The sequence below is a fragment of the Bombina bombina genome, chromosome 2 (genome assembly GCF_027579735.1).
Source record: "Bombina bombina isolate aBomBom1 chromosome 2, aBomBom1.pri, whole genome shotgun sequence".
Classification (NCBI taxonomy): Eukaryota; Metazoa; Chordata; class Amphibia; order Anura; family Bombinatoridae; genus Bombina; species Bombina bombina.
The window spans coordinates 500,851,218-500,923,306 of NC_069500.1; the positions used below are offsets into that span (position 1 = coordinate 500,851,218).

Here is a 72,089-nt window from a genome sequence, read left to right on the forward strand (position 1 = left end):
ACAAAAGTTTGTCAGATATGATGGAGATCGTTAATGATACTGTTGTGACCACTAATTTGCATTCAGGTCTTTCCATCCGAGCGATAAAGGTCCAATATAAACATGAACTAATTCAGAATGAACTGTTAAGTTTTTTGGACCCAGTGGTGTATTTTACTGGAAATTGGTTACGAGAGATTCAAAGTGGAATTGAGAGTCTTGTTGAGGGGCGTATTCCATTATATTTTGTCAACAAGGACATTATAAAAACAATGCTCCTAAGAGCTTTTGGAAAGGATGTTGATGAAGTGCAAATAAACATTGCTTTTGATGCTGGTTCTGCTTTGCCACTCTACATTGATCCCCAAAACATGGAACTTTGTTTTCTAATAAAGGTGCCACATATGTCATTTAATGATATTTATCAATTGAAAGTTGTACATAATGTGGGTACTTGGAAAAATAATATACATGTACAAATCCAAACCCCAAGTGTGGTGGCATATCAATCCCGTACATCTAGTCCGTATTTGGTTCCCAAACTTGAAACTTGTGTTAAGTTTAAGGATCATAATTATTTATGCCCTGGTAAACCTTTCTTAAATGATGCTTCAAAGGCACTATGTGGTGTCAGGTTTATGTCACAGGTTCAGGAACAATGTGAAGTGACTATGACTAAGACTGATGACTTGGCTCAAACTAGAGCTGTGTTGGTAAAAGATAAGTGGTTAGTGAGTACAAATCTGAAGAATATGACTGTTACTTACATAATGCATGGTGGGGTTTATACAATACCAATACCCTATAATGTAATGCTCATACAGGTACCCAAAGATCACCTTGTTACCATTGTTGATATTACTCTTTTTTATATTGAATCTTCAGTATTAGATGGTGAAGTAGAAGTGGTAGATGCCTTCCAAGGTCGTGAGATTCCTATAGATGCTGAGTTAATGTTTCTCCTTAATAATAAACCTAATCATACTGTAAAGATGAACATCCGCAAGGATGACTTATCTATTTCTGATTTCATGTATCCTACATTTAGTGGCTGGATGTCTCCTTTTAACATTTGGAACCAGAAGATAGGTGCAATTATATCCATTTTTGATATATTTATTGTAATTTGGAATTGTGGATTAACTATTCTATGGTATAAGAATTTCAAGAGGGGAAGATACCCTCCTCCTCTTAGTCTTCGGATGGTTGACCATAATAATCGCCCATATAAGACAGTGATCTAGACTAATCTCATCCATCCTAGGCGGGGTAAGATAGTCTAGATGAGGGGGAATATGTCATGAATTTTTCATGACAGAACAGACTCCATGTTGTTTTCTTGTTTTAAAGTTTAACCAGGGCTCAGCTATTATTACATTGAATTTTGTTTTCCTCAGTCTTGCTGACTGAGAAGTTTCATATCAACATGTTTTCCATTATTCAAGGTAGTTTACTTGCTCAGACCCCAGCTAGTCGCTTATTTCTGTAAATAAGTGCAGTTTATAACCTTGATTGTAGTTTAGGAATGTTGGGGTAAACATAAATATAATAAGTATTTTTCTAATATTTTTACCCTATATGCAAGAGCCATCTACTGTTAGAACAATAATATTTCATCTAATTAATTTTATGTTAATTAATGATTAAAATATTATAATTAATGACTCCTCCTAGATGAGAGAATGGGAATATATAGGGTCTAGCCCAATGGGAGGGGGTCATTTTCCTGGGCTTTTGAACTGGTCCCATAATTTATGGAGTTGGTAATTTGCTAATCAACTACAGAGGTCCGAGATTATTGGATTATAACTGCTGAGACGAGTTTAGCCTATTCGGGCAGACCTACGACCTGACAGTTTGATTCCTGTCTGCAAAAGGGGGAATTTATTTACTTTGGTGATGTATGAAAGAAAGTCACTTTAGATGTTAATATCATTAAGATTTACATTTAACATTTATGTAAAATGCCTTTTCATATTTAATCAGGTAAATTAATTAATTGCTTTATAGCTTTGTGCTTTCTTTATAAAATTCCTACCACCTGGTCTTATTTGTCGACAATAACACCGGGTGAATCAGGAATTAGGATAGATTATCATCTGACGGTTTGTCATTATTATTAATCTACCTGATTCTCCGCAATTACCCTAGAGGGTTTTAATGAAATATTTGGTTCTTATCATCATGCCAATGTTTGTGTTATTTTGAAAATATGACTTAATCATCTTTATAGTTTAATCTCTGTATTATTCTGTTTTCCTTGCTATTTGATGTTATGTTATCACGTTAGTGATTATTATAGAACGGTAGTTTATTTCTCTGTAATATTTTGATTGCTTAAGTTTCTATTAAATGCTAATTATTAATAACAAAATACTTTAATAAAGTTAATTTTTTTTATTCATCTGGTGTCGGTATAATTAATAGACTGATAGCAACTAAAAGGATTCAGATTTGTTTATTACCTTTCATAACTTATAGAAAAATGTGTCATTTAAAATTGCACCATTTCACATAATATACTTTTATAGATAGAGCCTGTCTGGGTTTTTCCCGGTAAGGGAGCAATAGTGGATATCTTGCTCTCCTGCTCTGCCTCCAAGTGCTGCATTAAGTATTCATATGGATCTCCCTCTATCAGTTTTAACATGCACGCTGTAAATCTTGCCATAAGTTCCTCGTGGCGTAGCTGACTGTGCACCTCCGCCATATTGGATATCCTCTGCTTGTTGTATAAGCAAGATTTTACTTTTTCCCTGCTGATAAAGGTATGAAAGTTTAGCCCTCTGATCCGTTAGAGCTGTATGTTGGTGAAGAATTGGTAAGTCGGAGTTATCCGACAGCACCAATGACCCGTTTCTTCCCGGGGGGGGGGATACCTAGCAATGGGCCGCTGCCCTAGGCCATAAAATTCCGAGCTGAGTCCCCAAGGTCATGTATACAGCAAGAGGGGCAAGTTATGAAACCACAACTGCCCGAATCGTGATATCTTTATGATAGGTACTTGTACTCTTGCTGTTTGAACAAAATAATCAGCGGATTAGTGTTGATTCTGCTGGAGCCCTCAGAAGTTGCGTCCTTTCCAGGACACTGCACGGACACGCCCCCGGCATCTTCTATTTTCATCCATTCGGAGCGGAGCGGATCCATCTTCAAGACATCCGACGTGGAGCATCCTCTTCCAATGACATCCGATGACTAAATGACGGTACCTTTAAGTGATGTCATCCAAGATGGCGTTCATTCAATTCCGATTGGCTGATAGAATTCTATCAGGCAATCAGAATTAAGGTAGAAAAAATCCTATTGGCTGATCCAATCAGCCAATAGGATTGAAGTTCAATCCTATTGGCTGATCCAATCAGCCAATAGGATTGAGCTCGCATTCTATTGGCTGATTGGAACAGCCAATAGAATGCAAGCTCAATCCTATTGGCTGATTGGATCAGCCAATAGGATTTTTTCTACCTTAATTCCGATTGGCTGATAGAATTCTATCAGCCAATCGAAATTGAAGGGACGCCATCTTGGATGACGTCCCTTAAAGGAACCTTCATTCTTCAGTCGCCGTCGTAAGAAGAGGATGCTCCGCACCGGATGTCTTGAAGATGGAGCCGCTCCGCACCGGATGGATGAAGATAGAATATGTCGTCTGAATGAAGACTTCTGCCGACTTGGATGAAGACTTCGGCCCGCTTGGATGAAAACTTCTCCCGGCTTCGTTGAGGACATCTTGCCGCTTGGATGAAGACTTCTGCCGCTTCATTAAGGATTGATGTCGGGTCTTCAAAAACTGTAAGTGAATCTTCGGGGGTTAGTGTTAGGTTTTATTAAAGGTTTATTGAGTGGGTTTTATTTTTAGATCAGGGTTTGGGTGGAAAAAGAGCTAAATGCCCCTTTAAGGGCAATGCCCATCCAAATGCCCTTTTCAGGGCAATGGGGAGCTTAGGTTTTTTAGATGGGTTTTTATTTTGTAGGGTTGGTTGTGTAGGTGGTGGGTTTTACTGTTGGGGGGTTGTTTGTATTTTTTTTTACAGGTAAAAGAGCTGATTTCTTTGGGGCAATGCCCCGCAAAATCCCTTTTAAGGGCTATTGGCAGTTTAGTTTAGGCTAGGTTTTTTTTTATTTTGGGAGAGCTTTTTTATTTTGATAGGGCTATTAGATTAGGTGTAATTAGTTTAAATATTTGATGATTTCTTTTTTATTTTGTGTAATTTAGTGTTTGTTTGTAATTTAGTTAATTGTATTTAATTAATGTAATATATTTAATTGTAGTGTAAGGTTAGGTGTTAGTGTAAGACAGGTTAGGTTTTATTTTATTTGTATTTGTTTTAGCTAGGTAGTTAGCACATAGTTAATAACTATTTACTAACTATTTTACCTAGTTAAAATAAATACAAACTTGTCTGTGAAATAAAAATAAAACCTAAGCTAGATACAATATAACTATTAGTTATATTGTAGCTAGCTTAGGTTTATTTTATAGGTAAGTATTTAGTTTTAAATAGGAATTATTTAGGTATTAATAGTAGGTTTTATTTAGATTTATTTTAATTACATTAAAGTTAGTGGTTGTTAGGGTTAGGTTTAGGGGTTAATAACTTTAGTATAGTGGCGGCGACATTGGGGGCGGCAGATTAGGGGTTAATAATTGTAGGTAGGTGGCAATGACATTGGGGCGGCAGATTAGGGGTTAATAACTGTAATTTAGGTGGCGGCGATTTCGGGGGTGGCAGAATAGGGGTGTTTAGACTTGGGGTTTATGTTAGGGTGTTAGGTATAAACATAAATTTTCATTCCCCATAGGAATTAATGTGGCTGCGTTACAAAGCTTTACGCTCCTTTATTGCAGGTGTTAGGCTTTTTTTAGCCGCCTCTCCCCATTGATGTCTATGGGGAAATCGTGCACGAGCACGTAAAACCAGCTCAAAGCAGCGCTGGTATTGGAGTGCAGTATGGAGCTCAATTTTGATTTACGCTGCAATATTGCCTGCTAACGCTGGGTTTTTGTAAACCTGTAATAGCAGCACTAGAGGGAGGTGAGCGGTGACAATAACTTGCAAGTTAGCACCGAGCAGCTCTTACCGCAAAACTCGTAATCTAGCCGATGGTTATTAGGTAATATTGGTGGGATCTTGTTCCCATATAAATATGACATCCAATATAAAGTCCTGTTTTCCAATTTTAAAACCATATTTACCTCTGATACCCATTGTGAAAGGTTTGGGATTTCTTGTTTTTTCCATAACCTGTGAATTAGTCTTTTTGCACAGTTTAGCATGCAGGATAATAGTTTACCTCTGTAGGCGCAGCCAATTTGGAGTTTGGTTCAGCAGGACTACAGTGGGATCAAGTGTAATGCCAATTTCTAGTTTGCTATTTATGTATTCTGAGATCTGGTCCCAGAATAGTTTTAACTTAGGGCATGACCACCAGATGTGTGTCATGTTCCCTATTTCGTCACATTGTCTCCAGCATAGAGGGGACACTTTAGGAAATATCTTATAGAGTCTATGAGGTGTAAGATACCATTGTGATAGAATCTTATAGTTTAGTTATGCTATCGTTGGAGAGATTGAGGATTGTTAGGGGTAATGTGAACCTGACTGCAGCCATCTTGTTCCTCGCAGCCATCTTGTGATGATTAGCATCCATTTTGTAATGATTAGACTTTATTATAATGGGTTATTATGTAGTGGGAACTATGTGCTTTTTATGGTACTTTCCTTAGCTGTTCGGCCTTGTAGAAGCTTCCTGGCTGTACGCCCAGAAGAATATTATATCAATAAGATGGTCCAGCGACCTTGTTGTCTTCACAGATGTTAGCTTATTATGACTATCGAATATTGTTTATTAGCTAGTAACTTTCCAGAATCACACTGTGTTTTACTCTGTATAACTGTGTAAAATGACACGGTCCTAACGTGTCATCCCCTTAGCCCTGTATACTGTTACTGAAGTCTATAAGATAGGCTTGCACTGTTCAATAAACATGATTGGCTTTAGATCATATTGCTGCGTGGTCTGAGTCATTCTAAGGGATCCTTATCAGATAATCTACATCTGCCCAGGTGGTACAGTGGGCCCGCGGCTTCGGCCTGACCTGATACTCCCCCCTGGGGATAACACCTAACAATTTTGGTGTCAGTTTGTGGGATTCGCAGCGGGTGAGTATGAGTGCTTTTACCGTGCTTTCCCTCTGTGAATCTGAACCTAAATTTAGTCTGGTAATAGGTGTTGATAATATATGATAAAGGGTTAAGGGGTTCATGCGTTTGAGGCGCAGGTTTGCTGAGGTTAAAGTCCTGCCGGCAGTTGTGATAACCCCTCCAGCCAGGTGGATAGTCCTGGGCTGGTTTACGACAGGTATTGTAGTCCTGTCTGTGATAAGCGCGCAAGAGATAAATGCAATTTGACGGGAGGCTTTTAAGATAAGTCCTCCATGCAAGTTGGCAGTGAGTAAGCCTCACGTGTGTTAAAGTTTTCCATATTCATTCCCATAATAGAGTTTTGTTACCCACCTGAAACTCATGTTGATATCTGATGCTTGCTTTGCTTTGGTTATTTGTGTTTTGCTGCTATAAAATTGTGCTGTGCTTAGAAAATATTAAGTGGCTATGCATGTTATTATTGTTGCTATTATTGTGTCGAGGAATGGAATCTGCATATAGATAATAATGCACAGAGAAAATTACATGTATAAAGTCTACAAAAGGGTTAATAGTTTCTGCTAAAGACAGAAACATTTCAAAACACTGTCAGTGGAGCACTGCTGTGTGGTAAATAGAGAAATCTCTGTGTTAAAAAATGTAGCAGGCAAACCACTGAGCGCGCACACAGATCAGAGAACAGAAAAAAAAGAAACTGTTACAGCAGCTCCGTATGTAAAACTTTTTGTTTGCTTGCAGTAATGAAAAGGAAATTTTGTATATTGAGATGCATAATGTGTGATGGTCTGTCGGTTCTCACTGTGGTATGCGTGTAACAGATTTACTCTAAACCAAAAACAGAATGTATTATTTGAAAATGTTGGTCCCAATCTATGCGGAAAATGGCCATTCTGCGTGGATTCTTCTGACTTCAATACATTTTGAACTTGGTGAAAAGTTAATCTTGTGGTATTTGTATATGTCTTTGGTACGCTATGAACTAGATGTTTTTTTTCTGAGAAAGGAAAAAAGGGAGTGAATCTCTGGTATGCGAGATGGAATGGTTTTGTGTCTGTATCGCTGTAAAAATGTTTCTTTCTGTTTCTCTGCTGGGAAATCATGCGTTGTAAGGAGGTATTTTGTAGTGTTATTTTTTTTTATACCTGTATTTTAAAGTCAACAGCATGTTTTAAGTATGTGGTATTAATAAGCAGTTTTAGTTTTAAGTGATAATTGTTTTTCGGCATGTAAATATATGATATTGTTTTTGCAAGTGAAGTAACGGCTTTGAAAGTGTCTTTGAAAGTGCGATGGTGTGTGTGATTTTGGTCACGCTCTAGTAAATATGAAAGTTCTATGATTAATGGGTTAAGTATGTTGTATTTGTAAGGTCTGTGCACGGAGTTAGTGCAAAAAATGAAATATAGTTATAGGCTGTAAATGAATTTTTATCTAAAAGTATTTGCGTCCGTTTTTGTTGCAAGTAAATTAATCTGCAGGTCATGCTACAGTACAGAGGTGGAATTTGTGTGGTAAATCATACAAGCAGCCTAAATTATGGTTGGGATATACATATGTAATTTACGTGATAAATGGTTACTCCTTAAAGGGACAGTCCACTGTAACATAGTGTTGATATTAATGTATTGTCCATGACTTGTTATACAAGCTGCATAGTATAAAATGTAGGAGAAGTTGCATTTGTAAGTTTGTGTATAGCTGATGAAAATTGTAATGGGTTGAATCTCGGATAATCCTTATCTTATATTTGTTTGTAAAATCAGAGCTCAGTGCGTAGACGGAGCAATAGAAAATTGTCATTTTATTATTTAAAGGACCAGTTCACTCATGTGAAAGGAGTTCAGGAGCAGCAATAACACTGTATTAGTAGTTTGCAAAATATATATTTTTTTGCAACCTTTCTTTGTATATATTCTTTTTAATTCTGCCATTTAGATAGCAGATGTTTCTTTTGCAGTGTAACTGAATTCTCTCTGTAATGCAAACTGAATTGATACGTTGTCTACAATTTTAGTATAGCGATCTGTGAGACTAGAGAAAAAAAAAACAAAAAAAAAAAAACAAGAAAAACAGAGGAGTGAAAATATTTAAAGGGATACAGGCAAACTGATATAACATCTGAGATTTTAAGGGAATATTTACAGAAAAGACAATAAGGTTTACTGTAAGCCTAACACTAATATATTTAACTGTGTTAGCAGTTTCAATTAAAGATTATTTTTCATTTGGGTAAAATGTCCCTTTAACTAGCCTGCATCCCACTGTGAGTGCGTTTTATGCTGCTTATGCTTGCTTAGGCTATTTAATGAACGTCAGTATACATTTTTATTATAAGTAAGGCCAATTGATCATTGGGAATAATTTAAAGGGGACATTTTATTATTATTCTTTTGTAGAAAGCTTATTTTTGTGTTATATGCGATTGTTATAGTTGGCTGGAGAGCTGCAGAATGGTGAATATCAAATTATACACAGAGTTAGATCCAATAATTTTGTTGTTGTTGAAATAAGTAGCATTTATCAGGTTTTAGTGTGAATTTTATATTTTTAAGCAGTAAACAGTGTTTCTCCTTTGAGTAAAAATGAAACTTTGAGCTTGCCTTACTATCCTTGAGAAGAATGATAACACTGTGCATGTTTTGGTTTTCTTCAAAAAAAAAATTCTCTCTTGTGTTTGGCTTTGTCGCAGGGAGAAAGCTTTGTACTTTACATTTAACGCGGCAGTACTGGTGTTCTATGTTATAAAGAATGATAAATATAAATTGCTAACTGCAATAAAATACAAGTATTTATATTATGTTCTGTCACAGAATCTTAAAACTTAAAACTGATCATTTTATTTCTGTGGCCGTCTGCTGTCAAACTGTATCTCACAGATATTACAGAACTCTTTGTTATTAAAATAACCCCCCCCAGAATTCCATAAATAAATGAAATATTATTTGGGGATTTAATTTAAGTGACACTTTAAAAAATATATAGTTATTTGGTTACTAACCAATCTACAGCTATAACTGTATTAAGTTTGATTGCTGCTTACCAGCTAAGCCGTGGTCTATAATGTGTCTACAATAAACACCCCTATATTAAGGCAATAGGGGACGGCAAACAAATGATGCACAATTTATCTGATTCTAATGCATTTACATAACTTGCTAATTTATCTAATTATAGTTTTGACATGCCTTGTGTCTAGGGGCCTTCTTCCAGTACACAGTTTTATTTATATGGCTTACGTGTATTTTGTCTCTTGGTGTTGCAAAGAGATTTAAACAGCCTGTGATAAGAGGCAGCCCTCAAAGGATAGAAATTAGCATATGAGCCTACCTATGTTTAGTTTAATCTAAACATACCAAGAGGAAAAAGGCGATTTTGATGATAAAAGTACATTGGAAAGTTGGTTAAAATTAAAAGTCCTATCTGAATAATGAAAGTTTAATTTCTACTAGAATGTCCCTTTAACAGTGGATTTGCATGGTGCATGCGGCAGGAGAACGGTGGCTGTACCAGGGTTATCTGATCTTTCCCAAATAAGCGAAATTTTATTTGTACAATATGCAAATTAAGTTTCTTGAGCATCTGCAGTGATTGCTTTATTTGTGTGATATCAAAGTTTTGTACATAGTAGACATTGCAGAGCCAGGGTATAGATGGTTCTTATGGGGATGTTTTTAATTATTTGTAGTGTTTTGCGAGTGCTGCGTTTCAGGGAATGTCAGAATATGTTTTGAATTTCAGGTTAATTATGGTTGTTTGAAGTTTGTGTCGGCAGCTAGTGTTTTGTTTTGTGAAAGAAAAGAACAATTGTTTTTCAATGTTTGTTTGTTATTTTTTTCTCTGTTGTATGGACAGCATATTGAATAGTAAAGTATATTTGATTTTGCTTGCTATTGAGAATTGTCTCTGCATGAGTGGAGTGCATGATTTGTCTTTTAGTTTCTTGTTATGTTGTGTTTGCGTGTCACATGGGATGTTTCACGCAAACAAGGGGGAAGTATTGATGAGTATTGTTGAGTATCTTTATGTAATGGGGGTGATTGTTTTTAGGAGGTGAACCTAAAACGTTTTGAATCTCCTCTTACAATGTTATTGCCTAACCACCAGCTGTGCCCTAAATTTCCCTGTCCTATCCCTATGCAGGATGCACTACGTCCCTAGGATTGTCTAGAACTTTACTTAATTGGGAATCTGGCCACGGCCATCATCTACTTTGATGGCCACCCCGGTCGTAGCCTGTATACCCAGACCCCACTCCTTTTTCCCTCCCTGGTGGATTCTATCTCTTCATTGTCTTTCTGTGTTTTATTTTGCTCTCATATTTCAGATGCCTAAAATGTTTTTTATTTTTCTATTTGGTTCTTAACACTATATTTGTATTTGCAGGATGAGAGTATGAAGCTGTATCCAGAGATTAAAGACACTAACTGAATTATTTTTGAGTTTCCATATTTAGGTAAAATCTGTACAGGCAAAATTCCATAAGTGCACTCTTCAAAAGATTAAAGATTGAATGCAAGTAAACCTTTAAAGAAAGAAAAGATGAAGATGAAAGACCTTTTGTCAAGTTTGTTTTAACCACCATACTGCAGTAAAAGTTGCTGAACTATCTTTGGATCCATTCTTTGCTTTGCATGCTGGTACCAGCCCCAGAACTGGACTCTGGGTAATCCATGACTGTTTCCTCTGATGTGTGTGTTCAGGACATAAAGACTATCCTTCTCTGGACTGTGCATTGCCGCTCAATATGGAGGACCTGTTATGCTGTTACAGGGTCAACCAATTAAATTAGGGGAGTATTGTTTTAGCTCGATTCCTTATATTGCTTGTTTTGTATTCTCTTGTATTTGTTTTATTTTTATGGATCATATTAGGTATAAGAGATCATATAGTTTTGTCTGCAGAAAAGTATGCTTTATTGGTATTAGTGCACATTGTAGTTTATGTGCTTAACGAAGTCACCCTATATATAAATGTAACTGTGAACTTTGCAGTATTGTACCCTATTGAATGGCCCACTGAGTATAAAAAATATTTTTAAGTAAAATGCTGCAATATATCATAATATTTTACACCCTTCACCCTATATGAACATAAGGAGGACACGTCTCAGCTAGAAGTTTATATTAATTATACAGAGAAATATTTATGTAGGGAATAGCATAATTATAGTTTATGAAAGCAAATGTATTTTTCCCTTTTATTAATTGGTATGGTATCTGCAATTTGAGTGTGGTAATTCCAGATGTTTGTTATTTAAAGGAATTATCTTACCATAAAGATGTGTTTACCTTTAAAAGAGTTTGTAGTTTTAAATTATGTTTTGTTTGTATGCTTTCCCCATACAGGAGTGTGAGAGAATTTAGGTTGCATAAAATAATTAGTAAACTAGTAGTGTTTATATCAGATGAGATTGTTGACTATTAGGATCTTGGTTGGAGAATTACAAACATTATAGATAGTAGATTTGTTGAATAAAGCAACACAAGGTTCTTTTATTTCTAGAAGTTCAAAGTGACAGTATAAAGAAATGTATTTATTTTTATTGACTGTTTTCCTTTTTTTCTTTGTTGCTACAGGGCAGGCCTTAGCATAAGTTTTAGCATAACCATTCAGCCCCTTGATGAAGTCTGGCAGGTTTTCACTTGCTTAGTATTCATGAAGTATCATTTAAAAGTGTATAGAGAAGTTGTAAATTATTCTCTGAGAAGTATCAATGTATTTAGTTTGTATTACATATCAACAATGTTTTGTTTGATTTTAAATGACATAGGATGAAAGTGGAGTTTTATTTGGACATAATTGTGATTGTCTTGCAGTGTGTACTCATTCTGTACTGTTTCTGTTTGCTTCCTAGACTCCCTGTGACTCGAGTGTTTGCTTGCCATGGGAATCCACTGGTTGCCTTGTCTACCCCATGAACAAACCATCAGATTTCCAGCATCTCCCTGCGGAAGAACACTGGATAAGCACCCCTACTGCAAATGAACTGTTGGAGAACTGTATTATAGCAAAGTGTCTGAGCAAAGGTGAAGAGCTCTAAAGGGACAAAGACTGTTCTTAAAGTGATCAGAGGCCACCTAGAGACAGTTGTGCTGTTGCTATGTCATGCTTTACTGTGGAGAAGGAACTGTTGGACATATTGGGGGGTGCTAGCAATGCAGGTGGAGAAATAAAAGATGCAGTGTTGTTTGGGGGTAGATGGGGGGGGGGCTGGTTGGGTCTCTGTGCGGGTAACCCGGTAGTTTTGGGGAGGCTGGCAGATAGATGGGAGGTATTGGAGAGACCGCACCTATGTGCAGTGACAAATTGTGCCCAATTAGCCTATAAAAGTATATCACGACATGGAAATATTTTTCTCTTTAGTATTCTCACATAGAGTTCTGTTACCATAATATAAGGCTTTACTAATTTTCTATGCCAGTCTATTTTTATGTTACTCTGTTAGAATAAAAGGATGGTATGTTAGGGGTAATGTGAACCTGACTGCAGCCATCTTGTTCCTCGCAGCCATCTTGTGATGATTAGCATCCATTTTGTAATGATTAGACTTTATTATAATGGGTTATTATGTAGTGGGAACTATGTGTTTGTTATGGTACTTTCCTTAGCTGTTCGGCCTTGTAGAAGCTTCCTGGCTGTACGCCCAGAAGAATATTATATCAATAAGATGGTCCAGCGACCTTGTTGTCTTCGCAGATGTTAGCTTATTGTGACTATCGAATATTGTTTATGAGCTAGCAACTTTCCAGAATCACACTGTGTTTTACTCTGTATAACTGTGTAAAATGACATGGTCCTAACGTGCCATCCCCTTAGCCCTGTATGCTGTTACTGAAGTCTATAAGATAGGCTTGCACTGTTCAATAAACATGATTGGCTTTAGATCATATTGCTGCATGGTCTGAGTCATTCTAAGGGATCCTTATCAGATAATCTACATCTGCCTCAGGTGGTACAGTGGGCCCGCGGCTTCGGCCTGACCTGACACTCCCCCCCTGGGGATAACACCTAACAAGGATTTTTTGGTTGAGATGAATGATTGGGACCATTGTGCTTCTGTGTATCTGTTACTCATGTTCCCATTGTTTTATGTAAGACGGTGTAAATATAGGGAATTTTTTGTTTAGTAATTTATAAATGAGAGAAATATAAGATTCAGTTATGGAGTATGTTGTACATATTTTCTCAAAAGGTGTAATAGATCGAAAAAGCTCTGTTTTTTGCTTACTAGACATGATTGAGTGTCGGGATTGAAGGTAGACGAACAATTTGTCAAAAGGTGGTCCTATCTTCTTTTATAGATCTGATTGGTCTTTGAATAAGCCATTGTGCATCAATATGTATATAGGGATATTTGTGTGTATATTAGGGGAGTTAGACAAACCCCCCATATGGTTTGGAAAGAAGTAAGGATTTTTGAATAAGGAAGATGGTGGTGATATATTAGTTGAAAGATCTCTATGTTCTTTGAATACTATATCCCAAACATCTATAGTAGCTTTGATTAGCTTGTTTTATCAATTTGTTGTGGCCTATGTTTCTTTAATAACCAGGGGAGATTAGATACATTTGGTACCTCTGCAATCTGGGATTCCATCTGAACCCATGGCTTTGATGGACTGTTATGATTCCATGACACTATATGGGCTAAGTTAGCCGCACAATAATAGTTTTTGAGAATTGGTAAATTTAGCCCACCTTCCTCTCTAGTAAATTATATATTTTTTCTTGCTACTCTGGGCTTTATATGGGACCATATAAATGATTCCATTATTTTTTGGTGTGTAATAAAAAACTGATGAGGTATATAAATGGGTAGTGTTTGGAACAAGCAAAGATATTTAGGTATTATCGACATTTTAGAGTTGAAAAGTTTTTTATTATATATATCTGGTGGATTTTCTGGGATATATGTCCCCAGGTATTTAATTGTGTTAACTAAGTCGGATTTTGTGTGGGTTGAGAGGAATTGGATATCTGACTTGTTTAAATTGATAGGCATCAACATAGATTTCTCTTGGTTAATGGAGAAATTGGAAACCCATTTAAAGTCCTGAAATATATTTAAGAATGGTGGCAATGAGATTTTTGGATCTTTTAAGGTAAATATGATGTCAGCAAAGAGCAAACATTTTTGAATATTAGGACCATATGTGTAGCCTTTAATATCAGGATAGCTTCTGACAAGAGTCGCAAGAATTTCCACTGTAAGAGCGAATAATAAGGGCGAGAGAGGGCAAACCTGTTTCGTACCGTTTCTAAAAGGAAAGCTTTTGGATTGGGTTCTATTAGCTACTACTCTGGATGAGGGATTTATGTATAAGGCTTTTATTCTATTAATAAATGTATTAGGGAAATTAAATTTTGTCAATGTCGTCCACATGAAATCCCAGTCCACTCTGTCAAATGCCTTTTCGGCATCTGTCGAAAAAGAAATATCACGGGGACATTACAGTCTGTTGTGTTCTGTAGTGTGTGTAAAATTCTGATTGTATTATCCTTTGCTTCATGTTCTTTTACGAAACCTACTTGGTCTGTGTGGTTTATTTGGGGAAGTATGTTATTTAGTCTTATGGCCAAGAGTTTTGCATACATTTTCATATCTATGTTGATTAGGGATATTGGCCGGTAGTTTTGGACTTTATCTTCTGGTTTCCCTGGCTTTGGGAGTACTGTTATTGATGCTTCTAATAATGGTTGGGAAAATGTTAAGCCGCTGTCTATGGCTTGGTAGAGTGTTAATAATAGTTTGCTCAAATTGAAATGAAAATGAAATTGATGTAAGACCATCTGGACCCGGTGCTTTACCTGAGGGCAATATTTTAATAGTATCTAAAACTTCCTGTAAAGTGATAGGTGAGTCTATGATTTCTTTGTCATTATCGGACATTGAGGGGAGTTTTATTTTGGAGAGGTATTTTTGTATTGCTTCCGCTTTATTAGGAGTGTCAGGTGAGTTCAGGTTATATAAAGACATAGTATTCTGCAAAGCTTTCCACTATGTCTTCATTTTGATTGTGAGGGGTGCCATCTGGCCCATTAATATTAAGAATGTATGTTTGTAGCTTTTTCTTTTTTAATGATCTAGCTAACATCTTCCCCGCTTTATTACTTTCAATAAAGAATCTAGCTTTAGTGGTCAATGCACGTAGATGTTTATTCAATGTTTCTCTGGCCAGAGTTAGTTTAGCTAATTTATGTGGCGATGTAGTGTCTAATTTGTGAACTAACTCCGCCTGCTGCAGATTTTTATAATTGAGTGATACACTTCTGATCTCTGTTTGAGAATTCTATGTGTGTGTTGTATTATCTCTCCCCTGATGTTACATTTAAATGCCTCCCAGTTGTTTACTGCCGAAGTAGCCCGTGGGTCATTGTGTGTAAAAAATTCCTCGGTTTGTTTGCCTATAGTCTCTACTACTATTGGGTCTGTGAATATGCTGCCACTTAGTCTCCAGTTGATTCTAGATGTAGTCTTTGAGGACCAAATTAAGGAGCTTGAAACCATGCTATGGTCAGACCATGAAGTATGTGTTATTTTTGAGTATTTGAGGCTTGTAAGCATACTTTGAATGCACATTATACAATCAATTCTAGAGTAACTGCATTGAGGGTTTGAGAAAAATGTAAAGTCTTTGGCTGCAAGATGTACCATTCTCCATGTGTCAAACAATGTAGGAATTTGAAGTGTTGAGAAGTTGGATTTGATGTGCCTGGTGGAGATGTATGATTTCCCAGATGAGGTGTCTAATGATGGGCATATTGGAAAGTTCAAATCTTCACATAGTAAAATTGGGCCTTTTGCTTTATTTAGTAGAATCCTAGTTACTAATCTGAAGAAAGGTGTTGCTGGGCGATTGAGTGTGTATATGTTAGCTATTGTGATAGGCCTATCGTATAATAATCCTACTAATATCAGAATCCTACCTTCCTTGTCTCGGTACCTATCGATAAATTTAAAAGATATTCCACGTCTTATAGAGATACAGACCCCATTTTTTTCCGGACTAGTCCTGAGCCAAGTAAATGTTGAGCATAGTGTCTAGTTGAAAGTGATGGTTCTTTGTTTTTTTAAAGTGAGTTTCTTGGGTTAATATAATGTCTATCTTTTTTTAAAAAAAAATCATGAAATGCGATGGGTTGTTTTTCTCATGAGAGGAAGCCTTTAACATTTTGTGTTGATAATTGTAAACGCTCCAAGGGGGGATAAAGGTGTCATTATTATGCTGTGAGGTACAAGTCACAGAGATTAAGTCTTATAACCTATATCAACTTTCATGTGCGAAAGGTCATCTGATCTCACTTAAGTGCATGAAGTCGAGAGCTTTTTAAACATTAGTTAACTAACAATTAACGATTAATTTATAATTTGATACTTAAAACATTTCTGACAAACATGTATAAACAAATAAGGAATATTAGAACATGTGTGAAATTATTACAACTATACTTGTATCTTCAGTTCAAACAATGATCCCATCTGAGTATTATTCTAACAGATACCTTAACCCCTTAATGACCACAGCACTTTTCCATTTTCTGTCCGTTTGGGACCAAGGCTATTTTTACATTTTTGCGGTGTTTGTGTTTAGCTGTAATTTTCTTCTTACTCATTTACTGTACCCACACATATTATATACCGTTTTTCTCGCCATTAAATGGACTTTCTAAAGATACCATTATTTTCATCATATCTTATAATTTACTATAAAAAAATGATAAAATATGAGGAAAAATTGAAAAAAACACACTTTTTCTAACTTTGAGCCCCAAAATCTGTTACATATCTACAACCACCAAAAAACACCCATGCTAAATAGTTTCTAAATTTTGTCCTGAGTTTAGAAATACCCAATGTTTACATGTTCTTTGCTTTTTTTGCAAGTTATAGGGCCATAAATACAAGTAGCACTTTGCTATTTCCAAACCATTTTTTTCCAAAATTAGCGCTAGTTACATTAGAACACTAATATCTTTCAGGAATCCCTGAATATCCCTTGACATGTATATATTTTATTTTAGTAGACATCCCAAAGTATTGATCTAGGCCCATTTTGGTATATTTCATACCACCATTTCACCGCCAAATGCGATCAAATACAAAAAATCGTTCACTTTTTCACAAACTTTCGGTTTCTCACTGAAATTATTTACAAACAACTTGTGCAATTATGGCATAAATGGTTGTAAATTCTTCTCTGGGATCCCCTTTGTTCAGAAATAGCAGACATATATGGCTTTGGCGTTGCTTTTTGGTAATTAGAAGGCCGCTAAATGCCACTGCGCACCACAAGTGTATTATGCCCAGCAGTTAAGGGGTTAATTAGGGAGCTTTTAGGGAGCTTGTAGGGTTAATTTTAGCTTTAGTGTAGTGTAGTAGACAACCCCAAGTATTGATCTAGGCACATTTTGGTATATTTCATGCCACCATTTCACCGCCAAATGCGATCAAATTAAAAAAAACGTAAATTTTTTCACAATTTTAGGTTTCTCACTGAAATCCTTTACAAACAGCTTGTGCAATTATGGCACAAATGGTTGTAAATGCTTGTCTGGGATCCCCTTTGTTCAGAAATAGCAGACATATATGACTTTGGCGTTGCTTTCTGGTAATTAGAAGGCCGCTAAATCCTGCTGCGCCTCACACGTGTATTATGGCTAGCAGTGAAAGGGGTTAATTAGGGAGTTTGTAGGGAGCTTGCAGGGTTAATTTTAGCTTTAGTGTAGAGATCAGCCTCCCATCTGACACATCCCACCCCCTGATCCCTCCCAAACAGCTCCCTTCCCTCCTCCACCCCACAATTGTCCCCGCCATCTTAAGTACTGGCAGAAAGTCTGCCAGTACTAAAATAAAAGGGTTTTAAAAAAATAAATACATTTTTTTAGCATATTTACATATGCTACTGTGTAGGATCCCCCCCTTAGCCCCCAACCTCCCTGATCCCCCCAAAACCGCTCTCTAACCCTCCCCTCTGCCTTATTGGGGGCCATCTTGGGTACTGGCAGCTGTCTGTGCGCACCCCCAGCCACCCCCGCCCACGATCCCGCCCCCCTTCACACAACCAGGGCCATCGATGGCCGCCACCCGCCTCCCGGTCCGGCTCCCACCCACCAACGCAGTAAGCCACCGATCTCCGGTGCAGAGAGGGCCACAGAGTGGCACTTTCTGCACCGGATGGCTTACAAAGGTTATTGCAGGATGCCTCCATATCGAGGCATCACTGCAATAACCGGAAAGCATCTGGAAGCGAGCAGGATCGCTTCCAGCTGCTTTCCACCCTGAGGACGTGCAGGGTACGTTCTCAGGCGTTAACTGCCTTTTTTCTGAGGACGTACCCTGCACGTCCTCAGTCGTTAAGGGGTTAAGCATAACAACATTGAACACTATAAACAACCAAATATCTGGGGGAGTTTACCAACTTCAATTTTACTTCTTTCTGTCAATATCCTATTTCCCTATAACATTGTAGAGCAGTATAAAATAGTCTATTGCGAACTTATTGGATGCAAGTCTTTATTATTTTAAGACATTGACTATTTAAGATGAGATTACAACATTTTATAGTCTTTCGGGTGAATATTCAGTCTCATTTTGTTGGGGTGTTGTGGCTTATAAAGCCATACAGTGTTCTCTTTACGAATAATAGTGTGTGTATCATCTGATAATAAGTCTTACCCAGTCATCATCTTGTCATGTTAGTTCTTGGGATCCTGGGGGACCTGTGAGTTGACGCTTTTGTGGAAGGCGTTTTGATGAAGGTTGCCAGGCTTTGCATTGTGGTTTAGGTGGTGGGGATTCTTCTTTTTTGGCGTGATCTCTGGTCGGCTGTTTGCTGGAACAGGAATTCCGATTTGCTTGCAGAATTGAGGTATATCTGAAGGATCTTTGCATTCGTGTCTTTTACCATCTTTCTGAACTATCAAAGATACTGGGAAACACCACCTATAAAGAATCTTCATATTGCGTAAATGTGAGGTAAGGTCAGCATAATTTTTCCTTTGTTGTAGTTTTCTAAATGAAAGGTCCTGATATATTTGGATTCTTGAGCCTTGGTGTAGTATATTGGATTGACATCTAGCATTGGATAGAATCTTCTCCTTGTCTTGACAACTTTGAAAACTAACTATGACGTATCTGGGTTGTTGTCCATCTTGTGGCTTGGGTCTTAAAGAGCAGTGAGCTCTTTCCAGTGGAATATATTGTTCTTCTTCTTGGTCTAATTGAAGGATGGTATGAAATAAACTTTGCAGATTTTTTTTTTATATCTTCTCCTTTGATGATCTCTGGGATACCTTTGAATCTTAGATTGCATCGTCTCGTTCTATTTTCGAGATTGTCTAGTTTATTCTCTAATTCTTGTATGATACTGTCATGTTGAGACACCAAATGATTAATTTCAGTGAGGTTGGTGCACATGTCCTCATGCTCTCCTTCTAGCATTTCAACCCTGGTCCCTAGTTCATTGATATCTTTTTTGAGCTCTGCACATTCATGCTTAATACAGCTTTTTACTTGATCAATGAGTGCTTTGATGGCTTGAAGTGTAGCTGGTTTGTCTGGATCTCTTTCTAGATTAGCATGTGTTGATTTTGGAGAGCTAGACTGAGAATCATTTATTTGCTCTGCATATTCTTCTTCTGTCAAGAAGTTTTCTGGGGATTTTTTTTCCTCTCTGTATGTTTAAAGAAGTTAGAAACCGTATTATGCGTGGTGTTTGTTAATTTCAGTTGTTTATCTAATTTTGGAGGTTTGCGAAGTGCCATATTGGTTTTTATTTTTTTGATCTGTCCAAGAATTTGAAGTCCTGATAGGTATTGCGTTTTTAATTTGTTAATTTTATTAACATGTGCTTTCACTTATATAGTGAATGTTCAAGGCAGGCTTAATTCCTACTTGCAATATAATTAGTATCTTTTATCTGTATACACCACCAGTTAGTGGGGATGTTGTCTTGCAACAGCGTGAGAGATAGATAAACTGTTAGCCTGAAACAGTTGTCACCCAGTTTGGTACTTCCCAGCATGTTCGCCCAGAATAGACTTATTTTGTACAGCTCATATTTAAGAGCATTTATAGAAAATTCAAGAGTTAATGTTAGTTATTGTGACAAGTTCATATATTATAATAGCATGTTTTAGTCACCTTTTACGGGTCCATTTAGTATGTCAGTGGCGCAGTGTGTTTATCCTGTATGATGCTTTTGTGTGCTTTTACTTACTGCGACTATTCCAGCCTATACAGCATTGCCTGCTTCTGATTCAGCTGTTATCCACCTGATATCTGATTTCCACAGCCGGAATGGCAATCTGGTCCAAGGATTGTGTATCTGACTGTCTCTGCAGTTGTGTCATGGGTTTTCACTGGCGTATGGTGCACCTGTGCAGGCCTTTGATTCTTCTATCAGAATTTTGGTGCTTGGGATCTGGATTTACCGGTTTAGGAGGTAGCGACCAACTCCTTGTTCCGTGGTCGTTCACTCACTCACATTCGAATAGCCCAGGGGTGTCTTTGACCGGTGCTGTTAAGGTTAGCCTTGGCTCTGTGTGTGGAGCTTCAGCAACTCACAGCCATCTTGGATGCCTGCAGGCTCCGCCGTCCGGTAATTTGTTTATTTTATTTGTAAAAGAGCTGTTAACTTTAGGGCAATGCCCTACAAAAAGCCGTTTTAATGGCTAATGGTAGTTTATTTCTAGATTAGCATTTTTTATTTTCGGATCAGGTTTTTTTTTAATGGGGCTATTTGAATAGGAATATCTTTTATTATTTTGGATACATTTGTTTGCTATTTTTTGTAATGGTAGCTTCTTTTATTTTTTGTAATTTTAGTGGGGTTTTATTTGTAATTGTAGTTTTTTTTTGGTAATGTTAGGTTTTATTAGTTTTAGTAATGTTAGGTTTTTTTTTTGGTAATGTATTTTTTGTGTGTAATTTATTTTTGAAAAACAAGTAATGCTATTTTTTTTTTAAGTTTAGGCTTAGGTTTTAATTGTTTTTCACAGATAAGGTTTTATTTATTTTAAGGTAGTTAGTATATTGTAACTTTAATTTAGGTGTATTTTTTTTTTGGTTAAAGTTAGAGGGTGTTAGGTTTAGGGGTTGATAGTTTAATTTAGTGTTGGTTATGTGGGGGGGATAGAGGTTTAGGGGTTAATAACATTATTTCATGTTGGCAATGTGGGGGACGGCAGTTTATGGGTTAATAGCATTATTTCGTTTTGGAGATGTGCGGGCGGTGGTTTAGGGGTTAATAAAAATTTTCAGTGTTGGCGATGTGGGGGGGGGGGGGGCGACGGTTTAGGGGTTAATAGCATTATTTAGTGTTGGCAATGTGGAGGGATGACAGTTTAGGGGTTGATAGTTTAATTTAGGTAGCTGTGATGCTGGGGGATGGCGGTTTAGGGTTTTAGTGTAGTTTATGGGTGTTAGTGTACTTTGTAAAATATTTTTGATGCGTTTTGTGAAACTTTTTTATTTCACAAAACACATAACTACAGGTCTTTGAATGCTGAATGGATTATTGCAGTATAGGCCATATCGCTCATGGAAAAGCCATAACGTGTGATTTGTGATATCAAGTAGGTGACCATGCCGCACACAAAGGCCATTTTGCACACGGTAAAGCCATACCACACAACTTGTAATCCTGGCCATGGTGCCATATTGTAACGTACGTTACACTGGGGCAAAGCAGTCACGTGAAGCTCGATGCAGAGTCACATGACACACACGGCATATTTCCCTATAATGTATGCATAGAGGAAGCACAGCTGCAGCACTCACTCACTTTTATGCAGAGCTTGTGCTGCAGTTTTTGTTGAGAATCTGTTAATAAAATTAAATATTTTATTAACATGCTTTTGTATGTAAAAAAGTTTACTGTAAAAACTTTATGACTCTTTAACGTTCCTATGCTGTGTGAATGCATGGCCACAGGCAGGGTTATAAATGTAAATAATAAGCTCCGGTCCAGAGAGGGAGGGAGAGAGGGAGGGAGGGGGGAGAGAAGCTCCAGTCCATGAAAGAAAACAAGCTGAATAACTCATGCTGCATATACTTATACCTGGAGATTTAATCAATACAATATTTGCTTTTATAACTGTATATATGTAATATACTGTAGATGTGTGAAAATAAAAACAAATAAAGTTAGTTTTAATGATTTTTAGAAGTCAAGTTTTTAATATCCCTTTAAAATATTTGTAAGCATGATTTAGTTTGTTGAATAAAAGTACTAATCTTCGAATGTTAAGATTTTAATGGCTAGATTATGAGTGGCACGCTAACAGTTGCGTGCAAGAAATATAGGGTTTGTCATGCCTGTTTGCACGCATCAGAAGCAGCGCACAAATTACAAGTTGAAAGTAAACTTGTTTAATTGAGCGCAATTCAATTTAACTTGCGTCAGCTTAGCGTGACTTCAGAGCTTTAGTTAACTGTTGGGCTTGAATAACAAATGTAACAAAAACCACCAAAAATAAATTTATAAGTGAACCTACACTCATAATAACACTGTCTGATGAAAATTATTGGAAAAAAAAATTGCAATAATTTATCCAAAACCTCCTTGTGTCTGGTAACATTCTTCAAGAATTCTATCTCTTTTAATAATTTAAATGTAATAGAAATAATGATCATATGTTACATAAAATGTGTGACAAACCATTCATTTTTTTAATTATGAAATTTAGAAAAGAATATCTTAGACATTACTAGGACATCATAATTGTATTCACTTTAGGTTTACATAAATGCCTTCTAGTGTTCAGCATTCATTGGAGTTTGGACTTAAAAACAAAATGTACACATTATATAATTTTCATCCTCATTTCATAGCCTGTAATATTATTCTTTGAACAATACGTTTTAATGCATTTTTAATGTCCTTATTTCTCAGGCTGTATATTATGGGGTTTAGTAATGGGGTCACTACAGTATACAATAGTGATAATAATTTGTTAACATTAAAGGAATCACCACTGGATGGTGCTACATACATCATAATGAATGTGCCATAATATAATGAGACGACCATCAAATGAGAACTACAAGTGGAGAAAGCTTTCTTCCTTATCACAGACCAAATTATAATTATAAATGGAAAGAGGGTTATAATAAAGGAAAAAACAAGGGATTCAGCTCTAACTAAGAATGTATCTGAGCATAAAAGGTTTAAGATGGGTTCACGGTCATAAAAGAAATGATCAATTATATTGGGACCACAGAATTCCAATTTGCATAGTAAGATAATGGTTCTAATAGTAGCCATGAAACCAAGTGCCCACACAGTTAGTGCAAGATTAAAACAAAGTCTTTGGTCCATGACACTTGTATAACGTAATGGGTTACAAATTGCCAAAAATCGGTCATATGACATGACAGCAAGAAGAAAACACTCTGTAGTTGCAGCCGTACCAAAAAAGTATAATTGAAGAAAACATTTGGCAACAGTCATTGTTCATCAATAATAAATATAACATGTTAGGGACAACATTTGTGGTCAACATAATTTCACATACAGACAGATTGCTGAGAAAAAAGCAGATAAGAGACCTGAGATGGTTACTTGTTAATACCAACGTTATAATTAGAACATTTCCACCAAGTGTAAGTACGTACACCATTAAAAAATATCGGCTAGATTTAAAGTTTTGTCGGTAAAGACCCGCGTAGCTAACGCAGCTTTTTTTCCCAATGCACCCTTAAGACAACGCTGGTATTGAGAGTTCTCTGAAGGGCTGCGTTAGGCTCCAAAAAGGGTGCGTTGAGCCTAATGTACCGCCACTTCAACCCTCAATACCAGCGTTGCTTACGGTAGCGGTAAGCTGGCAAAACGTGCTTGTGCACGATTCCCCCATAGGAAACAATGGAGCAGTTTCGGATAAAAAAAAAAAAAAACTAACACCTGCAAAAAAGCAGCGTTAAGCTCCCAACTCAGCCCCATTGTTTCCTACGGGGAAACACTCTCTAAGTCTGCACCTAACACCCTAACATGAACCCCGAGTCTAAACATCCCTAACCTTACACTTATTAACCCCTAATCTGCCGCCCCCGCTATCGCTGACACCTGAATTATATTATTAACCCCTAATCTGCCGCCCCGTACACCGCCGCAACCTACATTATACCTATGTACTCTAATCTGCTGCCCCTAACATCGCCGAGCCCTATATTATATTTATTAACCCCTAATTTGCCCTCCCCCAATGTTGCCTCTACCTTACCTACACTTATTAACCCCTAATCTGCTGACCGGACCTCGCCACCACTCTAATAAAGTTATTAACCCCTAAACCGCCGCACTCCTGCCTCTCAAACCCTATAATAAATAGTATTAACCCCTAATCTGCCCACCCTAACATCGCCGCCACCTAACTTCAAGTATTAACCCCTAATCAGCCGACCGGACCTCGCCGCTACTATAATAAATGTATTAACCCCTAAAGCTAAGTCTAACCCTAACCCTAACACCCCCCTAAGTTAAATATAATTTTAATCTAACAAAATAAATGAAATCTTATTAACTAAAGTATTCCTATTTAAAACTAAATACTTACCTGTAAAATAAACCCTAATATAGCTACAATATAACAAATAATTACATTGTAGCTATTTTAGAATTTATATTTATTTTACAGGCAACTTTGTATTTATTTTAACTAGGTACAATAGCTATTGTAGGTACTTGTAGTTAATTAATTTAATTTATTTAATTGTAGTATAGTGTTAGGTTTAATTGTAACTTAGGTTAGGATTTATTTTACAGGTAATTTTGTAATTATTTTAACTAGGTAGCTATTAAATAGTTAATAACTATTTAATAGCTATTGTACCTAGTTAAAATAAATACAAAGTTACCTGTAAAATAGATATAAATCCTAAAATAGCTACAATGTAATTATTCGTTATATTGTAGCTATATTAGGGTTTATTTTACAGGTAAGTATTTAGTTTTAAATAGGAATACTTTAGTTAATAATATTTAATTTATTTCGTTAGATTAAAATTATATTTAACTTAGGGGGTGTTAGGGTTAGGGTTGGACTTAGCTTTAGGGGTTAATACATTTATTATAGTAACGGCGAGGTCCGGTCAGCAGATTAGGGGTTAATAAGTGTAGGTAAGGTAGCAGCGACGTTGGGGGGGGCAGATTAGGGTAAATAAATATTATGTAGGTGTCGGCGATGTTAGGGGCAGCATATTAGAGTTTCATAGGGATAATGTAGGTGGCGGCGGTGTGCGGTCGGCAGATTAGGGGTTAAAAATGTATTATAGTGGTGGCGATGTGGGGGGACCTCGGTTTATGGGTACATAGGTAGTTTATGGGTGTTAGTGTACTTTAGAGCACAGTAGTAAAGAGCTTTATAAACCGGCGTTAGCCCAGAAAGCTCTTAACTACTGACTTTTTTCTGCGGCTGGAGTCTTGTCGGTAGAGGCTCTACCGCTCACTTCAGCCAAGACTCTAAATACCAGCGTTAGGAAGATCCTATTGAAATTGGCAATTGGCGTAAGGGGATCTGCGGTATGGAAAAGTCACGGCTTGAAAGTGAGCGTTAGACCCTTTCCTGCCTGACTCTACATACCAGCGGGCGGCCAAAAGCAGCGTTAGGAGCCCTTAACTCTGCTTTTGACGGCTAACGCAGAACTCTAAATCTAGCCGAAAGTAAATAGTAATATCTTGGGGGGCGGGTCCTAGCAGCTATCGAGACCAGACGCATCAGACAGAAGCTCTAGGCCTTATATTTTATAAAAGATCAAATTATATACTCTCCAGCCCATATTTCATGATCACTCTGGGTGAAACTGGATGTCTGAGCTGAAGCTGAACAGATATATATGTGTTTAGAGGGTACTTCACCTACACAACTGCTCTTCTTGATGTTTGCATAAATCTAGAGACAGCCTTCTACTATCAGCATATCTCTCCCCCCCCCCCGTCTGCTGGGTGAAGCAGAACCACTATCGTACTAATAAGAGGGGGTATAATTGTTAGCCAATATGGACGGCACTCTATACTTCGAAATTCAAGCACTCTTAAGAGACCTTGCTCTAAAAATGGATAGCAACCATGCTCAATTGCTACACGTGTTGAAAGCTCACACTCCTCTACTACCGCCTGCAGAATTACAAATGGCGGCCGCGCCGAAACTTGTACGGCAACTTGAAGATTTGAAGCCTCTTTCTAGCCTAACTGTGCTCGCAGCGGCTACCTCACGTGAGTTGTCAGACGCAGATCCTCCGGAGCCTAGTGCTCTGCATCTGTGTAGAGTAAGATCGGGCACAGCATCCCTTTGTGACACGCCGAGTAAACAACCATTCACATGGACAACGGCTGTGATGGATTTTCCAAGTATCAGGCTTCCACCCGGAGATCTTATGATGTATGGGGACCTGGGCTATCTAGCAGGACTCTTACTGACAGGTATGGCAATCTCGATGATCTCCTATGCATCCTGGCTATCCCCACGCCAAGCAGACAAGCGGCTTGCAAGAGAGCTTATGAGAATGCTCCCTTTGGGCCTGGTTTCCATCACAGACCTCTGTAGTGGGATCGGATGAACTTTTGTGCATAGAATTTGCATGGTAGCTTGGAACTGATTCTCATCAGATAAAGTAGACTCTCTGACTTTACTTAATTGATCTTCTGCAGCGCTCTCGATATGCCCAATTAGAGATAGTATACTACGGGACTCTTTAAAATAAATAGATAATGTATTGGGGGAAAAAAGTTAGCGATTTATTTATTTAAACTATGACTAATACAATAGTGTATACTAATATGTGAAACTTTACTTTCACTTTAAGCATGTTATCCTTCTCAAAAACATAAATGTGTCTGGCTACAATATATTTTATCTAGACTTGCTCACAATAGACATCTGTTGAAGTTTGTAGTTAATGGGAAACTTTACCTATTTACGTATAAATGTTATTATGCTTAGTCTGGTATCTGAAGCTGATGCAATATACTATACTGTATTCTCTAAATATGTCTGGCTACAATATGTTTTACCTAGAATGGCTCACCAAAAACATTTGTTGAAATTTGTAATTAATGGGGAACTTTGCCAATTTGCATATAAATGTTACTATGCTTAGTTAGGCGTCTGAAGCTGATGCAATTTACTATGCTGTATATTCAATTTGCATAGGGTAAAAACTACTGTGTGAGAAACTAAATAAGTAGTTAGGCCTTTTATATGAGCTTATCTCAACAGAGCCTTTAGAGACTAGACGGGTCATTTCTTGGGTAAATAACTAACGTTAGCATTCTTCACTATGCCCCAGAAAGAATCAGTATATTTAAGAGGTGTCCCATGGCTATATTTCACCTATTGTAGTATTAAGGTATCTCCTCTGCTCTATTTTAGATTTATTTTCCTACAGGTGTTTAATATGGGCTCCATCCTAGCTACTAGATATCTCAATTCTGGAGAGTATATGTATATGCATGTACTTAAGCTAATATTTAACACAGAGAGTGATTCTCTAGAGCAAAGACAATAGAACATAAATATTGGACTAGACAGTTTTCTTGCTAGCTACACCCCTAGCTATTTCAGTCAGGGCAGTGTCGTAGATATGATTTTAATATGTCTTCACATATAGATTGCTACAACAGCAGCTTTGATTATCTAGCCCCTTATACCCACAAGCTTCAGAGATCAATCAATGTGTTTTTTTTTGTGACTCTTACTCAGGTTTACCCCCTCCTTTCCCCACTATGCAACTTAAGAGTCCTTCCCCTCAGAGTCTACTTCTTTTTTCATACAAGCTGCCACTATCTGAGTGCTTGATCTATTATACCTCATCACTCGCCTCCCCCTCCTTTTGCATCTTATCTATATTGTACTCTGATTAGAGTTTGCTCTTCCCCTATCCCCCAATCATATCTTTAGGTCCAATAACCTTTTTTTCTTAAGCGGTGCTTACCCGCAGTTTGGTGTTGGTAATCCTAAAGTCTATAAGTGATTTATAATTTGGTTACCATATATCTTGACTCTCTCCTGTGATTGTGAGGTCCATGAGTGACCTACTAACTAACCAACTATCTAGACTATTATATTTGAAAAATTGGAGGTCTTAGAAGCCTAGTTACTAGCAAAAGCTGCTATGTTTTCTTTTTCCAGCTACTACTCATGTTATCCTCTACTGTTATGTATACAGAAATGTTTATTGTATAATGATACGCCTTCTCCTGTAAGTACAAGGCTAATGTTGTATCTTACTTGTTCCTTGCTAAACCTCAATAAAAAAATTAAATATAAAAAAAAATAGTAATATCTTTTTTATTTGAGAAGTTTAAAATCCAAGCATTAGGATTCTTTAATATATGTCTTGTTTTCTTTCATAATCTGTAAAAGAAAATTAATTAGAGTAAAAATCAAAATATAGAAAATATATTTTTGATGGCATACATTTAGATGAAGAATCGTTTCTAAAATAGAGATTATGTCCATAAACTGTATCCAAAAATTGTATCTGTATTGCACCTATATACTCATGCAGGCCCATTTATCAAGCTCCGTACGGAGCTTGAAGGGCCGTGTTTCTGGCGAGTCTAAAGACCGCTGCTTCATAACCCTGTCCGCCTGCTCTGAGCAGGCGGACAGGAATCGCCGGAAATCAACCCGATTGGCCGCGAGTCAGCAGGGGGCGGCGTTGCACCAGCAGCTCTTGTGAGCTGCTGGTGCAATGTTAAATGCGGAGAGCGTATTGCTCTCCGCATTTAGCGAGGTCTTGCGGACCTGATCCGCAGTGTCGGATCAGGTTCGCAAGCCCTTTGATAAATGGGCCCCATGGAGATTATTTGGATTTATTGATATGAATTTAAAAAAAAATGATATTATTCGAAACAAATGTAAATGTTAATAGTACAGGAAATATATGTGGAATTTAATTATTTCTAGTCTATTCCAATTTATTTGAGTTTAGTGTGTGAAAGTTTCACATTCAAATCACATTATTTTTCGTTACCATTCTAAAATATTAAAGGGACATAAAAGTGAAAAAAGAAAATGTTCCAGTGAATTAAAAGGTTTTTGTATTGCACTTTTGCTTTCTTATAACTATGGGGGTAAACACAGTCCTTTATCAAATTATTTTCCTAAAGAAAACTACCATAATCCACTGGATGCGCATGACGAGCTATATATAGCTCATCAGGCACATCACAGACTGCAGGTGCATGACGAGCCTTTTCATCATACAGGGTGATTACCATTAAAACATACTAGAGGCCAGGGATTCATTGGTATCCTAGCAGTATTTCCAGGCTTCATGGAAATGCCAATGATGTCACCACGTACGCACGTGGTGACATCACAAAGTGGCTGAGCCAGGAAGCTTGGTGTGGCTGCTAGGGAGCTGGATGGGGTGAGGTTCTTCAAACTCCTTGATCTCAGCTCCCATAGCAGCTACAAACCTCCAAGACTCCTCATTTGAAAGAGAATTACCTGCTATTTTATCTTTGATCTTATAGCAGTGCAACACAGTTAATTTAAAAAAAAAAGTAAAATAAAACACCTGGGAATTTGCTTGGGAAAGGGATATTATATACATAATAACATAAATTAAAATCAAAAGGGTTAAATTCAATGGGTATTTTTAAAGATGAATAATTCAATTTTCTAAAGCATTGTATGTTCATGTGAAAAATTTACTTTTCAGTTTTGGGCTAAAGTCAAAGGTGCCTTAGGAATACTAGTGGACTTGTGGAAATTTCAAGCCCTGTATCAAGCTCCGTACGGACCCCATGTTTCAAGCCCTTTATCAAGCTCCGTACGGACCCCATGTTTCCGGCGAGCCTTCAGGCTTGCCAGAAACAGAAGTTATGAAGCAGCGTTTTAAAGACGGCTAATCCATAACCTGTCCGCCTGCTCTGAGGCCGCTGACAGAAATTGCCAGAAATTGAATCCTATCGGGTTGATTGACACCCCCTGCTTGCAGCCGATTGGCCATGAATCTGCAGGTTCACAAGAACTGCTGGTGCAATGATAAATGCAGAGAGCGTATGCTGTCGGTATTTATCGATGTGCAGCGGACATGATCCGCAATATCGGATCATGTCCGCTCGCACAATCATAAATATGCCCCTATGTATATATTTAAAAAAAAAAAAATCTGTTTGCAGCCAAAAATATTCTTTTGCTCTTCTAATTTTATTTGTGAATGTTTAAAGGGACAGTCAAGTCCAAAAAAAACTTTCATGTTTCAAATAGGGAATGTAATTTTAAACAACTTTCTAGTTTACTTTTATTACCAATTTTGCTTTGTTCTCTTGGTATTCTTAGTTGAAAGCTAAACCTAAGAGGTTCATATGCTAATTTCTTAGACCTTGAAGGCCGCCTCTAATCTAAATGCATTTTGATAGTTTTTCATCACTAGAGGGCATTAGTTCACGTGTTTCATATAGATAACATTGAGCTCATGCTCGTGAATTTACCATGGAGACAGCTCTGATTGGCTAAAATACAAGTCTGTCAAAAGAACTGAAATAAGGGGGCAGTCTCCTGAGGCTTAGATACAAGGTAATTACAGAGGTAAAACGTGTATAATTATAACTGTGTTGGTCATGCAAAACTGGGGAATTGGTGATTAAGGGATTATCTATCTTTTAAAACAACAAATATGCTGGTCTAAACAACTAGAAATACTAATTGTACAAAGAGATACACTTAGGATTATTTAGAAAAGAATACCACAAAAAATATATATTTCTTTAACTCCAAATGTTCATATAGCTGTGAGATTACTCTATTTGTTTAAAATGTTCCATAACATTCATACTTTAATACTTTATTATAGCAACTAGGAACAAACATTCACACAGAAGTAGCCTGAAAGAGTTAAAAACACTTAAACCCAGTTAAATTGGATTGATATAATAAGCAGTTCTATATGTATTCAACCTGATGCCCACAGCATAATAATAAAGGATAAGCTAAGCCCTTACAATCCGAGGGCTAATTTACTTTTAAGTAGTTATATTTTTAAGGTAAATAGTAGGCACCAGGAATCAACAAATATATAGGTAGATAAAGATTCTGTTATTAACAAGGCAAGCAGTTAAAAAGCGACAGACAGGAGAGAACTAGCTTCTCCTGCTGGACCCCTGACGCGCGTTTCACAGAACGCTTCCTCAGAGGGGGTGCGGGCCGCTGCTACTCAGCGTTATTTATGTGGGTAGTTGTCCCACCTCATGCCCCTGATTCGTTGTCCCTCTCGGTTTTGAATAGATCTGATTGGCCGCTCATTCTGTCTGTAGTAAGGATAGACAGTGGCATCCGGTATTACGTAGCGTAAGGAGGGAGTGTGAATAGGGGGGCGTGTATGATGTTACTGATGGACCAATCATTACTAAGTGAACAGGGGGTGTGTATGTTATGTGGTAACGATTGGATGATCACTGCAGATGGTAAACAAAGCATTGAGAGTTAAGAGTTACTTAGTATCATAACATAACAATGCTTAGTAAGGAATTATTGTATCGTACCGCAATGGCATAATTGGGATCTTAGTCTTTAAAGCAGATATATGAAGTATATGATTTGTAAGCGAACGCATTAGGGAATATAACGTGTTTTTGAATGATTGTGCGGCTGGTTACTTCATAAAATAACAGCATGTGAAAAAGATGCTGGAATTTCATAGTATCTTGAAGTGTCACTATTACTGTTTGCTGATGTATAATACGTCTATCCAATGTTAGACTTAATCCAATGGATTACATTATTTAGCATACTGTCAGAAAGATAAGGAGCGAACTATAGTCTAGCCGCTAACCAATCACTATTGTTTTGTTGTGTATATAATGCGTTCTGACAGATAGGTGAACCACTAGACAACTAATCGCCATATAGGATCTTGTTGTATAATTTTTGATAATTTAATTTTTGAATAAAGTTCAGAGTAGTAATTATTTTTTGTGAGATAATATAATTTAATATTCCCAGCGTATGTTGCACTGTTTGGGAATCATTGGGAGTGATTCTGAACCCGATCAGTGAATGCACTGACATCATATAGTTGTGTGTTAAGTTTCACACTGTATTGCATTGTCTATATTTCTATCTGCCGATGTGTATGTAATTTTAAACTGATGTACTCTCAATGAGATAGAGCGTATCCTGCTATTTGACCTACAGATAGACACTTTTATTTCAATCTCCATATACATGAGAAACGATCAGGCCAGTGAATAAAATTGATAAATTGTTATCTAGGCTATAGATTTTTATTTAGAATCCCAGGTGTGGGTTATCATTGAAGAATGGAAATTGTGCTGTGTAACAAAAGGTGATTGGAATAAACATGGGAAATAAGATGTGTAAGGGATAGGAATAAATGCAAACATAAAAGTGAAGGGGGAAAGAATATAGTATATACTCCAATGGAGTATATACTATATTCTTTCCCCCTTCACTTTTATGTTTGCATTTATTCCTATCCCTTACACATCTTATTTCCCATGTTTATTCCAATCACCTTTTGTTACACAGCACAATTTCCATTCTTCAATGATAACCCACACCTGGGATTCTAAATAAAAATCTATAGCCTAGATAACAATTTATCAATTTTATTCACTGGCCTGATCGTTTCTCATGTATATGGAGATTGAAATAAAAGTGTCTATCTGTAGGTCAAATAGCAGGATACGCTCTATCTCATTGAGAGTACATCAGTTTAAAATTACATACACATCGGCAGATAGAAATATAGACAATGCAATACAGTGTGAAACTTAACACACAACTATATGATGTCAGTGCATTCACTGATCGGGTTCAGAATCACTCCCAATGATTCCCAAACAGTGCAACATACGCTGGGAATATTAAATTATATTATCTCACAAAAAATAATTACTACTCTGAACTTTATTCAAAAATTAAATTATCAAAAATTATACAACAAGATCCTATATGGCGATTAGTTGTCTAGTGGTTCACCTATCTGTCAGAACGCATTATATACACAACAAAACAATAGTGATTGGTTAGCGGCTAGACTATAGTTCGCTCCTTATCTTTCTGACAGTATGCTAAATAATGTAATCCATTGGATTAAGTCTAACATTGGATAGACGTATTATACATCAGCAAACAGTAATAGTGACACTTCAAGATACTATGAAATTCCAGCATCTTTTTCACATGCTGTTATTTTATGAAGTAACCAGCCGCACAATCATTCAAAAACACGTTATATTCCCTAATGCGTTCGCTTACAAATCATATACTTCATATATCTGCTTTAAAGACTAAGATCCCAATTATGCCATTGCGGTACGATACAATAATTCCTTACTAAGCATTGTTATGTTATGATACTAAGTAACTCTTAACTCTCAATGCTTTGTTTACCATCTGCAGTGATCATCCAATCGTTACCACATAACATACACACCCCCTGTTCACTTAGTAATGATTGGTCCATCAGTAACATCATACACGCCCCCCTATTCACACTCCCTCCTTACGCTACGTAATACCGGATGCCACTGTCTATCCTTACTACAGACAGAATGAGCGGCCAATCAGATCTATTCAAAACCGAGAGGGACAACGAATCAGGGGCATGAGGTGGGACAACTACCCACATAAATAACGCTGAGTAGCAGCGGCCCGCACCCCCTCTGAGGAAGCGTTCTGTGAAACGCGCGTCAGGGGTCCAGCAGGAGAAGCTAGTTCTCTCCTGTCTGTCGCTTTTTAACTGCTTGCCTTGTTAATAACAGAATCTTTATCTACCTATATATTTGTTGATTCCTGGTGCCTACTATTTACCTTAAAAATATAACTACTTAAAAGTAAATTAGCCCTCGGATTGTAAGGGCTTAGCTTATCCTTTATTATTATGCTGTGGGCATCAGGTTGAATACATATAGAACTGCTTATTATATCAATCCAATTTAACTGGGTTTAAGTGTTTTTAACTCTTTCAGGCTACTTCTGTGTGAATGTTTGTTCCTAGTTGCTATAATAAAGTATTAAAGTATGAATGTTATGGAACATTTTAAACAAATAGAGTAATCTCACAGCTATATGAACATTTGGAGTTAAAGAAATATATATTTTTTGTGGTATTCTTTTCTAAATAATCCTAAGTGTATCTCTTTGTACAATTAGTATTTCTAGTTGTTTAGTTCTGCTCTCTAAGAATCCACATTAGATGTGTACCACAACTATTATAAGTGACTACTAAGTACCGGTATATTTTATACCCTCTCTGATTTATATAATAGGTACAATATCTACCACTGAATAACTCCAACCATCCCCCACCACATTTTCAAAACAAATATGCTGGTGTTGACTGTTCCTTTAAGTTTTTTATTAAACAGGGACACAATCAAGATTATTAACAAGTTATTTGAACAAACATAAAAATGTAAACATTAGAAAAGACCATGCAAAAAGCCTATATATGTCTTTTTATACCTTTTTAGAGATACAATAACAATAATAATAATAATAACTAGTATTTATATAGCGGCTTTCTCCCAGTGGGACTCAAAGCGCTTTTTCAGCTCGTCAGCTGAATAGTAATAGTTGTTATTAGAGATCAAGGTTGGTAAACTGAATCAATCATGCAAAATCTAAAATACAAAAGGTTTTTCTGATTGTTATAATATCATTGGTGAGGGTAGTAGAAATCCATGCAAAAAAACTTGCTGGAATAGTATTGTATTAGTAAAAGCCCTGCTGAAACAATCAATAGAAAAGGGTACCTATTAAGGGTAAGATTACATGTGGAGAACACATTTTTCCACCCAAGTGATAAGGAGTTTATCACGGGGGTTTAAGCTCATCGGGCTTACCACTGGTATTACAATTTGAAAGTAAACGCAATCGCTTGAGCGATTTACGCTATAATTATTACAGCAACTTTAGAGCCCTGTGTTGCGAAACAAAAAAATATCACAAAACACATCAAAAATACATTACAAAGTAATGTTACATTCATAATAACACCATCTTATATTATAAAATAAAATATTATTTTAAAATAAGGCGCCTTTCTTTATTTTTCTTCTAGAACATTCTTCAAGAAGGATATCTCTTTTAATAATTTAAATGTAATACAAATAATGATCATATGCTTATTCTTCATATGTTCTAGAAACGAAATAACTTGAAATAAAAAAATAGGGTCAAAAGATGGTACATAGTTTAACAATTACGATATAAATGTGTGACAAACCATTCATTTAGAAATTAATATCTTAGACATCACTAGGACATCAATATCATAGATATCATAATTATAGATTTACATAAATGCATTCTAGTGTTCAGCATTCATTTGAGTTTAAACTTAAAACAAAATGTACACATTATATAATTCTCATCCTCATTTCATAGCATGTAATAATATTCTTTGTACAACAAGTTTTAATGCATTTTTAATGTCCTTATTTCTCAGGCTGTATATTATGGGGTTTAGTAATGGGGTCACAACAGTATACAATAGTGATAATAATTTGTTAACATTAAAGGAATCCCCACTGGATGGTGCTACGTACATCATAATTAATGTGCCATAATATAATGAGACAACCATCAAATGAGAACTACAAGTGGAGAAAGCTTTCTTCCTTACCACAGTTGTGGACATTTTGAGAATTGTTACAATTATAGAAAAATAAGACCAGATTATAATTATAAATGGAAAGAGGGTTATAATGAAGGAAAAAACAAGGGATTCAGCTCTTACTAAGAATGTATCTGAGCATGAAAGGTGTAAGATGGGTTCACGGTCACAAAAGTAATGATCAATCACATTGGGACCGCAGAATTCCAATTTGCATAGTAAAATAATGGTTCCAATAGTAGCCATGAAACCAAGTGCCCACACAGTTAGTGCAAGATTAAAACAAAGTCTTTGGTCCATGACACTTGTATAACGTAATGGGTTACAAATTGCCAAAAATCGATCATACGACATGACAGCAAGAAGAAAACACTCTGTAGTTGCAGCCGTACCAAAAAAGTAAAATTGGACAAAACATTTGACAACAGTCATTGTTCCACAATCCATCAATAATAAATATAACATGTTAGGGACAACATTTGTGGTCAACATAATTTCACATACAGACAGATTGCTGAGAAAAAAGTACATAGGAGACCTGAGATGGTTACTTGTTAATACCAATGTTATAATTAGAACATTTCCACCTAGTGTAAGTACATACACCATTAAGAACAAAGTAAATATTAAAATCTTTTTTATTTGAGAAGTTTGAAATCCAAGCATTAGGAATTCTTTAATATATGTCTGATTTTCTTTCATAATCTGTAAAAGAAAATGAATTTAATTAAATATAAAAATATAGAAAATATATTTTGTAAGGCGTAATTTTAGACGAAGAATAGTTTCTAAAATAGACATTATGCTAATTAATTGTACTCTTTTCTCCATGTCCAGAAACATTGTATCTATATTGCACCTATATACTCATGGAGATTATTTGGATTTATTGATATGAATTTAAAAAAAAAATGATATTAATTCAAACAAATATAAATGTTAATACCACAGGAAATATATGTGGCATTTAATTCTTTCTAGTCTATTCCAATTTATTTGAGTTTACTATGTGAAAATTTCACATTCAAATCACATTATTTTTCGTTACCATTCCAATACATTAAAGGGACATAATAGTGCAAAAATAAAATGCTCCAGTGAATTAGAAGTTTTTTTTTATTTTGCACTGTTGCTTGCTTATAACTATGGGGTCAATCAAATTATTTTCCTAAACAAAACTACCATATAATCCACTGTATGCGCATGATGAGCTATAACTCGTCGTGCACATCCCAGCCTGCAGGCGCATGATGAGCCTTTTTGTCATGCAGAGGGATCACCGTTTAAATGCACTAGAGGTCGCAAATCTGTTGGTAGCCTAGTGAATGGCATTTCTAAGCTTAATGGAGGTGCCGTGACGTCACCACATACGCACGTAGTGACGTCACAAAGAGGCTGAGCCAGGAAGCTCAGTGTAGCTGCTAAGGAGTTGGATGGGGGGGGGGGGGGGTGTAAAAAAGAAAGGCTTAGCAGCGAAAAGGTTTAATTCAATAGGGATGTTTAAAGATAAATAATTACATTTTCTAAAGCATTGTATGTTCTATGTGAATAATTAACTTTTCAGTTTTGGGATAAAGTCAAAGCTGTATTAAGAATACTAGTGGACTAGTGGAAATTGTGAGCCCTGTACCAAGATATCAATATATATATATATATATATATATATATATATATATATATATATATATATATATATATATATATATATATATATATATATATATATATATATATATATATATGTATGTATATATATATATATATATATATATATATGTATCTATGTATGTATATATATATATTAAAAATCATTTTGCAGCAAAAAATATTAGCTTTTCTTATTATATTTGTGAATGTTTAAGTTGTTTTATGAAACAGGGACATGATCAAGATTATTAACAAGTTAATTAAACAAACATAAAAATGTAAACAATAAAAAAGGCCATGCAACAAGCCTATATACTGTATGTCTTATGAAAGAGGCCAAAAGTATTTGTTCTGATTGTTTTAATACCATTGATGAGGCTAGTAGTAGTGCAACAAAACTTGTTGGAATAGTATTGTATTAGTAAAGGCCCTGCTGGAACAATCAATGGGACGGGGCACCCATTTAGGGCCAGATAACATGTGAAGCACAAACTTTGCGCTCAAGCAATAAAGAGTTTATTGCAGGGGTTTGCACTCATCAGGCTTACCGCTGGTATTACAAGTTGAAAGTAAATGCGATCGATTGAGTGATTAATGCTAGAATTATTACCAAGACTTCAGAGCCCTGTTTTGCGAAACAAAAAAGTCACAAAAGACATCAAAAATACATTACAAGGTACAGTTACACTCAGAATAACACTAGCTAATAAATATTATTTAAAAAAATATTACACACAATAGTTAAAAAGTCTCAAAGATATAAGGTCTCAGATGTTAGAAAAAAAAAAAAAGCAGGCAAAGGGCTTTAACATAGAGATACACACATATATATCTCTAAAGAGGTTTAGTATCCTCTAAATAAAGAAAATGTCACCAGGAATTGCTACGGTGCTGTCACATCCTTTTTATGGACTGGACTATATATATATATATATATATATATATATATATATATATTTATATGTATTTACAGACATATATTCAAGGCGCAATAGGCACACTGCAACAGTTCATATGTAGAATCTAAAAAGAAACCATAAGATTCAAATAACACAGGCGCTGAGCAGCTTAAAATATAAAAATATAAAAAATAATAATTATTGAGCATATAACGCCAAATATATGTGCGAGTGATAACACCTGGTGCGAACTAAATAAACCAAAAAAGTGCTAACAACAAAGGAATAATAAAAATATATAAATTTAATTACATAAGTGAAACAAATAAAATACAAAAAGTATATTTTTGCAAACACGATGGCGCTGATCAGACGCAATATTGGAGTGTAGTATACAAACAGCAACAATGTGTCATAATATACAATACGAGCTTGAAAAAGACCCTGCTTACGGGTTGAAACGCGTTGCTCTGCTCTGTTTTGTTTTTGTTTCTCTCCGGCCTCCGTAGGTGCCGTTCCCCAGTTACCTGTGTGTAAAGGTGTTTGCAACTATCCTTGCTGGGCTGAATTTTCTGCTTCCTGCGGTTTGGAGTTTTATGCCACTGAGAGGAACATATAGGACTAAACCACCGACCTCCGGTGTAAGTATAAGTGATAACCTTATGCTGTTGCCTTTTCTGTCGTTTTATTGGTCTTCCTCATCTCGTTCCAGCTCCAATTGAAGATCAAAATCCTTCTTCAAATCTGGGCTAATTCAAAAACCACCACATCGAATCATATCAGGAAATCAACTACAACCACACTCTTCATATTGTTACATTTGTTTTGTATATTATGACACATTGTTGCTGTTTGTATACTACACTCCAATATTGCGTCTGATCAGCGCCATCGTGTTTGCAAAAATATACTTTTTGTATTTTATTTGTTTCACTTATGTAATTAAATTTATATATTTTTATTATTCCTTTGTTGTTAGCACTTTTTGGGTTTATTTAGTTCACACCAGGTGTTATCACTCGCACATATATTTGGCGTTATATGCTCAATAATTATTATTTTTTATATTTTTCTATTTTAAGCTGCTCAGCGCCTGTGTTATTTGAATCTTATGGTTTCTTTTTAGATTCCATATTATTCTCTTTTTTCTCACTTAACTAATAGAGGTTGGGAGTTTCCTCTTGTCTATCACAGGTTTAATAGGTTTCCTTTTTTGCGCAGTTAACCCTTTGCTCTTTCTTTGTGTTTTTCAACAGTTCATATGTAACCATAAAAGAAAAGAAGAAAAGTCAGTGTAAAAGCTTTTTATCTGAACTAATCTTCACCAGGACCTGGAAGACAGATAGCGGTGTTGTCCTTTGGATGTACCCCCCCCCCCTACCTCTATGTGCAGTAAAGGGTAAAAGTATACCTTAGTTGCCGGTCGCTTTTGGGTGCAAGGAGGACTCCGGGGCCGTGACTTTCTCTGCCCGACTCAGAAGACTGGTCCTCCACCTGCCGTAAGCTGCTAGTCTGGCTTCTCCTCAAGCACACGCTGCCACGCTTTATTCTATCTTTTTACATAGTTGGATACACACATACATATCCCATCTACATTATGTGGCTTGTGTCTCTGCAGAGACATTTTGTATCTTGCATTTTGTTTATGTGTTCTCATCTAACCAATGTAAAATTAAACAATTTGTGAATATGGAAACATAACATATCCATAATAGTTGTATCAATATTAGCCCATGTGTATATTGAATGTGTACTAATGTATACATTTTTCAGCCTAACCATTTCTCAGCAATGAGTACCATTGGTTCAAGCTCTCACTGATGTCCTTTAACTATGTACTTATATCACGACAGGTTTATTTACAAAAGCAGCAAACATACTGAAAAGTCAGTATGTTTGCTGCTTTTGTAAATAAACCTGTCGTGATATCTGAACTTATGTGCATCCGTGTATTTGTCTCCTAATAGCTTCCAGCCAAGCTCCTAACTGGGTAAAATGAAATTTTCTATAGTGCTGAAATCCCCCATCTTTACACAGTAACTCATATAGCTCTACTGTGGCACATTATCTTTCCTAACATGTTTTGAAGCTATAATAGTTTTTGGGGGTCTGCACCTGATCTTGAAACGGCTAACTACCGTCTTGATCTTTAAATAATTACTTTTGCTGTGAAAAGGTCCCTGTCCTGTTTAATAAGGAAGGTCCCAGCAATCCTCTCCCAGAATTTATTCTGTAATTTATATATATATATATATATATATATATATATATATATATCACAAAAGTGAGTACACCCCACACATTTTGTAAATATTTTATTATATCTTTTCATGTGACAACACTGAAGAAATTACACTTTGCTACAATGCAAAGTAGTGAGTGTACAGCCTGTATAGCATTGTAAATTTGCTGTCCCCTCAAAATAACTACAACCATTATCGTCTAAACTGTTGGCAACAAAAGTGAGTTCACCCCTAAGTGGAAATGTCCAAATTGGGCCCAATTAGCTATTTTCCCTCCCCGGTGTTATGTGACTCGTTAGTGTTACAAGGTCTCAGGTGTTAATGGGGACCAGGTGTATTAAATTTGGTGTTATTGCTCTCACACTCTCTCATACTGGCCACTGGAAGTTCAACATGGCACCTCAAGGCAAAGAACTATCTAAAGAGCTGAGAAAAAGAATTGTTTCTCTACCTAAAGATGGACTAGGCTATAAGAAGATTGCCAAGACCCTGAAACTGAGCTGCAGCACAGTGAGCAAGACAATACAGTGGTTTCATAGGACAGGTTCCACTCAGAACAGGCCTCGCCATGGTTGACCAAAGAAGTTGAATGCATGTGCTCAGCATCACATACAGAGATTGTCTTTGGGAAATAGATGTATAAGTGCTGCCACCATTGCTGCAGAGGTTGAAGGGGTGGGGGGTCAGCCTGTCAGTTCTCAGACCATACTCCGCACACTGCATGAAATTGGTCTGCATGGCTGTCGTCCCAGAAGGAAGCCTCTTCTAAAGATGATGCACAAGAAAGCCTGCAAACAGTTAACTGAAGGCAAGCAGACTAAGGACATGGATTACTGGAACCATGTCAAGTGGTCCGATGAGACCAAGATAAAATTATTTGGTTCAGATGGTGTCAAGCGTGTGTGGTGGCAACCAGGTGAGGAGTACAAAGACAAGTGTGCCTTGCCTACAGTCAAGCATGGTGGTGGGAGTGGCATGGTCTGGGCCTGCATGAGTGCTGCCGGCACTGGGGAGCTAGAGTTCATTTAGGGAACCATGAATGCCAACATGTACTGTGACATACTGAAGCAGAATATGATCCCCTCCCTTTGGAGACTGGGCCACAGGGCAGTATTCCAACATGATAACAACCCCAAACACACCTCCATGACGACCACTGCCTTGCTAAAGAAGCTGAGGGTAAAGGTGATGGACTGGCCAAGCATGTCTCCAGACCTAAACCTATTGAGCATCTGTGGGGCATCCTCAAATGAAAGGTGGGGGACCATAAGGTCTCTAACATCCACCAGCTCTGTGATGTTGTCATGGAGGTGTGGAAGAGGACTCCAGTGTCAAACTGTGAAGCTCTGGTGAACTCCATGCCCAGGAGGGTTAAGGCAGTGCTGGAAAATAATGGTGGCCACACAAAATATTGACACTTTGGGCCCAATTTGGACATATCCACTTAAGGGTGTGCTCACTTTTGTTTAGACATTAATGGCTGCGTGTTGAGTTATCTTGAGGGGACAGCAAATTGACAGTTATTCAGGCTATACACTCACTACTTTACATTGTAGCAAAGTGTCATTTCTTCAGTGTTGTCACATGAAAAGATATAATAAAATATTTACAAAAATGTGAGGGGTGTACTCACTTTTTTGAGATACTATATATATATATATATAGATATATACAGTGGGGAAAAAAATTATTTAGTCAGCCACCAATTGTGCAAGTTCTCCCACTTAAGAAGATGAGAGAGGCCTGTAATTTTCATCATAGGTATACCTCAACTATGAGAGACAAAATGTGGAAACAAATCCAGACAATCACATTGTCTGATTTGGAATTAATTTATTTGCAAATTATGGTGGAAAATAAGTATTTGGTCACCTACAAACAAGCAAGATTTCTGGCTCTCACAGACCTGTATCTTCTTCTTTAAGAGGCTCCTCTGCCCTCCACTCATTACCTGTATTAATGGCACCTGTTTGAACTTGTTATCAGTATAAAAGACACTTGTCCACAACCTCAAACAGTCACACTCCAAACTCCACTATGGTGAAGACCAAAGAGCTGTCGAAGGACACCAGAAACAAAATTGTAGACCTGCACCAGGCTGGGAAGACTGAATCTGCAATAGGCAAGCAGCTTGATGTGAAGAAATCAACTGTGGGAGCAATAATTAGAAAATGGAAGACATACAAGACCACTGATAATCTCCCTCGATCTGGGGCTCCATGCAAGATCTCACCCCGTGGGGTCAAAATGATCACAAGAACAATGAGCAAACATCCCAGAACCACACGGGGGGACCTAGTGAATGACCTGCAGAGAGCTGGGACCAACGTAACAAAGGCTACCATCAGTAACACACTACGCCACCAGGGACTCAGATCCTGCAGTGCCAGACGTGTCCCCCTGCTTAAGCCAGTACATGTCCGGGCCCATCTGAAGTATGCTAGAGAGCATTTGGATGATCCAGAAGTGGATTGGGAGAATGTCATATGGTCAGATGAAACTGTTTTGTTAGAACTGTTTGGTAGAAACACAACTTGTCGTGTTTGGAGGAGAGAGAACACCATACCTACTGTGAATCATGGGGGTGGCAACATCATGCTTTGGGGCTGTTTCTCTGCAAAGGGAACAGGACGACTGATCCGTGTACATGAAAGAATGAATGGGGCCATGTATCATGAGATTGTGAGTGCAAACCTCCTTCCATCAGCAAGGACATTGAAGATGAAATGTGGCTGGGTCTTTCAGCATGACAATGATCCCAAACACACTGCCCGGGCAATGAAGGAGTGGCTTCGTAAGAAGCATTTCAAGGTCCTGGAGTGGCCTAGCCAGTCTCCAGATCTCAACCCCATAGAAAACGTTTGGAGGGAGTTGAAAGTCTGTGTTGCCCAGCGGCAGCCCCAAAACATCACTGCTCTAGAGGAGATCTGCATGCAGGAATGGGCCAACATACCAGCAACTGTGTGTGACAACCTTGTGAAGACTTACAGAAAACGTTTTACCTCTGTCATTGCCAACAAAGGATATATAACAAAGTATTGAGATGAACTTTTGATATTGACCAAATATTTATTTTCCACCATAATTTGCAAATAAATTCTTTCAAAATCAGACAATGTGATTGTCTGGATTTTTTTCCACATGTTGTCTCTCATAGTTGAGGTATACCTATGATGAAAATTACAGGCCTCTCTCATCTTCTTAAGTGGGAGAACTTGCACAATTGGTGGCTGACTAAATACTTTTTTTCCCCACTGTATTGTACCAAAATACCATCAGATATAAGTAGAAATATGTATTTATGAATAAATACAACATATTCTTATGTGAAGAACATTAGAATGTGAAATATTCATATTTTCTTGTTGGGTTAGCGCAAATGAGAATATTTAATTGGGTTTGCGCGAGAGTGTGTTTTTTCCCCAATTTTTTTATTTTTTTTATTGACTTCTATGGGTGAATACGTGAATGTGCACACTATATTCTGTTTTTTTGTGCTTGTTGGGTTAGCTCGAGAGCGAAAACAGCTGATCTTCAACTCATAATATGAGCTCAACAAGAGCAAAAAGCTTACTTCTAGCATAATTAACACTCAAGCTGAAGCGTTAATTTGCACTCCATTCATAATCTGGCCCTAAAACTATTACAGAATCAGTAAGCATCTTGAGATTTCAATTTAAAATATTTAGTTATTCATAGCAAATGTATCCCAGTTGAAGTGGTCTGTTTTCTATCCATTTCCTCAACATTCCCCTCCTCCTCTACCACCTGTGTCTGTTGAGGGGTCTGATGATATAAGTTGGAAAAAGATTTTGGAGTCTCTCCTCTACCAGTTAAGGCTACAGTATCTGATCAAATGAATGGGTCATAGTATGTAGGAATGTACTATGGACAATATATATACTCTGTGTCTGTTAAGTTTGTTTCATTGGAAGCATCCTTTCTGTCCTGGTTGTGCCTGGAGGGTGAGACTCAAAGGCAATGGTAAGAAGAATTGTTAGTGCTATTGGTTCTTTGGGGTTTCGTTGTTTGTTTGTCTACATTACAAGAGGAGACTTAGTATGTCGCCGGGCTAATGAGACAACTGAAGTGAAGTTCGCTTGTGTTAGCACAGTGGATTCTCATGCTGACATTTACTTAAGCCCTGCCTATGTGACCGGCACTACAGACAGCTCAATTTGCATTACGGACATCAGAAGTGATGTTGTGGCAGATTTAGCTCCAAAAGTTACACAGGAAGCTTTAAAAGGAACAAGAATATACATGTCTGGGATTGTCTTGCAACCAACCAAGCATACACAGATAGAACATGTACACTACCATCTGACACCTGGGTGCTGGTAATGGCATCATTGATACTTGGAAGTGTTGGATGCATATACTATTCTCATCAGGTTTTATGCAAAAGTAACATTATTACACAACCCAGTGGCATATTTAGGTTTTGTTCTGCCCTAGGCACTAAACATTTTGCTGCACCCCTCACCAAGTTTTAGCCCTTTTGTGGCCTTAATATTTTTGTATTATTTGGTCATTGGGTAATTTAACTTTTTATAGCATTTACAAAGTTCAATTTTGTTTGCAAAATTATTGTGTATATGTTAGTTCCATTTTTGCTTTTAAATCTTAGCTGAGAGCTTGTGAGTGCTGGACTTTCTCTGTGTCTTGTATTAATTTGTTTTGTAATTTCCCTATGTTTCTTGCACCCAGACCTGTCTGGGGTTAAATGCCTGTGACTCTGGGGACAGCACAGCTTCCTGTGAGTGCCTGTGGGCACCCAGGGCTGAGCATGTTACAGGGTCATGGGATGAGTACCCTGTCCGGTATGAGAGTACAGTCCTCTTCCGTGTTTTGTATATGTCTAGGGTGATTACATAAGCCTTTGCACCCTTCCCTTGTTCCCAGTTTGTTTGTATTTGAGAGCTTGCATTGTGTGGCTGTTTTAGGGCCCCAGGTATTGGAAAGGACCTTAATGTGGTACCTCAGCTTGTCCCATTTGGCCAGATGCGGTAACTAACCTTTCCATTTTTGCTTTTAAATCTTAGCTGAGAGCTTGTAAGTGAGTGCTGGACTTTCTCTGTGTGTTATATATATATATATATATATATATATATATATATATATATATATATATATATATATATATACAAAATCATTCAGAGAGTCTGGACTAATACTAAATCAAGATTATTTTTATTTAAGGTGATATTTTGAACATAAATTCAACCCTTCTGTACACATCTCTAAACCTCACTTTAAAAAAAAAATATATACATAAAGACTTTATGTGAAAAAAATACATCTACAGACAATCACATGCTTTGGGGTCGAATTATAAAGCAGTGGATGCTGCTTCTGACCCACTCCACTTCAGGCCCGCCTGAAGCAAAAATTAAGGAGCAACTGCTGGTGCAATGATAAATGTGAGGCGGACATGATACGATACAGCGTATCATGTCCGTCTGCACCTTAATAAATTGACCCCTTTGAGTTGGAAGCATTATTGCAGCTAAAAGTTTAAGAGGGATCATTATAAGGCAAATATCTGTGATATTATTAGAGTCATATGAAGAAGGGGTTAATATATGTTCTTAAATAGGAACTCTAAGCACCCTTTTTCCAAGCAATACTTTTCCTGTGTGTTTTATTTTCTGGTGACTCCCTGTCCCTGACATATTGTGAGAGATGAAACACAGACTACCCCTCTGTGTCAACTAGTTTTAACAAGCAGCTTCCCCTGGAGTGAATATGCTCCACATAGTAGGTTGATACAAGTATGGTGGGAGATAACATGTAGCACTGAGGTGGAGGGGGGAAATAAGAAGAGCAGGAGGAAGGGCAAATAACACTATGAATGGACACTGCTTCCCTTCCATAAATCTAGCTAACGACTGAGTGAATTGTTAGCTGCTATCTGTTATGGCCCCTTTTTTAAGAAAGTTACTCACAGTTGAATGCATGGTAAACTCTCGCTCCAGCTCCACCCACACACTTCATGCAACAGCACACCATGCAGTGTTAAACTATTTCCAGCACCAAGTCAGAGGATTTATGAACATTTAATTACCTCCCTGCTGCAGCAGTCACAGCTGCACTAGCTAACCAGACTGGGACCTGAACCACAGTGTTGCCGATCACACTAGATCTGAATAGCAGTGATCTCTGAGGAACAGTGGCCTCTGGCGCACCGGGCAGCTTATTCCCAGAGTAGAGAAGATGGCTTTTACGGTCACTGCTAGTGAACATAATAGCCGTCTTGTCTGCTCTGGGATTAAGCTGCTTTGAGACTGCAAGCAGTATGGTAGTTTCCCATATACTGTACAGTTAAGTGGATATCAGTTTGCTTCAGCTTTACACTGTCACTGCTGCCTCCGCTCTGTTCTCTTCCGGGTGTAACCTTGCGTTTACCACTGCCTACAAGTAGGTACCAAGAAGTACTGTAGGAAGGAAAGCAATAGGCAAATATAACGGCAGAAAACAGGAGGCAAAGAAATACAGCTCTATAAAGTTTTATTTAAAAAAAAATGTAAATGATAAAAAGCAACTAGAGGAAGGACGCAACTATGCAAAAAGTGCCGCCCCCTCAAACTGCCGCATTAGGCACGTGCCTTGTTGGCCTAGGCAGTAATACGCCCCTGACACAGGGGAGGTTGCATTTTTGCAAATGAAAGTATAACATTGCTAAAAACATTTTTGCAAACATTGCTGACACTGGGTGCTAAAGACACATCCATGCTCCTGAGATCATAAAACAATAAAGCATATTTTATAATCAAATTAAACTGGTATTTTTTATTTTTTAAAATAAATTAAATGCTCTATCTAAACCTTTTCATTGTCCTCCAGTGTTTCAGGAGAAGAAGGTAAGTATTTGTAAAATCCGGTGCAATGTAAACTTTCATGAATGAAAGTGCCCCTGTTCTTAATAGTTTTTTTTAAACACCGGGCACTGATTCATGAAAGTTGACATTCACTTTAAATAAAAGTGACCTCTGTATTAAAGTTCAAGGAATTGTTCTTAGAATGAAAAATACCCATACTTGACTACAACAGCATCTTATGAAAGACAAATGTTATGTAACTGTCTATAATTTAATTTACCTTTGCTGAGTTAGTCTAGTTAATCAAAGATTGTTCTTGATGTAGAAGAAAACATAAGCAAAAGTCTTCTTAGAGTAACGTGTAACTGGCTTTTTTGATTCTTCACCTTTAATATATATTTTTTTCCTCTCATGGGATGTAGTTACTGGCAGCTCAGAATTATCAGGAGATTTAAAAAAAAAAAAATCATGTCAGTAATGTAAATGTTTAACAAATGATTTTACATTTACTAACTGTAATAAATACTCATTAGAATACAAACAATTTTATTATACACAGTAACAACTAAAACTATAGCAAGCTATCATAAACCCTTTATAATTAACATTCCAGATGAGATGATACTATTAAATATCTGCAAAGAAAACAAATAATAATATGATATGTATGACAAGTAGTCATAAAAGCAAAGTCACAAGGAGGGGCAGGCATATTGAAATCACTTCGCACCGGACCCTTCTGATTTCTATCTAGGAAGGAGGTCTGAAAGTGTTGCCTGTTGATAGCCGCTAGGACCCCAGAGTGACGGACATTTATTGGCCTCTAGTTATCAAGCCATCAACCGCAAATATGCTGGAATTCCGCAGCTTATTTGTGGCGAGGCTGATTCGACCTAGTTATCATGCCCTACAGACCGGCAAAAGTAGAATCTAGTGACGTAAGCTACGATCCGCCGGACTCAGTCCAACACAGATCGATTCTTACGTCACTGCAGATGTGCCGAACGCAAGTTCAGCACAATCTGACTACTTTTGCTAGTTATCAAATGAATAGCAGGTATGCTCGGCACTTTTCCGGCCCAGCGTACCTGGTTTTCAATCCGCCGCCCTGGAGGTGGTGGATCCCATAGGAATCAATGGGAGTCTGACCATAGCGAAAGCTCATGTTCGCTGCTGCCCGACATCCCATTGATTCCTATGGGAGATGTCTGCACCTAACACTCTAACATGTACCCCGAGTCTAAACACCCCTAATCTGCCCCCCCCTACACCGCAGCCACCTATATAATACTTATAAACCCCTAAACCACCGCTCCCGGATTCCACCGCCACTCTAATAAAATGTTTAACCCCTAAACCGCCGCTCCCGGACCCCGCCGCAACTATAATAAATATGGTAACCCCTAAACCGTCACTCCCGGACCCCGCCACCACCTACATAATACCTATTAACCCCTATCCTGCCCCCTATACCGCCGCCACCAATAATAAATGTATTAACCACTATCCTGCCCCCCCTACACCGCCGCCACTATAATAAAATTATTAACCCCTAAACCGAAATCTAACACTAACCCTAACACCCCCTAACTTAAATATTAATTAAATAAATTTAAATAATATTACTATTATTAACTAAATTAATCCTATTTAAAACTAAATACTTACCTATAAAATAAACCCTAATATAGCTACAATATACTTAATAGTTACATTGTAGCTATTTTAGGAATTATTTTTATTTTACAGGCAAGTTTGTATTAATTTGAACTAGGTACAATAGTTATTCAATAGTTATTAACTATTTAATAGCTACCTAGTTAAATTAAATACAAATTTACATGTAAAATAAATCCTAACCTAAGTTACAATTACACCTAACACTACACTATAATTAAATACATTATTCCTATTTAAAACAAAATGCTTACCTGTAAAATAAACCCTAAGATAGCTACAATGTAATTAATAATTACATTGTAGCTATTTTAGGATTTATTTTTATTTTACAGGCAACTTTGTATTTATTTTAACTAGGTACAATAGCTATTAAATAGTTATTAACTATTTAATAGCTACCTAGCTAAAATAAATACAAAATTACCTGTAAAATAAATCCTAACCTAAGTTACAATTAAACCTAACACTACACTATCATTAAATTAATTAAATAAATTAGCTACAAATACCTACAATTAAATACAATTAAATAAACTAAACTAAATTACAAAAAAAACAAACACTAAATTACAGAAAATAAAAAAATATTACAAGAATTTTAAACTAATTACACCTAATCTAAGACCCCTAATAAAATATAAAAAAAACTAAATAATAAAATTCCCTACCCTATTCTACATTACAAAGTAATCAGCTCTTTTACCAGCCCTTAAAAGGGCTTTTTGCGGGGCATTGCCCCAAAGTAATCAGCTCTTTTACCTGTAAAAAAAAATACAACCCCCCCAACATTACAACCCACCACCCACATACCCCTACTCTAACCCACCCAACCCCCCCTTAAAAAAACCTAACACTAACCCCCTGAAGATCTCCCTACCTTTAGCCGTCTTCAACCAGCCGGGCCGAAGTCTTCATCCAAGTGGCGCTAAAGAGGTCCTTCATCCGATAGAAGTCTTCATCCAAGGGGCGCTGAAGAGGTCCTTCATCCGGGAGAAGTCTTCATCCAGGTGGCGTCTTCAATCTTCATCTATCCGGAGGGGAGCCATCTTCAAAGGAGCCGACGCAGAGCCATCCTCTTCAACCGACGACTTCCCGACGAATGAAGGTTCCTTTAAGTGACTTCATCCAAGATGGCGTCCCCTCAATTCCGATTGCCTGATAGGATTCTATCAGCCAATTGGAATTAAGGTAAGAAAAATATGATTGATCAATCAGCCAATCAGATTGAAGTTCAATCCGATTGGCTGATACAATCAGCCAATCGGATTGACCTCACATTCTATTGGCTGTTCCAATCAGCTAATATAATGCGAGGTCAATCCGATTGGCTGATTGGATCAGCCAATCAGATTGACCTCGCATTCTATTGGCTGTTCCGATCAGCTAATATAATGCAAGGTCAATCCGATTGGCTGGTTCGATCAGCCAATCAGATTTTTCCTACCTTAATTCCGATTGGCTGATAGAATCCTCATTCGTCGTTAGTCCCTCGGGGAAGGTGGATGTTCTGCGTCAGCGGTCTGAAGATGGAGCTGGAAGAAAGAAGATTGAAGATGCCACTTGGAGGAAGACATCGCCTGGATGGAGGACCTCTTCTTTGCCGCTTGGATAAAGACTTCGCCCGGATGGAGGACCTCTTCTTTGCCGCTTGGATCAAGACTTCGCCCGGATGGAGGACCACATTGCCCGGATTGGATGAAGAATTCGGCTCGGCTGGGTGAAGATGACTCAAGGTAGGGAGATCTTTAGGGGGTTAGTGTTAGGTTTTTTAAGGGGGGTTTAGGTGGGTTAGAGTAGGGGTATGTGGGTGGTGGGTTTTAATGTTGGGGGGGTTGTATTTTTTTTCAGGTAAAAGAGCTGATTACTTTGGGGCAATGCCCCGCAAAAAGCCCTTTTAAGGGCTGGTAAAAGAGCTGATTACTTTGTAATTTAGAATAGGGTAGGGCATTTTTTTATTTTGGGGGGCTTTATTATTTTATTAGGGGGCTTAGATTAGGTGTAATTAGTTTAAACTTCTTGTAATTCTTTTTTTATTTTCTGTAATTTAGTGTTTGTTGTTTTTTGTACTATAGTTTAGTTTATTTAATTAAATGTAATTGTAGTTAATTTATTTAATTAATTTAATGATAGTGTAGTGTTAGGTTTAATTGTAATTTAGGTTAGGATTTATTTTACAGGTAATTTTGTAATTATTTGAACTAGGTAGCTATTAAATAGTTAATAACTATTTAATAGCTATTGTACCTAGCTAAAATAAATACAAAGTTGCCTGTAAAATAAATATAAATCCTAAAATAGCTGCAATGTAACTATTAGTTATATTGTAGCTATATTATGGTTTATTTGATAGGTAAGTATTTAGTTTTAAATATGATTAATTTATTTAATTATAGGAATATTATTTCATTTTATTTAAATTATATTTATGTTAGGGGGTGTTAGGGTTAGGGTTAGACTTAGGTTTAGGGGTTAATAACTTTATTATAGTAGCGGTGACGTTTGGGACGGGAGATTAGGGGTCAATAATTGTAGGTAGGTGGCGGCGATGTTAGGGAGGGCAGATTAGGGGTTAAAACAATTTATTAGAGTGTTTGCAAGGCGGGAGTTCAGCGGTTTAGGGGTTAATACATTTATTATAGTGGCGGCGACGTCCGGTCAGCAGATTAGGGGTTAATAATTGTAGGTAGGTTTCGGCAACGTTGGGGGGGGGACAGATTAGGGGTTAATAAATATAATATAGGTGTCGGCGATATTAGGGACAGCAGATTAGGTGTTCATAGCTATAATGTAGGTTGTGGCGGTGTCCAGAGCGGCAGATTAGGGGTTAATAATATAATGCAGGGGTCGGCGATGTTGGGGTCGGCAGATTAGGGGTTAATAAGTGTAAGGTTAGGGGTGTTTAGACTCGGGGTTCATGCTAGGGTGTTAGGTGTAGACTTAGAGAGTGTTTCCCCATAGGAAACAATGGGGCTGCGTTAGGAGCTGAACGCTGCTTTTTTGCAGGTGTTAGGTTTTTTTTCAGCCGAAACTGCCCCATTGTTTCCTATGGGGAAATCATGCACAAGCACGTTTTTCCAGTTTACCGCTACCGTAAGCAACGCTGGTATTGAGGGTCGAAGTGGCGCTAAATTATGCTCAACGCTCACTTTTCTGAGCCTAACGCAGCCACTCAGACAACCCAAAATACCAGCATTATTTACAGGGAGCGGTAAGAAAAAAAGGAGCCTTATCTACCCGGGTCTTTATGGACAAAACTCAAAATCTAAGCGTTAGTGTAGGGTAGGGCTTTTTTTATTTTGGGGGGGATTTTTTATTTTGTTAGGGGGATTAGATTAGGTGTAATTAGTTTAAAAATCTTGTAATTTGTTTATTATTTTCTGTAATTTATAGTTTTTTTTTTTTTGTACTTTAGATAATTTTATTTAATTTAGGGAATTAATTTAATTATAGTGTAGTGTTAGGTGTATTTGTAACTTAGGTTAGGTTTTATTTTACAGGTACTTTTGTATTTATTTTAGCTAGGTGGTTATTAAATAGTTAATAACTATTTAATAACTATTCTACCTAGTTAAAATAAATACAAACTTGCCTGTAAAATAAAAATAAACCCTAAACTAGCTACAATGTAATTATTAGTTACATTGTAGCTAGCTTAAGGTTTATTTTATAGGTAAGTATTTAGTTTTAAATAGGAAAAATTTAGTTAATGACAGGAATTTTATTTATATTTATTTAAGGTTAGGGTTAGACTTAGGTTTAGGGGTTAATAACTTTAGTATAGTGGCGACAACGTTGGGGGCGGCAGATTAGGGGTTAATAAATGTAGGTAGGTGTCGGCGATGTTAGGGACGGCAGATTAGAGTTTAATAAAATGTAACTAGTGTTTGCGAGGTGGGAGTGTAGGGGTTTAGGGGTTAATATATTTATTATAGTGGTGGCGATGTCCGGTTAGGCAGATTAGGGGTTACATTTTTTTTTAATTGTTTGCGATGTGGGGGTCCTTGGTTTAGGGGTTAATAGATAGTTTATGGGTGTTAGTGTTCTTTTTAGCACTTTAGTTAAGAGTTTTATGCTACGGTGTTGTAGTGTAAAACTCTTAACTACTAACTTTTAAATGCGGTACAAAGCTTGACAGGAGAGGGTGTACCGCTCACTTTTTGGTAAACTCGTAATACCGGCGCTATGCAAGTCCCATTGAAAAAAGAGGATACGCAATTTACGTAAGTGGATTTGCGGTATTTCCGAGTCTGACCCAAAAAGTTAGCGGTACACCTGTACCTGCAAGACTCGTAATACCAGCGGGCGTTAAAAAGCAGCGTTTGGACCGGCCAACACTGCTTTTTAAGCTTAACGCAAGACTCGTAATTTAGCCGTAGGTTCCTTAATAAAGTCCTATGGGTTTCAATATCATTTGTATATGCCGATGACACCCAAATCTACCTCTCTGCACCAGACCTACCTCTTTCCTTACTAACTTGTGTCACTAACTGTCTTTCTCATATTTCATCTTGCATGTCCTCTAACTACCTTAAGCTAAATCTCTCCAAAATTGAACTCCTTATTTTCCCCCTTCTTTCAATATCTCCACCCCCAAATTTTCTATGACTGTTTATAATTCCATAATTACCCCTACCCCGCATGCCCAATGTCTTGGGGTCACACTTGCCTCAGACCTTTCCTTCACTCCTCACATTCAGTCCTTGGCTAAATCCTGCCGCTTCCACATTAAAAACATCTCTAAAATTAGACATTTTCTTACACAAGACACAACTAAGATTTTAATCCACTCTCTCATTCTTTCCCACCTCGACTACTGCAACTCTGTCCTCTCTGGGCTACCTAGCTGCCGCATAGCTCCTTTACAATCCATTATGAATGTGTCAGGGTTTTGACTGTTACTGCACCTTTAAGTTGGTTCACCAATCACAGTGATTCATCGCCTATTTTAACACCTGCTCTCCTAACTAGCATTGCTTAGTATTTTGTTTCTCTATCTAGAGTAACTCTGAGCCTTACTCTCTGAGATTTTCACAGATACCTAACTTCAATTTTCCTCCTCAGGATTCATTGTTTACCAAAGTCATTTCTTTAACAAGAGGACAACACTCTCCTGTCAGCATTGGAATCTGCAGACCTCTAACATCTCGCTATTTCCTAGCCTGTAGAGTCTTGGCATCTTAACAACTACAGAGAAGCTGTTTCCTTTTTTCTTCAAGCAGGGATCTGTTTCTTGCAACACTAACAGGAAGTGACCGGGACCAAATTGTGCGCGCACAAGGAGTCAGAACAGGCAGCAGGTTCGGACAACAAACTTTGTGAGTAATATTTTCTAACCTTCCACAACTACTGTTTTGTGTTACTCTGCCTGTATTTCTACTGCTTCTCATGCTAACTGGTATTACTAGTTCAACACATACTGTGCACATACTTTGTATTAGCCTGATCTGTGATCTGCTTCAGATTGAGGCTGTGTTTTCCAATTATGTATTATCCTCAGCAAAATATTAAGATTCATACCAAGTGTGACTGTCTAAATGTTATTTGATGAATAACTACTTCTAACCTTTCATTGTGGATTACAACTCTGAAATTTGTGTTTACCTTACTTAAGGATTTTCTACAGAGATCACTGAGGATTACAAATAGTGATTCTATTTTGCATATTTTCTATCTAATGTCTAACATGTCGCTTCTCCCTCAATAAGGGTCTAATGTGACACCTGTGTATATAATTAAGTATTCAGTATATCCTGAAAACCATACTTTATAACAACTTTACACTATACTACTTGGTTTCACTTTGAAGCTAGTGTTACCAAATCACAATAGTGTTACATTTCACATTTTTGTCTTGTAAAGTTGTTACCTCCCGGACATAATACTAAGCCTAAAAAAGTTACGTCACAAGTATGGATCCTGCTGAAATACCCCAGTTTGTATTTAACCTAAACCAAAATGTGGATAAAATGGGGCAAGCAATATTAGACCTACAATTAGAAACACAGGTTCTTAGAGAATTGATAAAGGATCTGAAAGTCCCGCACACCTCAACTATTGAACCACAAGTTAGTTTACCTGACTCCTTTTCTGGAGACAGGCGGTCTTACAGATAATTTAAAAATGCTTGCCACCTCCTATTTAACTTAAAACCTCACACCTACCCAACAGACAGGGTAAGGGTACTCTCTACAATATCTTTTCTCAGGTCAGAACCTAGGGTATGGGCTGACCACCTATGTGAAACCAATGTCCCTCTAATAAATTCTTTCTCTGGGTTTTTCTCTGCTATGGATGAGTTATACAGTGATACAGATATCCAACTCACAGCAGAACAAAAAAATGAGAAACCTTAAACAAGGAAAAAAATCTTTGGAGGATTACATCACAGAATTTAAATTATATGCTTCTGACTAAGCCTGGAGCTTGGTTTCACTCTGCAATCAGTTTAGGCTCGGCCTCTCTGATTCCGTTAAAGACGAACTAGCAAGGATAGAGATGCCAAGTACTCTGGATGCTCTCATGAAAGTAGCAACTCAGATTGATCGTAGGCTAAGAGAACGTAAGGCAGAACGCACCTACACTGAACCTGCTTCTAAGGTCCCATCGTCCAGCACTACACACTCAAGACCTACAACTAATGACCCCGTCACCCCTATGGATATCGGGGTAATTAGGGGACCACTCACTGCCGAAGAACGAATGAGAAGAAGGAACAACCACTTATGCATGTATTGTGCAAACCCAAGTCACATGGTCACAGACTGTCCCATTCTACGTAAAAACAAAAAGAGTAAGTTTAATATTGTAAATAATGTAACAAGACTTGATGAACCACCTTCTTATTGCAATTTATCTCTCTTGTTACAGTGGGACCTTAGACGTCTGCCAATCAATGCCATAGTGGATTCTGGAGCTTTTGGCAATTTCATTGACAACACCACTGTACAAATTAATAAAATACCCACTGTACAAATTAATAAAATACCCACTGTTGAAAAATAACACCCTGTCTCTCTCAAGGTTATTGATGGTTCCGTACTAGAAAACGGTCCTATCACGCACAAAACAATTCCCTTATTAGTGACCACTCAAGGGGGACATACTGAGTATATTACCTTTGATGTTATACCTTCACCACATTTCCAAGTCATTTTAGGTCTATACTGGCTACAATTACATAATCCTAATATAGACTGGTCATCACTCACTTTAACCTTTCAATCAACATTTTGTAAAAATACTTGTTTTCCTCAAACAACAGTACTACACACTAGCACTGATGTACCTCCTATACCGACTCACTATCTAGATTTCCAGGAAGTGTTTAGTAAGGTGGAAGCTGATACACTTCCACCTCACCGGGTATACGACTGCCAAATTGAATTGATCCCAGGAGCAACACTACCTGTAGGTCATCTTTACCCCCTTAGCCAACCTGAACTAGAACATTTAAAAGAATATCTGCAAGACAACCTAAAGAAAGGTTTCATCCGACCGTCTACCTCTCCTGCAGCTGCAGGTATGTTTTTTGTGACTAATAAAGACTCCACTCTTCGTCCCATCATAGATTATAGGGAGCTCAATAAACGGACCGTAAAAAATTGGTATCCACTCCCTTTAATTCCCGAAATGATCAAACGACCTACTGATGCCACAGTGTTCACAAAACTTGACTTGCGTGGGGCTTACAACCTTATTCGTATAAGGGAAGGCGACAAATGGCTCACTGCCTTTAGAACTAGGTATGGGCTCTTTGAATATCTTGTGATGCCATTCAGCCTTTGCAATGCCCCCGCAACTTTCCAGCACTTTATAAATGATATATTTCGTGATCTCTTAGATGTTTGTTTAGTTGTCTATTTAGACGACATCCTGATCTACTCTCAGAATATTTCAGACCACATAAAACACGTACGCTGGGTTCTGGCCCGTTTAAAGGTACATAAGTTATATGCCAAGCTCGAGAAATGTTCATTCCACAAATCTACTATTTCCTTTTTGGGGTATACCATCTCCTCAGAAGGCATACAGATGCAGTCTGAAAAGGTTGAAGCAGTAAAAAATTGGCCACAACCACATGACCGCAAATCCCTACAAAGGTTTCTAGGTTTTGCTAATTATTATAGAAAATTCATAAGGAATTTTTCTAGAATTGTTAAACCATTGACTCAACTTACTGGTACTACACACCCATTTCTTTGGGAAAAACAACATACCGCTGTCTTTGAACACCTGAAAACATTGTTCACCGAAGCTCCCATCTTACATCTACCTAATCCTAACCTTCAGTATATTCTGGAGGTGGACTCTTCAGACTATGCTATAGGTGCAGTCTTGTCCCAACAGAAGGCGCCTCATGAACCGATGCATCCCATTTCTTTCTTTTCTAAATCCATGAGTTCAGCTGAGAAAAACTATGCAATCGGTGATAAAGAATTGTTAGCAATCCGAAGATCATTAGAATTCTGGCGACACCTCCTAGAAGGGGCTAAGAAAACCTTTTTGATTTATACTGACCACAAAAACCTTCAGTATCTCCAAAATAATAAGACTCTCTCATCCAGACAGGTTAGATGGAGTCTGTATTTTGCAAGATTTGATTTCCAGATAATCTATCGCCCGGCATGTAAAAATGGTAAGGCTGATGCCCTCTCTCGCCAATCAAGTCCACCATCTCAAAGTACCAGTTATACAAATATTATTCCTACTGAACGATTCATTGGTTTAACTTCTGACATTTTGACAGACATACAAAAGCTCTCACATATGCCACTACCTAACTCTAAGGTTCAGCTAATTAACCAGAATGGAAAATATTACTACAAAGACAGAATATTCTTACCTGAACCTTTAAGACATCAAATTCTACAAGAGCAGCATGATTCACCTCTTGCAGGTCATCCAGGAGAGAGACGTACATTAGAGTTGATCAGCAGAGCGTATTGGTGGCCAGACATGAAAAGATCAATTTCTGACTACATAAAAACCTGCCTTATATGTCAAACTTGCAAAACAGAGAAAAAGAGCCTATATGGACTACTTATGCCCCTACCTGTTTCTGATAGACCATGGAAACAAATAGGCATAGACTTCATAGTGGATTTACCTCCCTCTAAAAATCATACCACTATAATGGTGGTTGTTGATAGTTTTTCAAAAATGGCTCACTTTCTACCATTTCATAAATTACCAACTGCACCTGAAACAGCCAGACTTTTTATGGATCAAATCCTCAAGTTACATGGAGTACCAAGTACTGTGATTTCCGACAGGGGATCTCAATTTACTTCAAGGTTTTGGAAATGTTTATGCAAATCCCTTAATATCAAACACCAATTCACTACTTCATTCCATCCTCAATCAAATGGACAAGTGGAGAGAATAAACTAATGGTTGGACGAATACCTACGATGTTTTTGTGCTTATCAACAACATAATTTGATTTCATATCTATCTTTCGCAGAATTTGCATATAACAACCTTACTAATTCTTCAACCAATCTTACACCCTTCTATGCAAATTGTGGATACCACCCTACTTTCACTTCCATCTCATCAACCCCTTCTGATTCACCTTTGGTTGATGAGTTGAATAATTCTTTACAGGACAACTTCAATTTATAAAAGAAAACATTATTAAGGCTCAAAACTCACAGAAATATCACTACGACTTAAGACATAGAGATCCTCCTAAGTATAAAATCGGAGACCAAGTATGGTTATCAACCAAGAACCTACGAATACAAGTGCCAAGTAGGAAACTAACACAAAAGTTTTGTGGACCTTTCAAAATTCTCAAAGTAGTCAATCCTAACGCCGTTACTTTAGACCTTCCCTCTTCCATGAAAATACATGCTACATTTCATGTATCTCTCCTCAAACCTTATAACCCAACCAGAGTTCAAGCTTCTCACACACCTTCGTCTCTTGAATTACAAGATACTGATGTATATGAGGTTGATCAGATTATTGACTCTAGGATTTCCAAAGGAGTATTTCAATACTTGGTTAGATGGAAGAACTTCACCAAGGATGATGATACGTGGGAACCTTCTACTAATATCTATGCTCCTAAATTGGTCTCCCAATTCCATCAGAAATTCCCGGATTCTCCTAGACCTCAAGCTAACAGGAAGTGACCGGGACCAAATTGTGCGCGCACAAGGAGTCAGAACAGGCAGCAGGTTCGGACAACAAACTTTGTGAGTAATATTTTCTAACCTTCCACAACTACTGTTTTGTGTTACTCTGCCTGTATTTCTACCGCTTCTCATGCTAACTGGGATTACTAGTTCAACACATACTGTGCACATACTTTGTATTAGCCTGATCTGTGATCTGCTTCAGATTGAGGCTGGGTTTTCCAATTGTGTATTATCCTCAGCAGAATATTAAGATTCATACCAAGTGTGACTGTCTAAATGTTATTTGATGAATAACTACTTCTAACCTTTCATTGTGGATTACAACTCTGAAATTTAGCTGGGGTCTGAGCGTTTGCAGAGTATTCCATCTCTCTAAGCTTCCATCTGTCTAAGTGACCATCTTTAAGTGACAGCACTGAGAATTAGACAAGAATTTCAACTGCACAAATTGTTACTTATTTAAGCTTAACATCTACTGAATCTAACCCTATTTCTCATTTACTTTCAGGCATGTCCCTTTAAAGCCCTGTGTCTTGCTGGATTTAAACACTGTTTTTTTTAACTCCTGGTATGTCCCTTTAAAGCCCTGTGTCTTGCTGGATTTAAACACTGTTTTTTTAACTCCTGGTATGTCCATTTAAAGCCCTGTGTCTTGCTGGATTTAAACACTGTTTTTTTTTAACTCCTGGTATGTCCCTTTAAAGCCCTGTGACTTGCTGGATTTAAACACTGTTTTTTTTTTAACTCCTGGTATGTCCCTTTAAAGCCCTGTGTCTTGCTGGATTTAAACACTGTTTTTTTAACTCCTGGTATGTCCATTTAAAGCCCTGTGTCTTGCTGGATTTAAACACTGTTTTTTTAACTCCTGGTATGTCCCTTTAAAGCCCTGTGTCTTGCTGGATTTAAACACTGTTTTTTAACTCCTGGTATGTCCCTTTAAAGCCCTGTGTCTTGCTGGATTTAAACACTGTTTTTTTTAAACTCCTGGTATGTCCCTTTAAAGCCCTGTGTCTTGCTGGATTTAAACACTGTTTTTTTTAACTCCTGGTATGTCCCTTTAAAGCCCTGTGTCTTGCTGGATTTAAACACTGTTTTTTTTAACTCCTGGTATGTCCCTTTAAAGCCCTGTGTCTTGCTGGATTTAAACACTGTTTTTTTTTAACTCCTAGTATGTCCCTTTAAAGCCCTGTGTCTTGCTGGATTTAAACACTGTTTTTTTTTTAAACTCCTGAACCAACTGTCTACTCCATTAATCTGCTCCTTCCTGTCCCCAGCATGTGCATATACTTATCAAACTTTGCTTAATTAATTAATCCCCACCCAATTTTCTTTCTTGAATCTACTCCTCTGATCTTGTAGCAATTCTTAGTCTTCTCACCTGGGTGTAACGTATCTCCCTGTCTCCAATCAACTAAACTCAGCTGTCTGCTGTAGCCTTATAAATTTAGGACTAGTTAGGGGAGAGCGTTAGCTGGGGTCTGAGTGTTTGCAGAGTATTCCATCTCTCTAAGCTTCCGTCTAAGTGACCATCTTTAAGTGACAGCACTGAGAATTAGACAAGAATTTCAACTGCACAAATCGCTACTTATTTAAGCTTAACATCTACTGAATCTAACCCTATTTCTCATTTACTTTCAGGTATGTCCCTTTAAAGCCCTGTGTCTTGCTGGATTTAAACACTGTTTTTTTTAACTCCTGGTATGTCCCTTTAAAGCCCTGTGTCTTGCTGGATTTAAACACTGTTTCTTAACTCCTGAACCAACTGTCTACTCCATTAATCTGCTCTTTCCTGTCCCCAGCATGTGCATATACTTATCAAACTTTGCTTAATTAATTAATCCCCACCCAATTTTCTTTCTTGAATCTACTCCTCTGATCTTGTAGCAATTCTTAGTCTTCTCACCTGGGTGTAACTTATCTCCCTGTCTCCAATCAATTAAACTCAGCTGTCTGCTGTAGGCTTATAAATTTAGGACCAGTTAGGGGAGAGCGTTAGCTGGGGTCTGAGCGTTTGCAGAGTATTCCATCTCTCTAAGTGACCATCTTTAAGTGACAGCACTGAGAATTAGACAAGAATTTCAACTGCACAAATCGCTACTTATTTAAGCTTAACATCTACTGAATCTAACCCTATTTCTCATTTACTTTCAGGTATGTCCCTTTAAAGCCCTGTGTCTTGCTGGATTTAAACACTGTTTTTTTTAACTCCTGGTATGTCCCTTTAAAGCCCTGTATCTTGCTGGATTTAAACACTGTTTCTTAACTCCTGAACCAACTGTCTACTCCATTAATCTGCTCTTTCCTGTCCCCAGCATGTGCATATACTTATCAAACTTTGCTTAATTAATTAATTAATCCCCACCCAATTTTCTTTCTTGAATCTACTCCTCTGATCTTGTAGCAATTCTTAGTCTTCTCACCTGGGTGTAACTTATCTCCCTGTCTCCAATCAATTATACTCAGCTGTCTGCTGTAGGCTTATAAATTTAGAACCAGTTAGGGGAGAGCGTTAGCTGGGGTCTGAGCGTGACCATCTTTACGTGACAGCACTGAGAATTAGACAAGAATTGAACAAGATTTGAAGAAGATTTGAGGCAAGCAAAATATTTTATCAAAAAAGACTTTTGCTCTTAACATTCTGCTATGTTTTCAGAAATGCTTTTTCTTGTAACAGTCTCATGTCTATTCCACAAGCAGGCTCAAATGCTCATACCTTACCCTTCTCCACATGAAGATTATATAGGCCCCTCTCTCCTTTCCTCTCCATACCTTAGCTCTCACAAACTACTCTCTATTTTAAAATCTATGTCCCTAAACTGCACCACCTCACAGAAATGCCCCCACTGCTATAAATCTCATTCTCACCTACTCTTACTTTCCATCTTGATGCTATTAGCATCAGGTGACATCTCTCCAAATCCTGGGCCCACCCTCATTCCCACCATTACCCAATCTTGCACTCCATATAGAAACTTTAATAAAAGCAACACACATAACCTCATTTCCATCCAATGCATCCCACACGCATACACTCCTTTCACCTGCGCACTATGGAACTCTCGCTCTGTCTGCAACAAACTTACAGAAATTCATGACCTGTTTATATCAAATGCTTTCACCATTTTAGCAATTACAGAAACCTGGCTATCTCCTTCTGACACTGTTTCCATTGCTGCTCTCACACACGGTGGTCTTCACTTTAGCCATACCCCTAGGCAAGGTGAGAAACGTGGCGGCGGTGTTGGCATCCTGCTCTCCCCCTCTTCCACTTATCAATACCTACCTCCAATACCATCTCTTTCCTTCTCCTCCTTTGAAGTCCACTGTATTCGTCTGTTCTCCCCCCTATCCCTAAAAGTGTCAGTCATCTATCACCCTCCTGGACCAACCTCCCAATTATTTGACAACTTCGCTGCCTGGCTTCCTCACTTTCTCTCTTCAAATATACCAACCCTAATTCTTGGGGACTTCAACATTCCCATTGACAACCCATCTGCCCCTGCTGCCTCTAAACTTCTTTCACTCACAACCTTCTTCGGTCTCTCACAATCCACCCCATTCCCGACTCACCGTGATGGACACTCCATCGACCTGGTATTTTCCTACCTCTGCTCTATATCTGATACCACCTGTCGCCCTTTTCCCATTTCAGACCATCACTTGATCACCTATAATATTAATGCAACAGCTAAACCCACTTCTCCATCCCGCCCCCGCACATGTAGAAATACACATGCTGTGGATCTGCTCCAATTTTCAAAAATCATTCAAAATCTCCTCCCTCACACCTCCACTATAACCTGCCCTGATCTCGCTACAGCCCACTATAACAAAACTCTCTCCTCTGCATTAGACACACTTGCCCCTCCCCAGCTGCGCAAAACACCACGCCGTCAGTTACAGCCCTGGCATGCTCAGCAAACACGCTATTTGCAAAAATGCTCCCGTACTGCTGAGCGTGTCTGGAGGAAAACTCACTCTGAACCTGATTTCATACACTATAAGTTTATTCTTCGTTCATACACTTCCACCCTTCACTTAGCCAAACAAACTTACTTCTCTTCTCTCATATCTACTCTTTCCTCAAACCCTAAACTACTCTTCTCCACCTTTAACTCTCTCCTCTACCCACCTGCTCCACCACCCCCGTCTGTCTTTAGTGCTCAAGACCTGGCTGACTACTTTTTAAACAAAACACATACTATCCGAAGCAACATCCCAACACCAACCTGCAATACTCCAACAACAGGCCCAATTACTCCCTCTGCCACCCTCTGTAACTTCCATCCAACCACTGAGAATGAAGTTTCTTCCTTACTATCTTCCTCACGCCTCACTACCTGCCCACTCGACCCTATCCCTTCCCATCTAATTCCCTCCCTATCTTCCACCCTCACTCCTGCTCTTACCCACATCTTCAACCTATCTCTCTCTACCGGCTCATTCCCATCTTCTTTCAAACACGCAAAAGTCACTCCCATACTCAAAAAACCCTCCCTCAACCCTAATTCTCCTGAAAGCTACCTCCCCATATCACTGCTTCCACTAACATCAAAACTCCTTGAAAAATTAGTTTACAATCGCCTAACCCACTTCTTGTCCGCCAACTCCTTGCTTGACCCACTGCAATCTGGATTCCGCCCAAAACACTCAACTGAGACTGCCCTTACCAAGGTCACAAACGATCTTCTCTCTGCTAAAAATATTGGCCACTACTCTATACTCATCTTACTTGACCTCTCAGCTGCCTTCGACACAGTTGACCACCCCCTCCTCCTACAGACCCTTAGCTCTTTTGGCCTCTGTGACACTGCTCTTTCCTGGATTCACTCCAATCTTTCTCACAGGTCTTTTTCTGTGTCACTTGCCGGCGACTCCTCCTCTCCTATGCCTCTGTCTGTTGGAGTACCTCAAGGATCTGTTCTGGGTCCTCTACTCTTCTCCATCTATACTTCTTCGCTAGGTAAACTTATCAACAGTTATGGTTTCAAATATCACCTCTATGCTGATGACACCCAGATCTACCTTTCCACCCCTGCTCTCTCTCCCTCTGTCCTCTCTCATGTCAGCAACTGCTTATCTGGTATTTCTTCCTGGATGGCCTCTCACCACCTAAAGATTAACATGTCCAAGACTGAGCTCCTTCTTATCCCCCCCTCAAGCTCTACGCCGACTTCTGACTTCTCTATCCCTGTTGACGGCATCACCATTTCCCCATTGCCCCAAGTCCGCTGCCTCGGAGTCACACTTGACTCAAACGTATCCTTCATCCCCCATATCCAATTGCTTTCTACATCCTGCCGCAATCATCTACGCAATATTTCTAAAATTCGCCCTTTTCTGAGCGCTGACACCACAAAGCAAATAATCCACTCCCTTGTTATCTCCCGACTTGACTACTGCAACAACCTACTCGCTGGCCTTCCTCTTTCCCGCCTCTCCCCCCTTCAATCCATCCTAAATGCCTCTGCCAGGCTGATCCACCTTTCCCGTCGAACTGTATCTGCTGCACCTCTCTGTGAGTCCCTTCATTGGCTCCCCATTCACAGCAGAATTAAATTCAAAATTCTCACCCTTACATACAAAACTCTCACCAACGCCGCTCCCCTCTACCTATCCTCTCTAATACACAAGTATACTCCAGCCCGTCCACTAAGATCCAACAATGACCTGCTCCTTGCATCCGCAACTATCACCTCCTCTCATGCTAGACTGCAGGACTTCTGTCGTGCAGCACCTACCCTCTGGAACACTCTCCCTCGTGCTGTCAGGCTTTGCCCTAATCTTTCTTCCTTTAAATGCTCCCTGAAGATTTTTCTGTTCAGGGAAGCCTACCACCCAACTCAATAATAAATTAATTTCACTTACCTAATATTTCCCTCATCTAACTCTGTATTAACATCCTTCTTAATCTTGCAGTCCTTACCTCCTGTTTCCCAACCTCCTACCCTTCTAGATTGTAAGTTCCCATGGGAATAGGGCCCTCAATCCCTCCTGTATGTGTTTGTAAATTTTGTCCTGTATCTTACAAGTCTTGTATTGTTTTATTTAAATGAATTGTATCCATGGACAGCGCTGCAGAATATGTTGGCGCTTAATAAATAAAGTATAATAATAATAATAATAATAATTTGTGTTTACCTTACTTAAGGATTTTCTACAGAGATCACTGAGGATTACAAATAGTGATTCTATTTTGCATATTTTCTATCTAATGTCTAACATGTCGCTTCTCCCTCAATAAGGGTCTAACGTGACACCTGTGTATATAATTAAGTATTCTGTATATCCTGAAAACCATACTTTATAACAACTTTACACTATACTACTTGGTTTCACTTTGAAGCTAGTGTTACCAAATCACAATAGTGTTACATTTCACATTTTGTCTTGTAAAGTTGTTACCTCCCTGACAGAATGCCTCATCCAGGCTCTTCCTTACACATCGCTCTTCATCTGCTGCACCTCTGCCAATACTTTCACTGGCTTCCTCTTGCCTCTAGGATTAAACACAAAATCCTCACTCTGACATACAAAGCCCTCAACTGCACTGCACTGCTCCCCCCTACATTTCAGAACTTGTCTTCAGATACTCTCCCTCCCGTCCCCTTCGATCTGCTCACAATCTCCTCCTCTCCTCCTCTCTTGTTACTTCCTCACATTCCTGTTTACAGGACTTCTCCAGACTGGCCCCCATCTTGTGGATCTCCCTGTCTCACTCCACAAGACTCTCCCCTAGTTTTAACAGCTTCAAGCACTCCCTAAAGACTCTACAATCCAGGGATGCATACAACCTACACTAACGCCGTTGCTTTCCCCTTGAACCCCTTAGAATGTAAGCCTATGAGCCCAGCTGTTTGCAGATCGCTTTCATAAGAGCCGACTACAACAGTGAAACTCTCGGCAGGGCCCTCTACCCATTTGATCTCTACAAAGGTTATCCTTTATACCGACTATGTTTACAGTGCTGCGGAATCTGTTGGCACTCTACAAATACCTGATAATAATAATAATAATAATAATAATAATAGTTATATTGTAATTTTAATTTAATTTTAGGGGGGTGTTAGGTTTAAGGATTACTAGTTTAATTAAGTGCGATGTGGGGGGCCTGCTTTTTATGGGTTAATAGGTTTAGTTTAGTAGTTACGATGTGGGGGGCTAGTGGTTTAGGGGATAATAGGTTTAGTTTATTAGTTAGGATGTGAGAGGCTGGAGGTTTAGGAGTTAATAATTTATTATAGTGTTGGTGATGTGGGGGGCCAGTGGTTTAGGGGTTAATAGGTTTATTTAGTGTTGGAGATGTCGGGGGCGGCGTATTAGGGGTTAATAGGTTTATTTAAAAGTCGTGAAGTGGGTGGGCAGCAAAATAGAGGTTAATAGGTTTATTTTAGTGTTGGTGATGTGGGTGGGTGGCAGATTAGGGGTTAATAAGTTTAATATAACATTTGCGATGCAGGAGGGTGGCGGTTTAGGGGTTAATAGGTAGTTTTTGGATGTTAGTGTTCTTTGTAACATTTTAGTTATGAGTTTTGTGAAACATTTTTGTTTTGCAAAATCCAAAACTACTGCTCTCAGATGGCAGTAGGCATTGTGTCGGTATAGGCTGTAACGCAACCTGTAATGGGGCACTATGGAAAATCCCGCACTCAAATGTCATTATTTTTAGTGTGGAATGGACGTTGCGTTGCAGGCTAAAATGCTTGCATTATAAATATACCGCTGTGATTCGTAATATGTGTTCCTGGTCATTCCCTCATAGGGGGGTAGTTATCAACTCGTCTACTTTACCTGCCTTCGCCGGTTCAATACGCCCGCCTAAGCTTGCCTACCATCGCCGCCGCGGACCTGCAAAATTTTGCCTAAGTTATCAAAAAAACTGTCAAAAAGTCACGCACCAAGTACGGGGCGATGAGCCGCGGATTGTAAGAGTTATCACTCATCCGATCTTGCTGCTCTTCGGCTTTTTGATAGCTTTATTGCTAGCCTGTCACTAAGCACCCACACTAACCACACTGTTCTACCCCCTATACCGGCGCCCCCGCGGTTTAGGGGTTAATACATATATTATAGTTGTAATTGTAACTTAGGTTAGTTTTTATTTTACAGGTTAATTTCTCTTTATTTTAACTAGGTAGCTATTAAATAGTTAATAACTATTTAATAGCTATTGTACCTAGTTAAAATAAATTGAAAGTTGCCTGTAAAATAAAAATAAATCCTAAGATAGCTACAATATAATTATTATTTATATTGTAGCTATATTAGGGTTTATTTTAAAGGTAAGTATTTAGTTTTAAATAGGATTAACTTAGTTAATAAGAGAAATATTATTTAGATTTATTTAATTAATAATTAAGTTAGGGGGGTGTTAGGGTTAGTGTTAGACTTAGGTTTAGGGGTTAATAAATTTATTACAGTGGCGGCGGTGTAGTGGGGGGCAGGATAGGGGTTAAAAAATTTATTATAGGTGACGACAGTATAGGGGGGCAGGATAGGGGTTAATAACTTTATTAAAGGTGGCGACGGTATAGGGGGGCAGGATAGGGGTTAATAGGTATCATGTAGGTGGCGGCGGGGTCGGGAGCGGCGGTTTAGGGGTTAATACATATATTATAGTTGCGGCGGGGACCGGGAGCGGTGGTTTAGGGGTTAACATATTTATTATAGCTTGCGGTGGGCTCCGGGAGCGGTGGTTTAGGGGGTAATAACTTTATTTAGTTGCGGCGGTGTAGGGGGGGACAGATTAGGGGTGTTTAGACTCGGGGTACATGTTAGGGTGTTAGGTGTAGACAGCTCCCATAGGAATCAATGGGATGTCTGGCAGCAGCGAACATGAACTTTCGCTATGGTCAGACTTCCATTGATTCCTATGGGATCCGCCGCCTCCAGTGCAGCGGTTTGAAAACCAGGTTTTGAAAACCAGGTACGCTGGGCCGTAAAAGTGCCGAGCGTACCTGCTAGTTTTTTGATAACTAGCAAAAGTAGTCAGATTGTGCCGCACATCATTGTGTGCAGAACATCTGGAGTGACGTAAGAATCGATCTGTGTCGAACTGAGTCCGGCGGATTGAAGCTTACGTCACAAAATTCTACTTTTGCCGGTATCTAGGGCTTGATAACTAAGGCGAATCAGCCTCGCCACAAATACGCTGCAGAATTCCAGCGTATTTGAGGTTGACGGCTTGATAACTAGGCCTCAGAATCTAGCCGAAAGTTATTACCCCCAGGAGCAATCCTATACATGCAATTTGACCCCTTAGTCACCAGACCATTTTTAAAATGTTCTTACCGTTAAGGACCAGTGCTGTTTTTACATTCCTGCGGGGTTTGTGTTAAGCTGTCATTTTCTATTTACTCAATTACTGTACCCAAATAAATTATATACCATTTTTCTTGTCATTAAATGGACTTTGTAAAGATACCATTATTGTCATCATATCATAATTTACTTTAAAAAAATGATAAGATATGATGAAAAAATAAAAAAATCTAAATTTGACCCCCAAAATCTGTTACACATCTAAAACCACCAAAAAACTCCCATGCTAAATAGTTACTAAATTTTGTCCTGAGTTTAGAAATACCCAATGTTTACATGTTCTTTGCTTTTTTTGCAAGTTATAGGGCAATAAGTACAAGTAGCACTTTGCTATTTCCAAACAATCTGCTAGATTACGAGTTTTTGTCGGTAAGGCTTGCGGCTCTAACGCCCTTTTTTTTCCACCGCTCCCTTAAGCCAATGCTGGTATTACAGTTTTTTTTAAACCTGGCGTTAGCCGCAAAAAGGTGAGCGTAGAGCAGAATTTAGCTCCACATCTCACCTCAATACCAGCGTTGCTTACGGTAGCGGTAAGCTGGCTAAACGTGCTCATGCACGATTTCCCCATAGGAAACAATGTGGCTGAGCTGGCTGAAAAAAAAACTAACACCTGCAAAAAACCAGCGTTCAGCTCCTAACGCAGCCCCATTGTTTCCTATGGGAAAATAAAAAATATGTCTGCACCTAACACTCTAACATGAACCCCGAGTCTAAACACCCCTAATATTACACTTATTAACCCCTAATCTGCCGCCCCCGACATGGTCTCCACCTGCATTATACTATTAACCCCTAATCTGCCGGCTCCGGACACCGCCGCCACCTACATTATACTTATAAACCCCTAATCTGCTGCCCCCAACATCGCCGACACCTACATTATAGTTATTAACCCCTAATCTGCCCCCCCAACATCGCCGCAACTATATTAAATTAATTTACCCATAATCTGCCGCCGCCAACGTCGCCACCACTATAATAAAGTTATTAACCCCTAAACCTAAGTCTAAACCTAACCCTAACCCCCCCAACTTAAATATAATTTAAATTAAACAAAATAAATTTAACATAATTAAATAAATTAATCCTATTTAAAACTAAATACTTACCGATAAAATAAACCCTAAAATAGCTAGAATATAACTAATAGTTACATTGTAGCTAGCTTAGGATTTATTTTTATTTCACAGGCAAATTTATTTTAACTAGGTACAATAGTTATTAAATAGTTATTAACTATTTAATAACTACCTAGCTAAAATAAGTACAAAATTACCTGTAAAATAAATCCTAACCTAAGTTACAATTACACCTAGCACTACACTATCATTAAACTAATTACCTAAACTACCTACAATTAATTACAATTAAATTCAATAAACTAAATTACAAAAAAAAAACACACTAAATTAAAAAAAAAAAATTACAAGAAGTTTAAAATAATTACACCTAATCTAAGCCCACTAATAAAATAAAAAAGCCCCCCAAAATAATAAAATGCCCTACCCTATACTAAATTACAAATAGCCCTTAAAAGGGCCTTTTGCGGGGCATTGCTCCAAAGTAATCAGCTCTTTTACCTGTAAAAAAAAATTACAATACCCCCCCAACATTACAACCCACCACCCACACACCCCTACTCTAAAACCAACCCAATCCTCCCTTAAAAAAACCTAACACTACCCCATTGAAGATCACCCTACCTTGAGCCGTCTTCACCCAGCCGGGCCGAAGTCTTCTTCCATCAGACGAGGAGCGACTCCATCTTGAAGACATCCGGCGCGGAGCATCCTTCCAGCACGACGGACTAACGACAAATGACGGTTCCTTTAAATGACGTCATCCAAGATGGCGTCCCTCGAATTCCAATTGGCTGATATGATTCTATCAGCCAATCGGAATTAAGGTAGGAAAAATCTGATTGGTTGATTTAATCAGCCAATCGGATTGAAGTTCAATTCGATTGGCTGATTGGATCAGCCAATAGAATTGACCTCGCATTAACTTCTAGTAAAAAAAAATTTCAGTAATTTAGTGTTTTTTTTTTCATAATTTAGTTTATTGAATTTAATTGTAATTAATTGTAGGTAGTTTAGGTAATTAGTTTAATGATAGTGTAGTGTTAGGTGTAATTGTAACTTAGGTTAGGATTTATTTTACAGGTAATTTTGTACTTATTTTAGCTAGGTAGTTATTAAACATTTAATAACTATTGTACCTAGTTAAAATAAATTTGCCTGTGAAATAAAAATAAATCCTAAACTAGCTACAATGTAACTATTAGTTATATTGTAGCTAGCTTAGGGTTTATTTTATCGGTAAGTATTTAGTTTTAAATAGGATGAATTTATTTAATTATGTTAAATTTATTTAGTTTAATTTAAATTATATTTAAGTTAGGGGGGTTAGGGTTAGGTTTAGACTTAGGTTTAGGGGTTAATACCTTTTATATAGTAGCGGCGACGTTGGGGTGGCAGATTAGGGGTTAATAAATGTAGGTAGGTGTCAGCGATGTTAGGGCAGGCAAATTAGGGGTTAATAAAATTTAACTAGTGTTTGCGAGGCGGGAGTGCGGCGGTTTAGGGGTTAATACATTTATTAAAGTGGCGGCGAAGTCCGGTCGGCAGATTAGGGGTTAAATAATTTTATTATAGTGTTTGCGATGTGGGGGGGCTTAGTTTAGGGGTTAATAGGTAGTTTATGGGTGTTAGTGTACTTTGTAGCACTTTAGTTAAGAATTTTATGTTCCGGCGTTAGCCCATAAAACTCTTAACTACTGACTTTTAAATGTGGTAGGAGTCTTGACAGGAGAGGGTCTACCGCTCATTTCTTCCAAGACTGGTAATACCAGCGTTAGGCAAATCCCATTAAAAAGATAGGATACGCAATTGAAGTAAGGGGATTTGCGGCAGCCTCGAGTCGCGGAAGAAAAGTGAGCGCTAGACCCTTTCCTGCCTGACTACTAATACCAGCGTGCATTAAAAAGCAACGTTGGGACCTCTCAACGCTGCTTTTTAAGGCTAACGCCAAACTCGTAATCTAGGCAATTTTTTTTTCAAAATTAGCTAAAGTTACATTGTAACACTGATATCTGTCAGGAATCCCTGAATTACCCTTCACATGTATATATTTTTTAAAAGAAGACAACCTAAGGTATTGAACTTGGGGTATTTTGACTCTTTTTATGCAACCATTTTACCACCAATCTATGCCAAATTTTTAAAAAAATTGGTGATATTTTGACACAAATAGCAATTTAAGAATACATGTACTGAGAACTTTAAGGGTTACTGGCAAAGAACCCCCCAATATGTGTTCAGCAACATCTCCTGAGTTCAGTGATACCACCCATGTATAGGTGTGTTGGGTACTCTGGGGGCTAAAAGGCCTTATTTTTAGGGGGCACATTCCAGTTTTCCAACTTGGAATTTTCACATCTGGTCATCATGAACCCATGTCCTATTTGGGAAATTTTTGAAGTCGGCCGATGTAATTTACTCCCATCAAATCATATATTTTTGAAAAGTAGAGACCCTAGGCTATTTGAAATGCTGGTGATTGAACACTTTCCATGCACTAATTCAACCACCA

General features: G+C 37.9%; 1 protein-coding gene across 1 annotated transcript; it reads right to left on the reverse strand.

Moving 5' to 3' along the window:
• Window positions 1–35,502: 35,502 nt before the first annotated feature.
• Window positions 35,503–36,453, reverse strand: LOC128647054 (olfactory receptor 10A7-like; the record flags this gene model as incomplete). Its single annotated transcript, XM_053699869.1, has 1 exon — window positions 35,503–36,453. A coding segment is annotated over one exon (951 nt), but the record flags the coding sequence as incomplete, so codon positions are not given.
• Window positions 36,454–72,089: the final 35,636 nt, after the last annotated feature.